Genomic DNA, 72,089 nt, shown 5'->3' with positions numbered 1-72,089 from the left:
TCAGTATTCTTTTGTTCTACAATATTGTATTTATGACATGCAATCTGTACATGTATTGTCAGGCTTGTTTCTCCCACATATCTTTTGCCACATTATTTACAAATCACCATATACACACATTTTTGAAAGAAATATTCCCCTGTCTGGCGCTTTTAAACCCCTCTTATTCGCGCAAGTCGTCTAGCAATCCTTGTCGTTCGAAATGATTCCAAAAATGGCCCTGGAGTGCCCTCTGCTGGATAAAGCCGAGAACAGCACTTTGGTGGCTTGTTTAAAATCCTCTGTCTGTGTGTATATTCTGTGGAACCGTGATAATTGTCATTTGAAATAAACTTTTGTGTCCAATTGGTTGTGTAGAGTGAATATGGGTCCGTTGAATGTGGTTGTGTCCAAGAAATTAACCAAATTGTGATGACCTACGGATTTACATTTTATACAGCGATTATGCTTGTTAAGATGTACAAAAACATTACAAATTCCTCCTCCTCAAATATAAATAGATAAATAAATAAATCAAGTTTTTAATTGCTTGGATGTCGTCTTGTGTATCAATCTTAGTATAAAGGCTGTCCACATCAATTGTGAATAGAAAAGAGCGGACCTTGTGTGTAAAGTCCGGATCCTGGCATTGGACTCTGTTCTGCGCTGGTGTGTTTGGATTGTTGTTTGACTTACGGATGGGCTGCTGATACCGCCACGGTCGGTAGTTATTCCAGCCTTTATTGCGGATGATGTACGGGCGCTGGTTAGATGATGAGCCGGCGGTCACACGCGGGCGTCCTCCGTCATACCAGCCGGTGCGCATCTGGCCGCGCGGCGCTGCTACAAAAGTCTTCGGGGACTGTTGGATAACCACGGCGGGACTGCTGGTCAGCTCTGGTCAATTGTGAATGTTTGTGAAAGACAACATTGTTTATTTTGACCACCGTATGTAGTTACTGTGAAAAATGTAACAAGTGTTCATCTTGTCTCATTTTGTGCTTGTCTCGCTCATATAGCGTCATTTTGCCAGGAAAATCAAAGGAAAGTCAATATTTAAGATTCATTTCTTTTTCTGTGTCAAACTGTCTTAGAATGACAATCCCACTTTAGAAACATCAATTGTGCATGTTTTTGAAGGACAACATGATTTATTTTGACTTGGTGTTGAGTTACTGTGAAAAATGCAACACGTCTCATTTTGTGCTTGTCTCGCTCGTACAGTTTGAGATTGACAGTGAAATCAGATGAATGTCACTATTTAAAACTCAGCTGTTGTTATGTGTGAAACTGTCTTCGAATGACAATTCCCCTCCCCAGGGCCGTGGACCATTTTGGTTTACACTCCAGGGTCAGGGCATGTACTGGATCCCAGTCAGGGGAGACAAATGCTGGAAAACATGCCGGTCAGTATTCTTTTGTTCTACAATATTGTATTTATGACATGCAATCTGTACATGTATTGTCAGGCTTGTTTCTCCCACATATCTTTTGCCACATTATTTACAAATCACCATATACACACATTTTTGAAAGAAATATTCCCCTGTCTGGCGCTTTTAAACCCCTCTTATTCGCGCAAGTCGTCTAGCAATCCTTGTCGTTCGAAATGATTCCAAAAATGGCCCTGGAGTGCCCTCTGCTGGATAAAGCCGAGAACAGCACTTTGGTGGCTTGTTTAAAATCCTCTGTCTGTGTGTATATTCTGTGGAACCGTGATAATTGTCATTTGAAATAAACTTTTGTGTCCAATTGGTTGTGTAGAGTGAATATGGGTCCGTTGAATGTGGTTGTGTCCAAGAAATTAACCAAATTGTGATGACCTACGGATTTACATTTTATACAGCGATTATGCTTGTTAAGATGTACAAAAACATTACAAATTCCTCCTCCTCAAATATAAATAGATAAATAAATAAATCAAGTTTTTAATTGCTTGGATGTCGTCTTGTGTATCAATCTTAGTATAAAGGCTGTCCACATCAATTGTGAATAGAAAAGAGCGGACCTTGTGTGTAAAGTCCGGATCCTGGCATTGGACTCTGTTCTGCGCTGGTGTGTTTGGATTGTTGTTTGACTTACGGATGGGCTGCTGATACCGCCACGGTCGGTAGTTATTCCAGCCTTTATTGCGGATGATGTACGGGCGCTGGTTAGATGATGAGCCGGCGGTCACACGCGGGCGTCCTCCGTCATACCAGCCGGTGCGCATCTGGCCGCGCGGCGCTGCTACAAAAGTCTTCGGGGACTGTTGGATAACCACGGCGGGACTGCTGGTCAGCTCTGGTCAATTGTGAATGTTTGTGAAAGACAACATTGTTTATTTTGACCACCGTATGTAGTTACTGTGAAAAATGTAACAAGTGTTCATCTTGTCTCATTTTGTGCTTGTCTCGCTCATATAGCGTCATTTTGCCAGGAAAATCAAAGGAAAGTCAATATTTAAGATTCATTTCTTTTTCTGTGTCAAACTGTCTTAGAATGACAATCCCACTTTAGAAACATCAATTGTGCATGTTTTTGAAGGACAACATGATTTATTTTGACTTGGTGTTGAGTTACTGTGAAAAATGCAACACGTCTCATTTTGTGCTTGTCTCGCTCGTACAGTTTGAGATTGACAGTGAAATCAGATGAATGTCACTATTTAAAACTCAGCTGTTGTTATGTGTGAAACTGTCTTCGAATGACAATTCCCCTCCCCAGGGCCGTGGACCATTTTGGTTTACACTCCAGGGTCAGGGCATGTACTGGATCCCAGTCAGGGGAGACAAATGCTGGAAAACATGCCGGTCAGTATTCTTTTGTTCTACAATATTGTATTTATGACATGCAATCTGTACATGTATTGTCAGGCTTGTTTCTCCCACATATCTTTTGCCACATTATTTACAAATCACCATATACACACATTTTTGAAAGAAATATTCCCCTGTCTGGCGCTTTTAAACCCCTCTTATTCGCGCAAGTCGTCTAGCAATCCTTGTCGTTCGAAATGATTCCAAAAATGGCCCTGGAGTGCCCTCTGCTGGATAAAGCCGAGAACAGCACTTTGGTGGCTTGTTTAAAATCCTCTGTCTGTGTGTATATTCTGTGGAACCGTGATAATTGTCATTTGAAATAAACTTTTGTGTCCAATTGGTTGTGTAGAGTGAATATGGGTCCGTTGAATGTGGTTGTGTCCAAGAAATTAACCAAATTGTGATGACCTACGGATTTACATTTTATACAGCGATTATGCTTGTTAAGATGTACAAAAACATTACAAATTCCTCCTCCTCAAATATAAATAGATAAATAAATAAATCAAGTTTTTAATTGCTTGGATGTCGTCTTGTGTATCAATCTTAGTATAAAGGCTGTCCACATCAATTGTGAATAGAAAAGAGCGGACCTTGTGTGTAAAGTCCGGATCCTGGCATTGGACTCTGTTCTGCGCTGGTGTGTTTGGATTGTTGTTTGACTTACGGATGGGCTGCTGATACCGCCACGGTCGGTAGTTATTCCAGCCTTTATTGCGGATGATGTACGGGCGCTGGTTAGATGATGAGCCGGCGGTCACACGCGGGCGTCCTCCGTCATACCAGCCGGTGCGCATCTGGCCGCGCGGCGCTGCTACAAAAGTCTTCGGGGACTGTTGGATAACCACGGCGGGACTGCTGGTCAGCTCTGGTCAATTGTGAATGTTTGTGAAAGACAACATTGTTTATTTTGACCACCGTATGTAGTTACTGTGAAAAATGTAACAAGTGTTCATCTTGTCTCATTTTGTGCTTGTCTCGCTCATATAGCGTCATTTTGCCAGGAAAATCAAAGGAAAGTCAATATTTAAGATTCATTTCTTTTTCTGTGTCAAACTGTCTTAGAATGACAATCCCACTTTAGAAACATCAATTGTGCATGTTTTTGAAGGACAACATGATTTATTTTGACTTGGTGTTGAGTTACTGTGAAAAATGCAACACGTCTCATTTTGTGCTTGTCTCGCTCGTACAGTTTGAGATTGACAGTGAAATCAGATGAATGTCACTATTTAAAACTCAGCTGTTGTTATGTGTGAAACTGTCTTCGAATGACAATTCCCCTCCCCAGGGCCGTGGACCATTTTGGTTTACACTCCAGGGTCAGGGCATGTACTGGATCCCAGTCAGGGGAGACAAATGCTGGAAAACATGCCGGTCAGTATTCTTTTGTTCTACAATATTGTATTTATGACATGCAATCTGTACATGTATTGTCAGGCTTGTTTCTCCCACATATCTTTTGCCACATTATTTACAAATCACCATATACACACATTTTTGAAAGAAATATTCCCCTGTCTGGCGCTTTTAAACCCCTCTTATTCGCGCAAGTCGTCTAGCAATCCTTGTCGTTCGAAATGATTCCAAAAATGGCCCTGGAGTGCCCTCTGCTGGATAAAGCCGAGAACAGCACTTTGGTGGCTTGTTTAAAATCCTCTGTCTGTGTGTATATTCTGTGGAACCGTGATAATTGTCATTTGAAATAAACTTTTGTGTCCAATTGGTTGTGTAGAGTGAATATGGGTCCGTTGAATGTGGTTGTGTCCAAGAAATTAACCAAATTGTGATGACCTACGGATTTACATTTTATACAGCGATTATGCTTGTTAAGATGTACAAAAACATTACAAATTCCTCCTCCTCAAATATAAATAGATAAATAAATAAATCAAGTTTTTAATTGCTTGGATGTCGTCTTGTGTATCAATCTTAGTATAAAGGCTGTCCACATCAATTGTGAATAGAAAAGAGCGGACCTTGTGTGTAAAGTCCGGATCCTGGCATTGGACTCTGTTCTGCGCTGGTGTGTTTGGATTGTTGTTTGACTTACGGATGGGCTGCTGATACCGCCACGGTCGGTAGTTATTCCAGCCTTTATTGCGGATGATGTACGGGCGCTGGTTAGATGATGAGCCGGCGGTCACACGCGGGCGTCCTCCGTCATACCAGCCGGTGCGCATCTGGCCGCGCGGCGCTGCTACAAAAGTCTTCGGGGACTGTTGGATAACCACGGCGGGACTGCTGGTCAGCTCTGGTCAATTGTGAATGTTTGTGAAAGACAACATTGTTTATTTTGACCACCGTATGTAGTTACTGTGAAAAATGTAACAAGTGTTCATCTTGTCTCATTTTGTGCTTGTCTCGCTCATATAGCGTCATTTTGCCAGGAAAATCAAAGGAAAGTCAATATTTAAGATTCATTTCTTTTTCTGTGTCAAACTGTCTTAGAATGACAATCCCACTTTAGAAACATCAATTGTGCATGTTTTTGAAGGACAACATGATTTATTTTGACTTGGTGTTGAGTTACTGTGAAAAATGCAACACGTCTCATTTTGTGCTTGTCTCGCTCGTACAGTTTGAGATTGACAGTGAAATCAGATGAATGTCACTATTTAAAACTCAGCTGTTGTTATGTGTGAAACTGTCTTCGAATGACAATTCCCCTCCCCAGGGCCGTGGACCATTTTGGTTTACACTCCAGGGTCAGGGCATGTACTGGATCCCAGTCAGGGGAGACAAATGCTGGAAAACATGCCGGTCAGTATTCTTTTGTTCTACAATATTGTATTTATGACATGCAATCTGTACATGTATTGTCAGGCTTGTTTCTCCCACATATCTTTTGCCACATTATTTACAAATCACCATATACACACATTTTTGAAAGAAATATTCCCCTGTCTGGCGCTTTTAAACCCCTCTTATTCGCGCAAGTCGTCTAGCAATCCTTGTCGTTCGAAATGATTCCAAAAATGGCCCTGGAGTGCCCTCTGCTGGATAAAGCCAAGAACAGCACTTTGGTGGCTTGTTTAAAATCCTCTGTCTGTGTGTATATTCTGTGGAACCGTGATAATTGTCATTTGAAATAAACTTTTGTGTCCAATTGGTTGTGTAGAGTGAATATGGGTCCGTTGAATGTGGTTGTGTCCAAGAAATTAACCAAATTGTGATGACCTACGGATTTACATTTTATACAGCGATTATGCTTGTTAAGATGTACAAAAACATTACAAATTCCTCCTCCTCAAATATAAATAGATAAATAAATAAATCAAGTTTTTAATTGCTTGGATGTCGTCTTGTGTATCAATCTTAGTATAAAGGCTGTCCACATCAATTGTGAATAGAAAAGAGCGGACCTTGTGTGTAAAGTCCGGATCCTGGCATTGGACTCTGTTCTGCGCTGGTGTGTTTGGATTGTTGTTTGACTTACGGATGGGCTGCTGATACCGCCACGGTCGGTAGTTATTCCAGCCTTTATTGCGGATGATGTACGGGCGCTGGTTAGATGATGAGCCGGCGGTCACACGCGGGCGTCCTCCGTCATACCAGCCGGTGCGCATCTGGCCGCGCGGCGCTGCTACAAAAGTCTTCGGGGACTGTTGGATAACCACGGCGGGACTGCTGGTCAGCTCTGGTCAATTGTGAATGTTTGTGAAAGACAACATTGTTTATTTTGACCACCGTATGTAGTTACTGTGAAAAATGTAACAAGTGTTCATCTTGTCTCATTTTGTGCTTGTCTCGCTCATATAGCGTCATTTTGCCAGGAAAATCAAAGGAAAGTCAATATTTAAGATTCATTTCTTTTTCTGTGTCAAACTGTCTTAGAATGACAATCCCACTTTAGAAACATCAATTGTGCATGTTTTTGAAGGACAACATGATTTATTTTGACTTGGTGTTGAGTTACTGTGAAAAATGCAACACGTCTCATTTTGTGCTTGTCTCGCTCGTACAGTTTGAGATTGACAGTGAAATCAGATGAATGTCACTATTTAAAACTCAGCTGTTGTTATGTGTGAAACTGTCTTCGAATGACAATTCCCCTCCCCAGGGCCGTGGACCATTTTGGTTTACACTCCAGGGTCAGGGCATGTACTGGATCCCAGTCAGGGGAGACAAATGCTGGAAAACATGCCGGTCAGTATTCTTTTGTTCTACAATATTGTATTTATGACATGCAATCTGTACATGTATTGTCAGGCTTGTTTCTCCCACATATCTTTTGCCACATTATTTACAAATCACCATATACACACATTTTTGAAAGAAATATTCCCCTGTCTGGCGCTTTTAAACCCCTCTTATTCGCGCAAGTCGTCTAGCAATCCTTGTCGTTCGAAATGATTCCAAAAATGGCCCTGGAGTGCCCTCTGCTGGATAAAGCCGAGAACAGCACTTTGGTGGCTTGTTTAAAATCCTCTGTCTGTGTGTATATTCTGTGGAACCGTGATAATTGTCATTTGAAATAAACTTTTGTGTCCAATTGGTTGTGTAGAGTGAATATGGGTCCGTTGAATGTGGTTGTGTCCAAGAAATTAACCAAATTGTGATGACCTACGGATTTACATTTTATACAGCGATTATGCTTGTTAAGATGTACAAAAACATTACAAATTCCTCCTCCTCAAATATAAATAGATAAATAAATAAATCAAGTTTTTAATTGCTTGGATGTCGTCTTGTGTATCAATCTTAGTATAAAGGCTGTCCACATCAATTGTGAATAGAAAAGAGCGGACCTTGTGTGTAAAGTCCGGATCCTGGCATTGGACTCTGTTCTGCGCTGGTGTGTTTGGATTGTTGTTTGACTTACGGATGGGCTGCTGATACCGCCACGGTCGGTAGTTATTCCAGCCTTTATTGCGGATGATGTACGGGCGCTGGTTAGATGATGAGCCGGCGGTCACACGCGGGCGTCCTCCGTCATACCAGCCGGTGCGCATCTGGCCGCGCGGCGCTGCTACAAAAGTCTTCGGGGACTGTTGGATAACCACGGCGGGACTGCTGGTCAGCTCTGGTCAATTGTGAATGTTTGTGAAAGACAACATTGTTTATTTTGACCACCGTATGTAGTTACTGTGAAAAATGTAACAAGTGTTCATCTTGTCTCATTTTGTGCTTGTCTCGCTCATATAGCGTCATTTTGCCAGGAAAATCAAAGGAAAGTCAATATTTAAGATTCATTTCTTTTTCTGTGTCAAACTGTCTTAGAATGACAATCCCACTTTAGAAACATCAATTGTGCATGTTTTTGAAGGACAACATGATTTATTTTGACTTGGTGTTGAGTTACTGTGAAAAATGCAACACGTCTCATTTTGTGCTTGTCTCGCTCGTACAGTTTGAGATTGACAGTGAAATCAGATGAATGTCACTATTTAAAACTCAGCTGTTGTTATGTGTGAAACTGTCTTCGAATGACAATTCCCCTCCCCAGGGCCGTGGACCATTTTGGTTTACACTCCAGGGTCAGGGCATGTACTGGATCCCAGTCAGGGGAGACAAATGCTGGAAAACATGCCGGTCAGTATTCTTTTGTTCTACAATATTGTATTTATGACATGCAATCTGTACATGTATTGTCAGGCTTGTTTCTCCCACATATCTTTTGCCACATTATTTACAAATCACCATATACACACATTTTTGAAAGAAATATTCCCCTGTCTGGCGGTTTTAAACCCCTCTTATTCGCGCAAGTCGTCCAGCAATCCTTGTCGTTCGAAATAATTCCAAAAATGGCCCTGGAGTGCCCTCTGCTGGATAAAGCCGAGAACAGCACTTTGGTAGCTTGTTTAAAATCCTCTGTCTGTGTGTATATTCTGTGGAACCGTGATAATTGTCATTTGAAATAAACTTTTGTGTCCAATTGGTTGTGTAGAGTGAATATGGGTCCGTTGAATGTGGTTGTGTCCAAGAAATTAACCAAATTGTGATGACCTACGGATTTACATTTTATACAGCGATTATGCTTGTTAAGATGTACAAAAACATTACAAATTCCTCCTCCTCAAATATAAATAAATAAATAAATCAAGTTTTTAATTGCTTGGATGTCGTCTTGTGTATCAGTCTTAGTATAAAGGCTGTCCACATCAATTGTGAATAGAAAAGAGCGGACCTTGTGTGTAAAGTCCGGATCCTGGCATTGGACTCTGTTCTGCGCTGGTGTGTTTGGATTGTTGTTTGACTTACGGATGGGCTGCTGATACCGCCACGGTCGGTAGTTATTCCAGCCATTATTGCGGATGATGTACGGGCGCTGGTTAGATGATGAGCCGGCGGTCACACGCGGGCGTCCTCCGTCATACCAGCCGGTGCGCATCTGGCCGCGCGGCGCTGCTACAAAAGTCTTCGGGGACTGTTGGATAACCTCGGCGGGACTGCTGGTCAGCTCTGGTCAATTGTGAATGTTTGTGAAAGACAACATTGTTTATTTTGACCACCGTATGTAGTTACTGTGAAAAATGTAACAAGTGTTCATCTTGTCTCATTTTGTGCTTGTCTCGCTCATATAGCGTCATTTTGCCAGGAAAATCAAAGGAAAGTCAATATTTAAGATTCATTTCTTTTTCTGTGTCAAACTGTCTTAGAATGACAATCCCACTTTAGAAACATCAATTGTGCATGTTTTTGAAGGACAACATGATTTATTTTGACTTGGTGTTGAGTTACTGTGAAAAATGCAACACGTCTCATTTTGTGCTTGTCTCGCTCGTACAGTTTGAGATTGACAGTGAAATCAGATGAATGTCACTATTTAAAACTCAGCTGTTGTTATGTGTGAAACTGTCTTCGAATGACAATTCCCCTCCCCAGGGCCGTGGACCATTTTGGTTTACACTCCAGGGTCAGGGCATGTACTGGATCCCAGTCAGGGGAGACAAATGCTGGAAAACATGCCGGTCAGTATTCTTTTGTTCTACAATATTGTATTTATGACATGCAATCTGTACATGTATTGTCAGGCTTGTTTCTCCCACATATCTTTTGCCACATTATTTACAAATCACCATATACACACATTTTTGAAAGAAATATTCCCCTGTCTGGCGCTTTTAAACCCCTCTTATTCGCGCAAGTCGTCTAGCAATCCTTGTCGTTCGAAATGATTCCAAAAATGGCCCTGGAGTGCCCTCTGCTGGATAAAGCCGAGAACAGCACTTTGGTGGCTTGTTTAAAATCCTCTGTCTGTGTGTATATTCTGTGGAACCGTGATAATTGTCATTTGAAATAAACTTTTGTGTCCAATTGGTTGTGTAGAGTGAATATGGGTCCGTTGAATGTGGTTGTGTCCAAGAAATTAACCAAATTGTGATGACCTACGGATTTACATTTTATACAGCGATTATGCTTGTTAAGATGTACAAAAACATTACAAATTCCTCCTCCTCAAATATAAATAGATAAATAAATAAATCAAGTTTTTAATTGCTTGGATGTCGTCTTGTGTATCAATCTTAGTATAAAGGCTGTCCACATCAATTGTGAATAGAAAAGAGCGGACCTTGTGTGTAAAGTCCGGATCCTGGCATTGGACTCTGTTCTGCGCTGGTGTGTTTGGATTGTTGTTTGACTTACGGATGGGCTGCTGATACCGCCACGGTCGGTAGTTATTCCAGCCTTTATTGCGGATGATGTACGGGCGCTGGTTAGATGATGAGCCGGCGGTCACACGCGGGCGTCCTCCGTCATACCAGCCGGTGCGCATCTGGCCGCGCGGCGCTGCTACAAAAGTCTTCGGGGACTGTTGGATAACCACGGCGGGACTGCTGGTCAGCTCTGGTCAATTGTGAATGTTTGTGAAAGACAACATTGTTTATTTTGACCACCGTATGTAGTTACTGTGAAAAATGTAACAAGTGTTCATCTTGTCTCATTTTGTGCTTGTCTCGCTCATATAGCGTCATTTTGCCAGGAAAATCAAAGGAAAGTCAATATTTAAGATTCATTTCTTTTTCTGTGTCAAACTGTCTTAGAATGACAATCCCACTTTAGAAACATCAATTGTGCATGTTTTTGAAGGACAACATGATTTATTTTGACTTGGTGTTGAGTTACTGTGAAAAATGCAACACGTCTCATTTTGTGCTTGTCTCGCTCGTACAGTTTGAGATTGACAGTGAAATCAGATGAATGTCACTATTTAAAACTCAGCTGTTGTTATGTGTGAAACTGTCTTCGAATGACAATTCCCCTCCCCAGGGCCGTGGACCATTTTGGTTTACACTCCAGGGTCAGGGCATGTACTGGATCCCAGTCAGGGGAGACAAATGCTGGAAAACATGCCGGTCAGTATTCTTTTGTTCTACAATATTGTATTTATGACATGCAATCTGTACATGTATTGTCAGGCTTGTTTCTCCCACATATCTTTTGCCACATTATTTACAAATCACCATATACACACATTTTTGAAAGAAATATTCCCCTGTCTGGCGGTTTTAAACCCCTCTTATTCGCGCAAGTCGTCCAGCAATCCTTGTCGTTCGAAATAATTCCAAAAATGGCCCTGGAGTGCCCTCTGCTGGATAAAGCCGAGAACAGCACTTTGGTAGCTTGTTTAAAATCCTCTGTCTGTGTGTATATTCTGTGGAACCGTGATAATTGTCATTTGAAATAAACTTTTGTGTCCAATTGGTTGTGTAGAGTGAATATGGGTCCGTTGAATGTGGTTGTGTCCAAGAAATTAACCAAATTGTGATGACCTACGGATTTACATTTTATACAGCGATTATGCTTGTTAAGATGTACAAAAACATTACAAATTCCTCCTCCTCAAATATAAATAAATAAATAAATCAAGTTTTTAATTGCTTGGATGTCGTCTTGTGTATCAGTCTTAGTATAAAGGCTGTCCACATCAATTGTGAATAGAAAAGAGCGGACCTTGTGTGTAAAGTCCGGATCCTGGCATTGGACTCTGTTCTGCGCTGGTGTGTTTGGATTGTTGTTTGACTTACGGATGGGCTGCTGATACCGCCACGGTCGGTAGTTATTCCAGCCATTATTGCGGATGATGTACGGGCGCTGGTTAGATGATGAGCCGGCGGTCACACGCGGGCGTCCTCCGTCATACCAGCCGGTGCGCATCTGGCCGCGCGGCGCTGCTACAAAAGTCTTCGGGGACTGTTGGATAACCTCGGCGGGACTGCTGGTCAGCTCTGGTCAATTGTGAATGTTTGTGAAAGACAACATTGTTTATTTTGACCACCGTATGTAGTTACTGTGAAAAATGTAACAAGTGTTCATCTTGTCTCATTTTGTGCTTGTCTCGCTCATATAGCGTCATTTTGCCAGGAAAATCAAAGGAAAGTCAATATTTAAGATTCATTTCTTTTTCTGTGTCAAACTGTCTTAGAATGACAATCCCACTTTAGAAACATCAATTGTGCATGTTTTTGAAGGACAACATGATTTATTTTGACTTGGTGTTGAGTTACTGTGAAAAATGCAACACGTCTCATTTTGTGCTTGTCTCGCTCGTACAGTTTGAGATTGACAGTGAAATCAGATGAATGTCACTATTTAAAACTCAGCTGTTGTTATGTGTCAAACTGTCTTCGAATGACAATTCCCCTCCCCAGGGCCGTGGACCATTTTGGTTTACACTCCAGGGTCAGGGCATGTACTGGATCCCAGTCAGGGGAGACAAATGCTGGAAAACATGCCGGTCAGTATTCTTTTGTTCTACAATATTGTATTTATGACATGCAATCTGTACATGTATTGTCAGGCTTGTTTCTCCCACATATCTTTTGCCACATTATTTACAAATCACCATATACACACATTTTTGAAAGAAATATTCCCCTGTCTGGCGGTTTTAAACCCCTCTTATTCGCGCAAGTCGTCCAGCAATCCTTGTCGTTCGAAATAATTCCAAAAATGGCCCTGGAGTGCCCTCTGCTGGATAAAGCCGAGAACAGCACTTTGGTAGCTTGTTTAAAATCCTCTGTCTGTGTGTATATTCTGTGGAACCGTGATAATTGTCATTTGAAATAAACTTTTGTGTCCAATTGGTTGTGTAGAGTGAATATGGGTCCGTTGAATGTGGTTGTGTCCAAGAAATTAACCAAATTGTGATGACCTACGGATTTACATTTTATACAGCGATTATGCTTGTTAAGATGTACAAAAACATTACAAATTCCTCCTCCTCAAATATAAATAAATAAATAAATAAAGTTTTTAATTGCTTGGATGTCGTCTTGTGTATCAGTCTTAGTATAAAGGCTGTCCACATCAATTGTGAATAGAAAAGAGCGGACCTTGTGTGTAAAGTCCGGATCCTGGCATTGGACTCTGTTCTGCGCTGGTGTGTTTGGATTGTTGTTTGACTTACGGATGGGCTGCTGATACCGCCACGGTCGGTAGTTATTCCAGCCATTATTGCGGATGATGTACGGGCGCTGGTTAGATGATGAGCCGGCGGTCACACGCGGGCGTCCTCCGTCATACCAGCCGGTGCGCATCTGGCCGCGCGGCGCTGCTACAAAAGTCTTCGGGGACTGTTGGATAACCTCGGCGGGACTGCTGGTCAGCTCTGGTCAATTGTGAATGTTTGTGAAAGACAACATTGTTTATTTTGACCACCGTATGTAGTTACTGTGAAAAATGTAACAAGTGTTCATCTTGTCTCATTTTGTGCTTGTCTCGCTCATATAGCGTCATTTTGCCAGGAAAATCAAAGGAAAGTCAATATTTAAGATTCATTTCTTTTTCTGTGTCAAACTGTCTTAGAATGACAATCCCACTTTAGAAACATCAATTGTGCATGTTTTTGAAGGACAACATGATTTATTTTGACTTGGTGTTGAGTTACTGTGAAAAATGCAACACGTCTCATTTTGTGCTTGTCTCGCTCGTACAGTTTGAGATTGACAGTGAAATCAGATGAATGTCACTATTTAAAACTCAGCTGTTGTTATGTGTCAAACTGTCTTCGAATGACAATTCCCCTCCCCACCCTCTGCTCTCCTCCTCGACACTTTCATTAAGGCCGTGTGGATATGCTGTTCCTGATTAATTAACCCAATCTCTCTCAGCTCTTCTTCTCTGGGCCGTGGACCATTTTGGTTTACACTCCAGGGTCAGGGCATGTACTGGATCCCAGTCAGGGGAGACAAATGCTGGAAAACATGCCGGTCAGTATTCTTTTGTTCTACAATATTGTATTTATGACATGCAATCTGTACATGTATTGTCAGGCTTGTTTCTCCCACATATCTTTTGCCACATTATTTACAAATCACCATATACACACATTTTTGAAAGAAATATTCCCCTGTCTGGCGGTTTTAAACCCCTCTTATTCGCGCAAGTCGTCCAGCAATCCTTGTCGTTCGAAATAATTCCAAAAATGGCCCTGGAGTGCCCTCTGCTGGATAAAGCCGAGAACAGCACTTTGGTGGCTTGTTTAAAATCCTCTGTCTGTGTGTATATTCTGTGGAACCGTGATAATTGTCATTTGAAATAAACTTTTGTGTCCAATTGGTTGTGTAGAGTGAATATGGGTCCGTTGAATGTGGTTGTGTCCAAGAAATTAACCAAATTGTGATGACCTACGGATTTACATTTTATACAGCGATTATGCTTGTTAAGATGTACAAAAACATTACAAATTCCTCCTCCTCAAATATAAATAAATAAATAAATCAAGTTTTTAATTGTTTGGATGTCGTCTTGTGTATCAGTCTTAGTATAAAGGCTGTCCACATCAATTGTGAATAGAAAAGAGCGGACCTTGTGTGTAAAGTCCGGATCCTGGCATTGGACTCTGTTCTGCGCTGGTGTGTTTGGATTGTTGTTTGACTTACGGATGGGCTGCTGATACCGCCACGGTCGGTAGTTATTCCAGCCATTATTGCGGATGATGTACGGGCGCTGGTTAGATGATGAGCCGGCGGTCACACGCGGGCGTCCTCCGTCATACCAGCCGGTGCGCATCTGGCCGCGCGGCGCTGCTACAAAAGTCTTCGGGGACTGTTGGATAACCACGGCGGGACTGCTGGTCAGCTCTGGTCAATTGTGAATGTTTGTGAAAGACAACATTGTTTATTTTGACCACCGTATGTAGTTACTGTGAAAAATGTAACAAGTGTTCATCTTGTCTCATTTTGTGCTTGTCTCGCTCATATAGCGTCATTTTGCCAGGAAAATCAAAGGAAAGTCAATATTTAAGATTCATTTCTTTTTCTGTGTCAAACTGTCTTAGAATGACAATCCCACTTTAGAAACATCAATTGTGCATGTTTTTGAAGGACAACATGATTTATTTTGACTTGGTGTTGAGTTACTGTGAAAAATGCAACACGTCTCATTTTGTGCTTGTCTCGCTCGTACAGTTTGAGATTGACAGTGAAATCAGATGAATGTCACTATTTAAAACTCAGCTGTTGTTATGTGTCAAACTGTCTTCGAATGACAATTCCCCTCCCCACCCTCTGCTCTCCTCCTCGACACTTCCATTAAGGCCGTGTGGATATGCTGTTCCTGATTAATTAACCCAATCTCTCTCAGCTCTTCTTCTCTGGGCCGTGGACCATTTTGGTTTACACTCCAGGGTCAGGGCATGTACTGGATCCCAGTCAGGGGAGACAAATGCTGGAAAACATGCCGGTCAGTATTCTTTTGTTCTACAATATTGTATTTATGACATGCAATCTGTACATGTATTGTCAGGCTTGTTTCTCCCACATATCTTTTGCCACATTATTTACAAATCACCATATACACACATTTTTGAAAGAAATATTCCCCTGTCTGGCGGTTTTAAACCCCTCTTATTCGCGCAAGTCGTCCAGCAATCCTTGTCGTTCGAAATAATTCCAAAAATGGCCCTGGAGTGCCCTCTGCTGGATAAAGCCGAGAACAGCACTTTGGTAGCTTGTTTAAAATCCTCTGTCTGTGTGTATATTCTGTGGAACCGTGATAATTGTCATTTGAAATAAACTTTTGTGTCCAATTGGTTGTGTAGAGTGAATATGGGTCCGTTGAATGTGGTTGTGTCCAAGAAATTAACCAAATTGTGATGACCTACGGATTTACATTTTATACAGCGATTATGCTTGTTAAGATGTACAAAAACATTACAAATTCCTCCTCCTCAAATATAAATAAATAAATAAATCAAGTTTTTAATTGCTTGGATGTCGTCTTGTGTATCAGTCTTAGTATAAAGGCTGTCCACATCAATTGTGAATAGAAAAGAGCGGACCTTGTGTGTAAAGTCCGGATCCTGGCATTGGACTCTGTTCTGCGCTGGTGTGTTTGGATTGTTGTTTGACTTACGGATGGGCTGCTGATACCGCCACGGTCGGTAGTTATTCCAGCCATTATTGCGGATGATGTACGGGCGCTGGTTAGATGATGAGCCGGCGGTCACACGCGGGCGTCCTCCGTCATACCAGCCGGTGCGCATCTGGCCGCGCGGCGCTGCTACAAAAGTCTTCGGGGACTGTTGGATAACCTCGGCGGGACTGCTGGTCAGCTCTGGTCAATTGTGAATGTTTGTGAAAGACAACATTGTTTATTTTGACCACCGTATGTAGTTACTGTGAAAAATGTAACAAGTGTTCATCTTGTCTCATTTTGTGCTTGTCTCGCTCATATAGCGTCATTTTGCCAGGAAAATCAAAGGAAAGTCAATATTTAAGATTCATTTCTTTTTCTGTGTCAAACTGTCTTAGAATGACAATCCCACTTTAGAAACATCAATTGTGCATGTTTTTGAAGGACAACATGATTTATTTTGACTTGGTGTTGAGTTACTGTGAAAAATGCAACACGTCTCATTTTGTGCTTGTCTCGCTCGTACAGTTTGAGATTGACAGTGAAATCAGATGAATGTCACTATTTAAAACTCAGCTGTTGTTATGTGTCAAACTGTCTTCGAATGACAATTCCCCTCCCCAGGGCCGTGGACCATTTTGGTTTACACTCCAGGGTCAGGGCATGTACTGGATCCCAGTCAGGGGAGACAAATGCTGGAAAACATGCCGGTCAGTATTCTTTTGTTCTACAATATTGTATTTATGACATGCAATCTGTACATGTATTGTCAGGCTTGTTTCTCCCACATATCTTTTGCCACATTATTTACAAATCACCATATACACACATTTTTGAAAGAAATATTCCCCTGTCTGGCGGTTTTAAACCCCTCTTATTCGCGCAAGTCGTCCAGCAATCCTTGTCGTTCGAAATAATTCCAAAAATGGCCCTGGAGTGCCCTCTGCTGGATAAAGCCGAGAACAGCACTTTGGTAGCTTGTTTAAAATCCTCTGTCTGTGTGTATATTCTGTGGAACCGTGATAATTGTCATTTGAAATAAACTTTTGTGTCCAATTGGTTGTGTAGAGTGAATATGGGTCCGTTGAATGTGGTTGTGTCCAAGAAATTAACCAAATTGTGATGACCTACGGATTTACATTTTATACAGCGATTATGCTTGTTAAGATGTACAAAAACATTACAAATTCCTCCTCCTCAAATATAAATAAATAAATAAATAAAGTTTTTAATTGCTTGGATGTCGTCTTGTGTATCAGTCTTAGTATAAAGGCTGTCCACATCAATTGTGAATAGAAAAGAGCGGACCTTGTGTGTAAAGTCCGGATCCTGGCATTGGACTCTGTTCTGCGCTGGTGTGTTTGGATTGTTGTTTGACTTACGGATGGGCTGCTGATACCGCCACGGTCGGTAGTTATTCCAGCCATTATTGCGGATGATGTACGGGCGCTGGTTAGATGATGAGCCGGCGGTCACACGCGGGCGTCCTCCGTCATACCAGCCGGTGCGCATCTGGCCGCGCGGCGCTGCTACAAAAGTCTTCGGGGACTGTTGGATAACCTCGGCGGGACTGCTGGTCAGCTCTGGTCAATTGTGAATGTTTGTGAAAGACAACATTGTTTATTTTGACCACCGTATGTAGTTACTGTGAAAAATGTAACAAGTGTTCATCTTGTCTCATTTTGTGCTTGTCTCGCTCATATAGCGTCATTTTGCCAGGAAAATCAAAGGAAAGTCAATATTTAAGATTCATTTCTTTTTCTGTGTCAAACTGTCTTAGAATGACAATCCCACTTTAGAAACATCAATTGTGCATGTTTTTGAAGGACAACATGATTTATTTTGACTTGGTGTTGAGTTACTGTGAAAAATGCAACACGTCTCATTTTGTGCTTGTCTCGCTCGTACAGTTTGAGATTGACAGTGAAATCAGATGAATGTCACTATTTAAAACTCAGCTGTTGTTATGTGTCAAACTGTCTTCGAATGACAATTCCCCTCCCCACCCTCTGCTCTCCTCCTCGACACTTTCATTAAGGCCGTGTGGATATGCTGTTCCTGATTAATTAACCCAATCTCTCTCAGCTCTTCTTCTCTGGGCCGTGGACCATTTTGGTTTACACTCCAGGGTCAGGGCATGTACTGGATCCCAGTCAGGGGAGACAAATGCTGGAAAACATGCCGGTCAGTATTCTTTTGTTCTACAATATTGTATTTATGACATGCAATCTGTACATGTATTGTCAGGCTTGTTTCTCCCACATATCTTTTGCCACATTATTTACAAATCACCATATACACACATTTTTGAAAGAAATATTCCCCTGTCTGGCGGTTTTAAACCCCTCTTATTCGCGCAAGTCGTCCAGCAATCCTTGTCGTTCGAAATAATTCCAAAAATGGCCCTGGAGTGCCCTCTGCTGGATAAAGCCGAGAACAGCACTTTGGTGGCTTGTTTAAAATCCTCTGTCTGTGTGTATATTCTGTGGAACCGTGATAATTGTCATTTGAAATAAACTTTTGTGTCCAATTGGTTGTGTAGAGTGAATATGGGTCCGTTGAATGTGGTTGTGTCCAAGAAATTAACCAAATTGTGATGACCTACGGATTTACATTTTATACAGCGATTATGCTTGTTAAGATGTACAAAAACATTACAAATTCCTCCTCCTCAAATATAAATAAATAAATAAATCAAGTTTTTAATTGTTTGGATGTCGTCTTGTGTATCAGTCTTAGTATAAAGGCTGTCCACATCAATTGTGAATAGAAAAGAGCGGACCTTGTGTGTAAAGTCCGGATCCTGGCATTGGACTCTGTTCTGCGCTGGTGTGTTTGGATTGTTGTTTGACTTACGGATGGGCTGCTGATACCGCCACGGTCGGTAGTTATTCCAGCCATTATTGCGGATGATGTACGGGCGCTGGTTAGATGATGAGCCGGCGGTCACACGCGGGCGTCCTCCGTCATACCAGCCGGTGCGCATCTGGCCGCGCGGCGCTGCTACAAAAGTCTTCGGGGACTGTTGGATAACCACGGCGGGACTGCTGGTCAGCTCTGGTCAATTGTGAATGTTTGTGAAAGACAACATTGTTTATTTTGACCACCGTATGTAGTTACTGTGAAAAATGTAACAAGTGTTCATCTTGTCTCATTTTGTGCTTGTCTCGCTCATATAGCGTCATTTTGCCAGGAAAATCAAAGGAAAGTCAATATTTAAGATTCATTTCTTTTTCTGTGTCAAACTGTCTTAGAATGACAATCCCACTTTAGAAACATCAATTGTGCATGTTTTTGAAGGACAACATGATTTATTTTGACTTGGTGTTGAGTTACTGTGAAAAATGCAACACGTCTCATTTTGTGCTTGTCTCGCTCGTACAGTTTGAGATTGACAGTGAAATCAGATGAATGTCACTATTTAAAACTCAGCTGTTGTTATGTGTCAAACTGTCTTCGAATGACAATTCCCCTCCCCACCCTCTGCTCTCCTCCTCGACACTTCCATTAAGGCCGTGTGGATATGCTGTTCCTGATTAATTAACCCAATCTCTCTCAGCTCTTCTTCTCTGGGCCGTGGACCATTTTGGTTTACACTCCAGGGTCAGGGCATGTACTGGATCCCAGTCAGGGGAGACAAATGCTGGAAAACATGCCGGTCAGTATTCTTTTGTTCTACAATATTGTATTTATGACATGCAATCTGTACATGTATTGTCAGGCTTGTTTCTCCCACATATCTTTTGCCACATTATTTACAAATCACCATATACACACATTTTTGAAAGAAATATTCCCCTGTCTGGCGCTTTTAAACCCCTCTTATTCGCGCAAGTCGTCCAGCAATCCTTGTCGTTCGAAATAATTCCAAAAATGGCCCTGGAGTGCCCTCTGCTGGATAAAGCCGAGAACAGCACTTTGGTGGCTTGTTTAAAATCCTCTGTCTGTGTGTATATTCTGTGGAACCGTGATAATTGTCATTTGAAATAAACTTTTGTGTCCAATTGGTTGTGTAGAGTGAATATGGGTCCGTTGAATGTGGTTGTGTCCAAGAAATTAACCAAATTGTGATGACCTACGGATTTACATTTTATACAGCGATTATGCTTGTTAAGATGTACAAAAACATTACAAATTCCTCCTCCTCAAATATAAATAGATAAATAAATAAATCAAGTTTTTAATTGCTTGGATGTCGTCTTGTGTATCAATCTTAGTATAAAGGCTGTCCACATCAATTGTGAATAGAAAAGAGCGGACCTTGTGTGTAAAGTCCGGATCCTGGCATTGGACTCTGTTCTGCGCTGGTGTGTTTGGATTGTTGTTTGACTTACGGATGGGCTGCTGATACCGCCACGGTCGGTAGTTATTCCAGCCTTTATTGCGGATGATGTACGGGCGCTGGTTAGATGATGAGCCGGCGGTCACACGCGGGCGTCCTCCGTCATACCAGCCGGTGCGCATCTGGCCGCGCGGCGCTGCTACAAAAGTCTTCGGGGACTGTTGGATAACCACGGCGGGACTGCTGGTCAGCTCTGGTCAATTGTGAATGTTTGTGAAAGACAACATTGTTTATTTTGACCACCGTATGTAGTTACTGTGAAAAATGTAACAAGTGTTCATCTTGTCTCATTTTGTGCTTGTCTCGCTCATATAGCGTCATTTTGCCAGGAAAATCAAAGGAAAGTCAATATTTAAGATTCATTTCTTTTTCTGTGTCAAACTGTCTTAGAATGACAATCCCACTTTAGAAACATCAATTGTGCATGTTTTTGAAGGACAACGTGATTTATTTTGACTTGGTGTTGAGTTACTGTGAAAAATGCAACACGTCTCATTTTGTGCTTGTCTCGCTCGTACAGTTTGAGATTGACAGTGAAATCAGATGAATGTCACTATTTAAAACTCAGCTGTTGTTATGTGTCAAACTGTCTTCGAATGACAATTCCCCTCCCCACCCTCTGCTCTCCTCCTCGACACTTTCATTAAGGCCGTGTGGATATGCTGTTCCTGATTAATTAACCCAATCTCTCTCAGCTCTTCTTCTCTGGGCCGTGGACCATTTTGGTTTACACTCCAGGGTCAGGGCATGTACTGGATCCCAGTCAGGGGAGACAAATGCTGGAAAACATGCCGGTCAGTATTCTTTTGTTCTACAATATTGTATTTATGACATGCAATCTGTACATGTATTGTCAGGCTTGTTTCTCCCACATATCTTTTGCCACATTATTTACAAATCACCATATACACACATTTTTGAAAGAAATATTCCCCTGTCTGGCGCTTTTAAACCCCTCTTATTCGCGCAAGTCGTCCAGCAATCCTTGTCGTTCGAAATAATTCCAAAAATGGCCCTGGAGTGCCCTCTGCTGGATAAAGCCGAGAACAGCACTTTGGTGGCTTGTTTAAAATCCTCTGTCTGTGTGTATATTCTGTGGAACCGTGATAATTGTCATTTGAAATAAACTTTTGTGTCCAATTGGTTGTGTAGAGTGAATATGGGTCCGTTGAATGTGGTTGTGTCCAAGAAATTAACCAAATTGTGATGACCTACGGATTTACATTTTATACAGCGATTATGCTTGTTAAGATGTACAAAAACATTACAAATTCCTCCTCCTCAAATATAAATAAATAAATAAATCAAGTTTTTAATTGCTTGGATGTCGTCTTGTGTATCAGTCTTAGTATAAAGGCTGTCCACATCAATTGTGAATAGAAAAGAGCGGACCTTGTGTGTAAAGTCCGGATCCTGGCATTGGACTCTGTTCTGCGCTGGTGTGTTTGGATTGTTGTTTGACTTACGGATGGGCTGCTGATACCGCCACGGTCGGTAGTTATTCCAGCCATTATTGCGGATGATGTACGGGCGCTGGTTAGATGATGAGCCGGCGGTCACACGCGGGCGTCCTCCGTCATACCAGCCGGTGCGCATCTGGCCGCGCGGCGCTGCTACAAAAGTCTTCGGGGACTGTTGGATGACCACGGCTGGACTGCTGGTCAGCTCTGGTCAATTGTGAATGTTTGTGAAAGACAACATTGTTTATTTTGACCACCGTATGTAGTTACTGTGAAAAATGTAACAAGTGTTCATCTTGTCTCATTTTGTGCTTGTCTCGCTCATATAGCGTCATTTTGCCAGGAAAATCAAAGGAAAGTCAATATTTAAGATTCATTTCTTTTTCTGTGTCAAACTGTCTTAGAATGACAATCCCACTTTAGAAACATCAATTGTGCATGTTTTTGAAGGACAACATGATTTATTTTGACTTGGTTACTGTGAAAAATGCAACACGTCTCATTTTGTGCTTGTCTCGCTCGTACAGTTTGAGATTGACAGTGAAATCAGATGAATGTCACTATTTAAAACTCAGCTGTTGTTATGTGTCAAACTGTCTTCGAATGACAATTCCCCTCCCCACCCTCTGCTCTCCTCCTCGACACTTCCATTAAGGCCGTGTGGATATGCTGTTCCTGATTAATTAACCCAATCTCTCTCAGCTCTTCTTCTCTGGGCCGTGGACCATTTTGGTTTACACTCCAGGGTCAGGGCATGTACTGGATCCCAGTCAGGGGAGACAAATGCTGGAAAACATGCCGGTCAGTATTCTTTTGTTCTACAATATTGTATTTATGACATGCAATCTGTACATGTATTGTCAGGCTTGTTTCTCCCACATATCTTTTGCCACATTATTTACAAATCACCATATACACACATTTTTGAAAGAAATATTCCCCTGTCTGGCGCTTTTAAACCCCTCTTATTCGCGCAAGTCGTCCAGCAATCCTTGTCGTTCGAAATAATTCCAAAAATGGCCCTGGAGTGCCCTCTGCTGGATAAAGCCGAGAACAGCACTTTGGTGGCTTGTTTAAAATCCTCTGTCTGTGTGTATATTCTGTGGAACCGTGATAATTGTCATTTGAAATAAACTTTTGTGTCCAATTGGTTGTGTAGAGTGAATATGGGTCCGTTGAATGTGGTTGTGTCCAAGAAATTAACCAAATTGTGATGACCTACGGATTTACATTTTATACAGCGATTATGCTTGTTAAGATGTACAAAAACATTACAAATTCCTCCTCCTCAAATATAAATAAATAAATAAATCAAGTTTTTAATTGCTTGGATGTCGTCTTGTGTATCAGTCTTAGTATAAAGGCTGTCCACATCAATTGTGAATAGAAAAGAGCGGACCTTGTGTGTAAAGTCCGGATCCTGGCATTGGACTCTGTTCTGCGCTGGTGTGTTTGGATTGTTGTTTGACTTACGGATGGGCTGCTGATACCGCCACGGTCGGTAGTTATTCCAGCCATTATTGCGGATGATGTACGGGCGCTGGTTAGATGATGAGCCGGCGGTCACACGCGGGCGTCCTCCGTCATACCAGCCGGTGCGCATCTGGCCGCGCGGCGCTGCTACAAAAGTCTTCGGGGACTGTTGGATAACCACGGCGGGACTGCTGGTCAGCTCTGGTCAATTGTGAATGTTTGTGAAAGACAACATTGTTTATTTTGACCACCGTATGTAGTTACTGTGAAAAATGTAACAAGTGTTCATCTTGTCTCATTTTGTGCTTGTCTCGCTCATATAGCGTCATTTTGCCAGGAAAATCAAAGGAAAGTCAATATTTAAGATTCATTTCTTTTTCTGTGTCAAACTGTCTTAGAATGACAATCCCACTTTAGAAACATCAATTGTGCATGTTTTTGAAGGACAACATGATTTATTTTGACTTGGTGTTGAGTTACTGTGAAAAATGCAACACGTCTCATTTTGTGCTTGTCTCGCTCGTACAGTTTGAGATTGACAGTGAAATCAGATGAATGTCACTATTTAAAACTCAGCTGTTGTTATGTGTCAAACTGTCTTCGAATGACAATTCCCCTCCCCACCCTCTGCTCTCCTCCTCGACACTTCCATTAAGGCCGTGTGGATATGCTGTTCCTGATTAATTAACCCAATCTCTCTCAGCTCTTCTTCTCTGGGCCGTGGACCATTTTGGTTTACACTCCAGGGTCAGGGCATGTACTGGATCCCAGTCAGGGGAGACAAATGCTGGAAAACATGCCGGTCAGTATTCTTTTGTTCTACAATATTGTATTTATGACATGCAATCTGTACATGTATTGTCAGGCTTGTTTCTCCCACATATCTTTTGCCACATTATTTACAAATCACCATATACACACATTTTTGAAAGAAATATTCCCCTGTCTGGCGCTTTTAAACCCCTCTTATTCGCGCAAGTCGTCCAGCAATCCTTGTCGTTCGAAATAATTCCAAAAATGGCCCTGGAGTGCCCTCTGCTGGATAAAGCCGAGAACAGCACTTTGGTAGCTTGTTTAAAATCCTCTGTCTGTGTGTATATTCTGTGGAACCGTGATAATTGTCATTTGAAATAAACTTTTGTGTCCAATTGGTTGTGTAGAGTGAATATGGGTCCGTTGAATGTGGTTGTGTCCAAGAAATTAACCAAATTGTGATGACCTACGGATTTACATTTTATACAGCGATTATGCTTGTTAAGATGTACAAAAACATTACAAATTCCTCCTCCTCAAATATAAATAAATAAATAAATCAAGTTTTTAATTGCTTGGATGTCGTCTTGTGTATCAGTCTTAGTATAAAGGCTGTCCACATCAATTGTGAATAGAAAAGAGCGGACCTTGTGTGTAAAGTCCGGATCCTGGCATTGGACTCTGTTCTGCGCTGGTGTGTTTGGATTGTTGTTTGACTTACGGATGGGCTGCTGATACCGCCACGGTCGGTAGTTATTCCAGCCATTATTGCGGATGATGTACGGGCGCTGGTTAGATGATGAGCCGGCGGTCACACGCGGGCGTCCTCCGTCATACCAGCCGGTGCGCATCTGGCCGCGCGGCGCTGCTACAAAAGTCTTCGGGGACTGTTGGATAACCACGGCGGGACTGCTGGTCAGCTCTGGTCAATTGTGAATGTTTGTGAAAGACAACATTGTTTATTTTGACCACCATATGTAGTTACTGTGAAAAATGTAACAAGTGTTCATCTTGTCTCATTTTGTGCTTGTCTCGCTCATATAGCGTCATTTTGCCAGGAAAATCAAAGGAAAGTCAATATTTAAGATTCATTTCTTTTTCTGTGTCAAACTGTCTTAGAATGACAATCCCACTTTAGAAACATCAATTGTGCATGTTTTTGAAGGACAACATGATTTATTTTGACTTGGTGTTGAGTTACTGTGAAAAATGCAACACGTCTCATTTTGTGCTTGTCTCGCTCGTACAGTTTGAGATTGACAGTGAAATCAGATGAATGTCACTATTTAAAACTCAGCTGTTGTTATGTGTCAAACTGTCTTCGAATGACAATTCCCCTCCCCACCCTCTGCTCTCCTCCTCGACACTTCCATTAAGGCCGTGTGGATATGCTGTTCCTGATTAATTAACCCAATCTCTCTCAGCTCTTCTTCTCTGGGCCGTGGACCATTTTGGTTTACACTCCAGGGTCAGGGCATGTACTGGATCCCAGTCAGGGGAGACAAATGCTGGAAAACATGCCGGTCAGTATTCTTTTGTTCTACAATATTGTATTTATGACATGCAATCTGTACATGTATTGTCAGGCTTGTTTCTCCCACATATCTTTTGCCACATTATTTACAAATCACCATATACACACATTTTTGAAAGAAATATTCCCCTGTCTGGCGCTTTTAAACCCCTCTTATTCGCGCAAGTCGTCCAGCAATCCTTGTCGTTCGAAATAATTCCAAAAATGGCCCTGGAGTGCCCTCTGCTGGATAAAGCCGAGAACAGCACTTTGGTAGCTTGTTTAAAATCCTCTGTCTGTGTGTATATTCTGTGGAACCGTGATAATTGTCATTTGAAATAAACTTTTGTGTCCAATTGGTTGTGTAGAGTGAATATGGGTCCGTTGAATGTGGTTGTGTCCAAGAAATTAACCAAATTGTGATGACCTACGGATTTACATTTTATACAGCGATTATGCTTGTTAAGATGTACAAAAACATTACAAATTCCTCCTCCTCAAATATAAATAAATAAATAAATCAAGTTTTTAATTGCTTGGATGTCGTCTTGTGTATCAGTCTTAGTATAAAGGCTGTCCACATCAATTGTGAATAGAAAAGAGCGGACCTTGTGTGTAAAGTCCGGATCCTGGCATTGGACTCTGTTCTGCGCTGGTGTGTTTGGATTGTTGTTTGACTTACGGATGGGCTGCTGATACCGCCACGGTCGGTAGTTATTCCAGCCATTATTGCGGATGATGTACGGGCGCTGGTTAGATGATGAGCCGGCGGTCACACGCGGGCGTCCTCCGTCATACCAGCCGGTGCGCATCTGGCCGCGCGGCGCTGCTACAAAAGTCTTCGGGGACTGTTGGATAACCACAGCGGGACTGCTGGTCAGCTCTGGTCAATTGTGAATGTTTGTGAAAGACAACATTGTTTATTTTGACCACCATATGTAGTTACTGTGAAAAATGTAACAAGTGTTCATCTTGTCTCATTTTGTGCTTGTCTCGCTCATATAGCGTCATTTTGCCAGGAAAATCAAAGGAAAGTCAATATTTAAGATTCATTTCTTTTTCTGTGTCAAACTGTCTTAGAATGACAATCCCACTTTAGAAACATCAATTGTGCATGTTTTTGAAGGACAACATGATTTATTTTGACTTGGTGTTGAGTTACTGTGAAAAATGCAACACGTCTCATTTTGTGCTTGTCTCGCTCGTACAGTTTGAGATTGACAGTGAAATCAGATGAATGTCACTATTTAAAACTCAGCTGTTGTTATGTGTCAAACTGTCTTCGAATGACAATTCCCCTCCCCACCCTCTGCTCTCCTCCTCGACACTTCCATTAAGGCCGTGTGGATATGCTGTTCCTGATTAATTAACCCAATCTCTCTCAGCTCTTCTTCTCTGGGCCGTGGACCATTTTGGTTTACACTCCAGGGTCAGGGCATGTACTGGATCCCAGTCAGGGGAGACAAATGCTGGAAAACATGCCGGTCAGTATTCTTTTGTTCTACAATATTGTATTTATGACATGCAATCTGTACATGTATTGTCAGGCTTGTTTCTCCCACATATCTTTTGCCACATTATTTACAAATCACCATATACACACATTTTTGAAAGAAATATTCCCCTGTCTGGCGCTTTTAAACCCCTCTTATTCGCGCAAGTCGTCCAGCAATCCTTGTCGTTCGAAATAATTCCAAAAATGGCCCTGGAGTGCCCTCTGCTGGATAAAGCCGAGAACAGCACTTTGGTGGCTTGTTTAAAATCCTCTGTCTGTGTGTATATTCTGTGGAACCGTGATAATTGTCATTTGAAATAAACTTTTGTGTCCAATTGGTTGTGTAGAGTGAATATGGGTCCGTTGAATGTGGTTGTGTCCAAGAAATTAACCAAATTGTGATGACCTACGGATTTACATTTTATACAGCGATTATGCTTGTTAAGATGTACAAAAACATTACAAATTCCTCCTCCTCAAATATAAATAGATAAATAAATAAATCAAGTTTTTAATTGCTTGGATGTCGTCTTGTGTATCAATCTTAGTATAAAGGCTGTCCACATCAATTGTGAATAGAAAAGAGCGGACCTTGTGTGTAAAGTCCGGATCCTGGCATTGGACTCTGTTCTGCGCTGGTGTGTTTGGATTGTTGTTTGACTTACGGATGGGCTGCTGATACCGCCACGGTCGGTAGTTATTCCAGCCTTTATTGCGGATGATGTACGGGCGCTGGTTAGATGATGAGCCGGCGGTCACACGCGGGCGTCCTCCGTCATACCAGCCGGTGCGCATCTGGCCGCGCGGCGCTGCTACAAAAGTCTTCGGGGACTGTTGGATAACCACGGCGGGACTGCTGGTCAGCTCTGGTCAATTGTGAATGTTTGTGAAAGACAACATTGTTTATTTTGACCACCGTATGTAGTTACTGTGAAAAATGTAACAAGTGTTCATCTTGTCTCATTTTGTGCTTGTCTCGCTCATATAGCGTCATTTTGCCAGGAAAATCAAAGGAAAGTCAATATTTAAGATTCATTTCTTTTTCTGTGTCAAACTGTCTTAGAATGACAATCCCACTTTAGAAACATCAATTGTGCATGTTTTTGAAGGACAACGTGATTTATTTTGACTTGGTGTTGAGTTACTGTGAAAAATGCAACACGTCTCATTTTGTGCTTGTCTCGCTCGTACAGTTTGAGATTGACAGTGAAATCAGATGAATGTCACTATTTAAAACTCAGCTGTTGTTATGTGTCAAACTGTCTTCGAATGACAATTCCCCTCCCCACCCTCTGCTCTCCTCCTCGACACTTTCATTAAGGCCGTGTGGATATGCTGTTCCTGATTAATTAACCCAATCTCTCTCAGCTCTTCTTCTCTGGGCCGTGGACCATTTTGGTTTACACTCCAGGGTCAGGGCATGTACTGGATCCCAGTCAGGGGAGACAAATGCTGGAAAACATGCCGGTCAGTATTCTTTTGTTCTACAATATTGTATTTATGACATGCAATCTGTACATGTATTGTCAGGCTTGTTTCTCCCACATATCTTTTGCCACATTATTTACAAATCACCATATACACACATTTTTGAAAGAAATATTCCCCTGTCTGGCGCTTTTAAACCCCTCTTATTCGCGCAAGTCGTCCAGCAATCCTTGTCGTTCGAAATAATTCCAAAAATGGCCCTGGAGTGCCCTCTGCTGGATAAAGCCGAGAACAGCACTTTGGTGGCTTGTTTAAAATCCTCTGTCTGTGTGTATATTCTGTGGAACCGTGATAATTGTCATTTGAAATAAACTTTTGTGTCCAATTGGTTGTGTAGAGTGAATATGGGTCCGTTGAATGTGGTTGTGTCCAAGAAATTAACCAAATTGTGATGACCTACGGATTTACATTTTATACAGCGATTATGCTTGTTAAGATGTACAAAAACATTACAAATTCCTCCTCCTCAAATATAAATAAATAAATAAATCAAGTTTTTAATTGCTTGGATGTCGTCTTGTGTATCAGTCTTAGTATAAAGGCTGTCCACATCAATTGTGAATAGAAAAGAGCGGACCTTGTGTGTAAAGTCCGGATCCTGGCATTGGACTCTGTTCTGAGCTGGTGTGTTTGGATTGTTGTTTGACTTACGGATGGGCTGCTGATACCGCCACGGTCGGTAGTTATTCCAGCCATTATTGCGGATGATGTACGGGCGCTGGTTAGATGATGAGCCGGCGGTCACACGCGGGCGTCCTCCGTCATACCAGCCGGTGCGCATCTGGCCGCGCGGCGCTGCTACAAAAGTCTTCGGGGACTGTTGGATAACCACGGCGGGACTGCTGGTCAGCTCTGGTCAATTGTGAATGTTTGTGAAAGACAACATTGTTTATTTTGACCACCATATGTAGTTACTGTGAAAAATGTAACAAGTGTTCATCTTGTCTCATTTTGTGCTTGTCTCGCTCATATAGCGTCATTTTGCCAGGAAAATCAAAGGAAAGTCAATATTTAAGATTCATTTCTTTTTCTGTGTCAAACTGTCTTAGAATGACAATCCCACTTTAGAAACATCAATTGTGCATGTTTTTGAAGGACAACATGATTTATTTTGACTTGGTGTTGAGTTACTGTGAAAAATGCAACACGTCTCATTTTGTGCTTGTCTCGCTCGTACAGTTTGAGATTGACAGTGAAATCAGATGAATGTCACTATTTAAAACTCAGCTGTTGTTATGTGTCAAACTGTCTTCGAATGACAATTCCCCTCCCCACCCTCTGCTCTCCTCCTCGACACTTCCATTAAGGCCGTGTGGATATGCTGTTCCTGATTAATTAACCCAATCTCTCTCAGCTCTTCTTCTCTGGGCCGTGGACCATTTTGGTTTACACTCCAGGGTCAGGGCATGTACTGGATCCCAGTCAGGGGAGACAAATGCTGGAAAACATGCCGGTCAGTATTCTTTTGTTCTACAATATTGTATTTATGACATGCAATCTGTACATGTATTGTCAGGCTTGTTTCTCCCACATATCTTTTGCCACATTATTTACAAATCACCATATACACACATTTTTGAAAGAAATATTCCCCTGTCTGGCGCTTTTAAACCCCTCTTATTCGCGCAAGTCGTCCAGCAATCCTTGTCGTTCGAAATAATTCCAAAAATGGCCCTGGAGTGCCCTCTGCTGGATAAAGCCGAGAACAGCACTTTGGTGGCTTGTTTAAAATCCTCTGTCTGTGTGTATATTCTGTGGAACCGTGATAATTGTCATTTGAAATAAACTTTTGTGTCCAATTGGTTGTGTAGAGTGAATATGGGTCCGTTGAATGTGGTTGTGTCCAAGAAATTAACCAAATTGTGATGACCTACGGATTTACATTTTATACAGCGATTATGCTTGTTAAGATGTACAAAAACATTACAAATTCCTCCTCCTCAAATATAAATAGATAAATAAATAAATCAAGTTTTTAATTGCTTGGATGTCGTCTTGTGTATCAATCTTAGTATAAAGGCTGTCCACATCAATTGTGAATAGAAAAGAGCGGACCTTGTGTGTAAAGTCCGGATCCTGGCATTGGACTCTGTTCTGCGCTGGTGTGTTTGGATTGTTGTTTGACTTACGGATGGGCTGCTGATACCGCCACGGTCGGTAGTTATTCCAGCCTTTATTGCGGATGATGTACGGGCGCTGGTTAGATGATGAGCCGGCGGTCACACGCGGGCGTCCTCCGTCATACCAGCCGGTGCGCATCTGGCCGCGCGGCGCTGCTACAAAAGTCTTCGGGGACTGTTGGATAACCACGGCGGGACTGCTGGTCAGCTCTGGTCAATTGTGAATGTTTGTGAAAGACAACATTGTTTATTTTGACCACCGTATGTAGTTACTGTGAAAAATGTAACAAGTGTTCATCTTGTCTCATTTTGTGCTTGTCTCGCTCATATAGCGTCATTTTGCCAGGAAAATCAAAGGAAAGTCAATATTTAAGATTCATTTCTTTTTCTGTGTCAAACTGTCTTAGAATGACAATCCCACTTTAGAAACATCAATTGTGCATGTTTTTGAAGGACAACGTGATTTATTTTGACTTGGTGTTGAGTTACTGTGAAAAATGCAACACGTCTCATTTTGTGCTTGTCTCGCTCGTACAGTTTGAGATTGACAGTGAAATCAGATGAATGTCACTATTTAAAACTCAGCTGTTGTTATGTGTCAAACTGTCTTCGAATGACAATTCCCCTCCCCACCCTCTGCTCTCCTCCTCGACACTTTCATTAAGGCCGTGTGGATATGCTGTTCCTGATTAATTAACCCAATCTCTCTCAGCTCTTCTTCTCTGGGCCGTGGACCATTTTGGTTTACACTCCAGGGTCAGGGCATGTACTGGATCCCAGTCAGGGGAGACAAATGCTGGAAAACATGCCGGTCAGTATTCTTTTGTTCTACAATATTGTATTTATGACATGCAATCTGTACATGTATTGTCAGGCTTGTTTCTCCCACATATCTTTTGCCACATTATTTACAAATCACCATATACACACATTTTTGAAAGAAATATTCCCCTGTCTGGCGCTTTTAAACCCCTCTTATTCGCGCAAGTCGTCCAGCAATCCTTGTCGTTCGAAATAATTCCAAAAATGGCCCTGGAGTGCCCTCTGCTGGATAAAGCCGAGAACAGCACTTTGGTGGCTTGTTTAAAATCCTCTGTCTGTGTGTATATTCTGTGGAACCGTGATAATTGTCATTTGAAATAAACTTTTGTGTCCAATTGGTTGTGTAGAGTGAATATGGGTCCGTTGAATGTGGTTGTGTCCAAGAAATTAACCAAATTGTGATGACCTACGGATTTACATTTTATACAGCGATTATGCTTGTTAAGATGTACAAAAACATTACAAATTCCTCCTCCTCAAATATAAATAAATAAATAAATCAAGTTTTTAATTGCTTGGATGTCGTCTTGTGTATCAGTCTTAGTATAAAGGCTGTCCACATCAATTGTGAATAGAAAAGAGCGGACCTTGTGTGTAAAGTCCGGATCCTGGCATTGGACTCTGTTCTGCGCTGGTGTGTTTGGATTGTTGTTTGACTTACGGATGGGCTGCTGATACCGCCACGGTCGGTAGTTATTCCAGCCATTATTGCGGATGATGTACGGGCGCTGGTTAGATGATGAGCCGGCGGTCACACGCGGGCGTCCTCCGTCATACCAGCCGGTGCGCATCTGGCCGCGCGGCGCTGCTACAAAAGTCTTCGGGGACTGTTGGATGACCACGGCTGGACTGCTGGTCAGCTCTGGTCAATTGTGAATGTTTGTGAAAGACAACATTGTTTATTTTGACCACCATATGTAGTTACTGTGAAAAATGTAACAAGTGTTCATCTTGTCTCATTTTGTGCTTGTCTCGCTCATATAGCGTCATTTTGCCAGGAAAATCAAAGGAAAGTCAATATTTAAGATTCATTTCTTTTTCTGTGTCAAACTGTCTTAGAATGACAATCCCACTTTAGAAACATCAATTGTGCATGTTTTTGAAGGACAACATGATTTATTTTGACTTGGTTACTGTGAAAAATGCAACACGTCTCATTTTGTGCTTGTCTCGCTCGTACAGTTTGAGATTGACAGTGAAATCAGATGAATGTCACTATTTAAAACTCAGCTGTTGTTATGTGTCAAACTGTCTTCGAATGACAATTCCCCTCCCCACCCTCTGCTCTCCTCCTCGACACTTCCATTAAGGCCGTGTGGATATGCTGTTCCTGATTAATTAACCCAATCTCTCTCAGCTCTTCTTCTCTGGGCCGTGGACCATTTTGGTTTACACTCCAGGGTCAGGGCATGTACTGGATCCCAGTCAGGGGAGACAAATGCTGGAAAACATGCCGGTCAGTATTCTTTTGTTCTACAATATTGTATTTATGACATGCAATCTGTACATGTATTGTCAGGCTTGTTTCTCCCACATATCTTTTGCCACATTATTTACAAATCACCATATACACACATTTTTGAAAGAAATATTCCCCTGTCTGGCGCTTTTAAACCCCTCTTATTCGCGCAAGTCGTCCAGCAATCCTTGTCGTTCGAAATAATTCCAAAAATGGCCCTGGAGTGCCCTCTGCTGGATAAAGCCGAGAACAGCACTTTGGTGGCTTGTTTAAAATCCTCTGTCTGTGTGTATATTCTGTGGAACCGTGATAATTGTCATTTGAAATAAACTTTTGTGTCCAATTGGTTGTGTAGAGTGAATATGGGTCCGTTGAATGTGGTTGTGTCCAAGAAATTAACCAAATTGTGATGACCTACGGATTTACATTTTATACAGCGATTATGCTTGTTAAGATGTACAAAAACATTACAAATTCCTCCTCCTCAAATATAAATAAATAAATAAATCAAGTTTTTAATTGCTTGGATGTCGTCTTGTGTATCAGTCTTAGTATAAAGGCTGTCCACATCAATTGTGAATAGAAAAGAGCGGACCTTGTGTGTAAAGTCCGGATCCTGGCATTGGACTCTGTTCTGCGCTGGTGTGTTTGGATTGTTGTTTGACTTACGGATGGGCTGCTGATACCGCCACGGTCGGTAGTTATTCCAGCCATTATTGCGGATGATGTACGGGCGCTGGTTAGATGATGAGCCGGCGGTCACACGCGGGCGTCCTCCGTCATACCAGCCGGTGCGCATCTGGCCGCGCGGCGCTGCTACAAAAGTCTTCGGGGACTGTTGGATAACCACGGCGGGACTGCTGGTCAGCTCTGGTCAATTGTGAATGTTTGTGAAAGACAACATTGTTTATTTTGACCACCGTATGTAGTTACTGTGAAAAATGTAACAAGTGTTCATCTTGTCTCATTTTGTGCTTGTCTCGCTCATATAGCGTCATTTTGCCAGGAAAATCAAAGGAAAGTCAATATTTAAGATTCATTTCTTTTTCTGTGTCAAACTGTCTTAGAATGACAATCCCACTTTAGAAACATCAATTGTGCATGTTTTTGAAGGACAACGTGATTTATTTTGACTTGGTGTTGAGTTACTGTGAAAAATGCAACACGTCTCATTTTGTGCTTGTCTCGCTCGTACAGTTTGAGATTGACAGTGAAATCAGATGAATGTCACTATTTAAAACTCAGCTGTTGTTATGTGTCAAACTGTCTTCGAATGACAATTCCCCTCCCCACCCTCTGCTCTCCTCCTCGACACTTTCATTAAGGCCGTGTGGATATGCTGTTCCTGATTAATTAACCCAATCTCTCTCAGCTCTTCTTCTCTGGGCCGTGGACCATTTTGGTTTACACTCCAGGGTCAGGGCATGTACTGGATCCCAGTCAGGGGAGACAAATGCTGGAAAACATGCCGGTCAGTATTCTTTTGTTCTACAATATTGTATTTATGACATGCAATCTGTACATGTATTGTCAGGCTTGTTTCTCCCACATATCTTTTGCCACATTATTTACAAATCACCATATACACACATTTTTGAAAGAAATATTCCCCTGTCTGGCGCTTTTAAACCCCTCTTATTCGCGCAAGTCGTCCAGCAATCCTTGTCGTTCGAAATAATTCCAAAAATGGCCCTGGAGTGCCCTCTGCTGGATAAAGCCGAGAACAGCACTTTGGTGGCTTGTTTAAAATCCTCTGTCTGTGTGTATATTCTGTGGAACCGTGATAATTGTCATTTGAAATAAACTTTTGTGTCCAATTGGTTGTGTAGAGTGAATATGGGTCCGTTGAATGTGGTTGTGTCCAAGAAATTAACCAAATTGTGATGACCTACGGATTTACATTTTATACAGCGATTATGCTTGTTAAGATGTACAAAAACATTACAAATTCCTCCTCCTCAAATATAAATAAATAAATAAATCAAGTTTTTAATTGCTTGGATGTCGTCTTGTGTATCAGTCTTAGTATAAAGGCTGTCCACATCAATTGTGAATAGAAAAGAGCGGACCTTGTGTGTAAAGTCCGGATCCTGGCATTGGACTCTGTTCTGCGCTGGTGTGTTTGGATTGTTGTTTGACTTACGGATGGGCTGCTGATACCGCCACGGTCGGTAGTTATTCCAGCCATTATTGCGGATGATGTACGGGCGCTGGTTAGATGATGAGCCGGCGGTCACACGCGGGCGTCCTCCGTCATACCAGCCGGTGCGCATCTGGCCGCGCGGCGCTGCTACAAAAGTCTTCGGGGACTGTTGGATGACCACGGCTGGACTGCTGGTCAGCTCTGGTCAATTGTGAATGTTTGTGAAAGACAACATTGTTTATTTTGACCACCGTATGTAGTTACTGTGAAAAATGTAACAAGTGTTCATCTTGTCTCATTTTGTGCTTGTCTCGCTCATATAGCGTCATTTTGCCAGGAAAATCAAAGGAAAGTCAATATTTAAGATTCATTTCTTTTTCTGTGTCAAACTGTCTTAGAATGACAATCCCACTTTAGAAACATCAATTGTGCATGTTTTTGAAGGACAACATGATTTATTTTGACTTGGTTACTGTGAAAAATGCAACACGTCTCATTTTGTGCTTGTCTCGCTCGTACAGTTTGAGATTGACAGTGAAATCAGATGAATGTCACTATTTAAAACTCAGCTGTTGTTATGTGTCAAACTGTCTTCGAATGACAATTCCCCTCCCCACCCTCTGCTCTCCTCCTCGACACTTCCATTAAGGCCGTGTGGATATGCTGTTCCTGATTAATTAACCCAATCTCTCTCAGCTCTTCTTCTCTGGGCCGTGGACCATTTTGGTTTACACTCCAGGGTCAGGGCATGTACTGGATCCCAGTCAGGGGAGACAAATGCTGGAAAACATGCCGGTCAGTATTCTTTTGTTCTACAATATTGTATTTATGACATGCAATCTGTACATGTATTGTCAGGCTTGTTTCTCCCACATATCTTTTGCCACATTATTTACAAATCACCATATACACACATTTTTGAAAGAAATATTCCCCTGTCTGGCGCTTTTAAACCCCTCTTATTCGCGCAAGTCGTCCAGCAATCCTTGTCGTTCGAAATAATTCCAAAAATGGCCCTGGAGTGCCCTCTGCTGGATAAAGCCGAGAACAGCACTTTGGTGGCTTGTTTAAAATCCTCTGTCTGTGTGTATATTCTGTGGAACCGTGATAATTGTCATTTGAAATAAACTTTTGTGTCCAATTGGTTGTGTAGAGTGAATATGGGTCCGTTGAATGTGGTTGTGTCCAAGAAATTAACCAAATTGTGATGACCTACGGATTTACATTTTATACAGCGATTATGCTTGTTAAGATGTACAAAAACATTACAAATTCCTCCTCCTCAAATATAAATAAATAAATAAATCAAGTTTTTAATTGCTTGGATGTCGTCTTGTGTATCAGTCTTAGTATAAAGGCTGTCCACATCAATTGTGAATAGAAAAGAGCGGACCTTGTGTGTAAAGTCCGGATCCTGGCATTGGACTCTGTTCTGCGCTGGTGTGTTTGGATTGTTGTTTGACTTACGGATGGGCTGCTGATACCGCCACGGTCGGTAGTTATTCCAGCCATTATTGCGGATGATGTACGGGCGCTGGTTAGATGATGAGCCGGCGGTCACACGCGGGCGTCCTCCGTCATACCAGCCGGTGCGCATCTGGCCGCGCGGCGCTGCTACAAAAGTCTTCGGGGACTGTTGGATAACCACGGCGGGACTGCTGGTCAGCTCTGGTCAATTGTGAATGTTTGTGAAAGACAACATTGTTTATTTTGACCACCGTATGTAGTTACTGTGAAAAATGTAACAAGTGTTCATCTTGTCTCATTTTGTGCTTGTCTCGCTCATATAGCGTCATTTTGCCAGGAAAATCAAAGGAAAGTCAATATTTAAGATTCATTTCTTTTTCTGTGTCAAACTGTCTTAGAATGACAATCCCACTTTAGAAACATCAATTGTGCATGTTTTTGAAGGACAACATGATTTATTTTGACTTGGTGTTGAGTTACTGTGAAAAATGCAACACGTCTCATTTTGTGCTTGTCTCGCTCGTACAGTTTGAGATTGACAGTGAAATCAGATGAATGTCACTATTTAAAACTCAGCTGTTGTTATGTGTCAAACTGTCTTCGAATGACAATTCCCCTCCCCACCCTCTGCTCTCCTCCTCGACACTTCCATTAAGGCCGTGTGGATATGCTGTTCCTGATTAATTAACCCAATCTCTCTCAGCTCTTCTTCTCTGGGCCGTGGACCATTTTGGTTTACACTCCAGGGTCAGGGCATGTACTGGATCCCAGTCAGGGGAGACAAATGCTGGAAAACATGCCGGTCAGTATTCTTTTGTTCTACAATATTGTATTTATGACATGCAATCTGTACATGTATTGTCAGGCTTGTTTCTCCCACATATCTTTTGCCACATTATTTACAAATCACCATATACACACATTTTTGAAAGAAATATTCCCCTGTCTGGCGCTTTTAAACCCCTCTTATTCGCGCAAGTCGTCCAGCAATCCTTGTCGTTCGAAATAATTCCAAAAATGGCCCTGGAGTGCCCTCTGCTGGATAAAGCCGAGAACAGCACTTTGGTAGCTTGTTTAAAATCCTCTGTCTGTGTGTATATTCTGTGGAACCGTGATAATTGTCATTTGAAATAAACTTTTGTGTCCAATTGGTTGTGTAGAGTGAATATGGGTCCGTTGAATGTGGTTGTGTCCAAGAAATTAACCAAATTGTGATGACCTACGGATTTACATTTTATACAGCGATTATGCTTGTTAAGATGTACAAAAACATTACAAATTCCTCCTCCTCAAATATAAATAAATAAATAAATCAAGTTTTTAATTGCTTGGATGTCGTCTTGTGTATCAGTCTTAGTATAAAGGCTGTCCACATCAATTGTGAATAGAAAAGAGCGGACCTTGTGTGTAAAGTCCGGATCCTGGCATTGGACTCTGTTCTGCGCTGGTGTGTTTGGATTGTTGTTTGACTTACGGATGGGCTGCTGATACCGCCACGGTCGGTAGTTATTCCAGCCATTATTGCGGATGATGTACGGGCGCTGGTTAGATGATGAGCCGGCGGTCACACGCGGGCGTCCTCCGTCATACCAGCCGGTGCGCATCTGGCCGCGCGGCGCTGCTACAAAAGTCTTCGGGGACTGTTGGATAACCACGGCGGGACTGCTGGTCAGCTCTGGTCAATTGTGAATGTTTGTGAAAGACAACATTGTTTATTTTGACCACCATATGTAGTTACTGTGAAAAATGTAACAAGTGTTCATCTTGTCTCATTTTGTGCTTGTCTCGCTCATATAGCGTCATTTTGCCAGGAAAATCAAAGGAAAGTCAATATTTAAGATTCATTTCTTTTTCTGTGTCAAACTGTCTTAGAATGACAATCCCACTTTAGAAACATCAATTGTGCATGTTTTTGAAGGACAACATGATTTATTTTGACTTGGTGTTGAGTTACTGTGAAAAATGCAACACGTCTCATTTTGTGCTTGTCTCGCTCGTACAGTTTGAGATTGACAGTGAAATCAGATGAATGTCACTATTTAAAACTCAGCTGTTGTTATGTGTCAAACTGTCTTCGAATGACAATTCCCCTCCCCACCCTCTGCTCTCCTCCTCGACACTTCCATTAAGGCCGTGTGGATATGCTGTTCCTGATTAATTAACCCAATCTCTCTCAGCTCTTCTTCTCTGGGCCGTGGACCATTTTGGTTTACACTCCAGGGTCAGGGCATGTACTGGATCCCAGTCAGGGGAGACAAATGCTGGAAAACATGCCGGTCAGTATTCTTTTGTTCTACAATATTGTATTTATGACATGCAATCTGTACATGTATTGTCAGGCTTGTTTCTCCCACATATCTTTTGCCACATTATTTACAAATCACCATATACACACATTTTTGAAAGAAATATTCCCCTGTCTGGCGCTTTTAAACCCCTCTTATTCGCGCAAGTCGTCCAGCAATCCTTGTCGTTCGAAATAATTCCAAAAATGGCCCTGGAGTGCCCTCTGCTGGATAAAGCCGAGAACAGCACTTTGGTAGCTTGTTTAAAATCCTCTGTCTGTGTGTATATTCTGTGGAACCGTGATAATTGTCATTTGAAATAAACTTTTGTGTCCAATTGGTTGTGTAGAGTGAATATGGGTCCGTTGAATGTGGTTGTGTCCAAGAAATTAACCAAATTGTGATGACCTACGGATTTACATTTTATACAGCGATTATGCTTGTTAAGATGTACAAAAACATTACAAATTCCTCCTCCTCAAATATAAATAAATAAATAAATCAAGTTTTTAATTGCTTGGATGTCGTCTTGTGTATCAGTCTTAGTATAAAGGCTGTCCACATCAATTGTGAATAGAAAAGAGCGGACCTTGTGTGTAAAGTCCGGATCCTGGCATTGGACTCTGTTCTGCGCTGGTGTGTTTGGATTGTTGTTTGACTTACGGATGGGCTGCTGATACCGCCACGGTCGGTAGTTATTCCAGCCATTATTGCGGATGATGTACGGGCGCTGGTTAGATGATGAGCCGGCGGTCACACGCGGGCGTCCTCCGTCATACCAGCCGGTGCGCATCTGGCCGCGCGGCGCTGCTACAAAAGTCTTCGGGGACTGTTGGATAACCACGGCGGGACTGCTGGTCAGCTCTGGTCAATTGTGAATGTTTGTGAAAGACAACATTGTTTATTTTGACCACCATATGTAGTTACTGTGAAAAATGTAACAAGTGTTCATCTTGTCTCATTTTGTGCTTGTCTCGCTCATATAGCGTCATTTTGCCAGGAAAATCAAAGGAAAGTCAATATTTAAGATTCATTTCTTTTTCTGTGTCAAACTGTCTTAGAATGACAATCCCACTTTAGAAACATCAATTGTGCATGTTTTTGAAGGACAACATGATTTATTTTGACTTGGTGTTGAGTTACTGTGAAAAATGCAACACGTCTCATTTTGTGCTTGTCTCGCTCGTACAGTTTGAGATTGACAGTGAAATCAGATGAATGTCACTATTTAAAACTCAGCTGTTGTTATGTGTCAAACTGTCTTCGAATGACAATTCCCCTCCCCACCCTCTGCTCTCCTCCTCGACACTTCCATTAAGGCCGTGTGGATATGCTGTTCCTGATTAATTAACCCAATCTCTCTCAGCTCTTCTTCTCTGGGCCGTGGACCATTTTGGTTTACACTCCAGGGTCAGGGCATGTACTGGATCCCAGTCAGGGGAGACAAATGCTGGAAAACATGCCGGTCAGTATTCTTTTGTTCTACAATATTGTATTTATGACATGCAATCTGTACATGTATTGTCAGGCTTGTTTCTCCCACATATCTTTTGCCACATTATTTACAAATCACCATATACACACATTTTTGAAAGAAATATTCCCCTGTCTGGCGCTTTTAAACCCCTCTTATTCGCGCAAGTCGTCCAGCAATCCTTGTCGTTCGAAATAATTCCAAAAATGGCCCTGGAGTGCCCTCTGCTGGATAAAGCCGAGAACAGCACTTTGGTGGCTTGTTTAAAATCCTCTGTCTGTGTGTATATTCTGTGGAACCGTGATAATTGTCATTTGAAATAAACTTTTGTGTCCAATTGGTTGTGTAGAGTGAATATGGGTCCGTTGAATGTGGTTGTGTCCAAGAAATTAACCAAATTGTGATGACCTACGGATTTACATTTTATACAGCGATTATGCTTGTTAAGATGTACAAAAACATTACAAATTCCTCCTCCTCAAATATAAATAGATAAATAAATAAATCAAGTTTTTAATTGCTTGGATGTCGTCTTGTGTATCAATCTTAGTATAAAGGCTGTCCACATCAATTGTGAATAGAAAAGAGCGGACCTTGTGTGTAAAGTCCGGATCCTGGCATTGGACTCTGTTCTGCGCTGGTGTGTTTGGATTGTTGTTTGACTTACGGATGGGCTGCTGATACCGCCACGGTCGGTAGTTATTCCAGCCTTTATTGCGGATGATGTACGGGCGCTGGTTAGATGATGAGCCGGCGGTCACACGCGGGCGTCCTCCGTCATACCAGCCGGTGCGCATCTGGCCGCGCGGCGCTGCTACAAAAGTCTTCGGGGACTGTTGGATAACCACGGCGGGACTGCTGGTCAGCTCTGGTCAATTGTGAATGTTTGTGAAAGACAACATTGTTTATTTTGACCACCGTATGTAGTTACTGTGAAAAATGTAACAAGTGTTCATCTTGTCTCATTTTGTGCTTGTCTCGCTCATATAGCGTCATTTTGCCAGGAAAATCAAAGGAAAGTCAATATTTAAGATTCATTTCTTTTTCTGTGTCAAACTGTCTTAGAATGACAATCCCACTTTAGAAACATCAATTGTGCATGTTTTTGAAGGACAACGTGATTTATTTTGACTTGGTGTTGAGTTACTGTGAAAAATGCAACACGTCTCATTTTGTGCTTGTCTCGCTCGTACAGTTTGAGATTGACAGTGAAATCAGATGAATGTCACTATTTAAAACTCAGCTGTTGTTATGTGTCAAACTGTCTTCGAATGACAATTCCCCTCCCCACCCTCTGCTCTCCTCCTCGACACTTTCATTAAGGCCGTGTGGATATGCTGTTCCTGATTAATTAACCCAATCTCTCTCAGCTCTTCTTCTCTGGGCCGTGGACCATTTTGGTTTACACTCCAGGGTCAGGGCATGTACTGGATCCCAGTCAGGGGAGACAAATGCTGGAAAACATGCCGGTCAGTATTCTTTTGTTCTACAATATTGTATTTATGACATGCAATCTGTACATGTATTGTCAGGCTTGTTTCTCCCACATATCTTTTGCCACATTATTTACAAATCACCATATACACACATTTTTGAAAGAAATATTCCCCTGTCTGGCGCTTTTAAACCCCTCTTATTCGCGCAAGTCGTCCAGCAATCCTTGTCGTTCGAAATAATTCCAAAAATGGCCCTGGAGTGCCCTCTGCTGGATAAAGCCGAGAACAGCACTTTGGTGGCTTGTTTAAAATCCTCTGTCTGTGTGTATATTCTGTGGAACCGTGATAATTGTCATTTGAAATAAACTTTTGTGTCCAATTGGTTGTGTAGAGTGAATATGGGTCCGTTGAATGTGGTTGTGTCCAAGAAATTAACCAAATTGTGATGACCTACGGATTTACATTTTATACAGCGATTATGCTTGTTAAGATGTACAAAAACATTACAAATTCCTCCTCCTCAAATATAAATAAATAAATAAATCAAGTTTTTAATTGCTTGGATGTCGTCTTGTGTATCAGTCTTAGTATAAAGGCTGTCCACATCAATTGTGAATAGAAAAGAGCGGACCTTGTGTGTAAAGTCCGGATCCTGGCATTGGACTCTGTTCTGCGCTGGTGTGTTTGGATTGTTGTTTGACTTACGGATGGGCTGCTGATACCGCCACGGTCGGTAGTTATTCCAGCCATTATTGCGGATGATGTACGGGCGCTGGTTAGATGATGAGCCGGCGGTCACACGCGGGCGTCCTCCGTCATACCAGCCGGTGCGCATCTGGCCGCGCGGCGCTGCTACAAAAGTCTTCGGGGACTGTTGGATGACCACGGCTGGACTGCTGGTCAGCTCTGGTCAATTGTGAATGTTTGTGAAAGACAACATTGTTTATTTTGACCACCGTATGTAGTTACTGTGAAAAATGTAACAAGTGTTCATCTTGTCTCATTTTGTGCTTGTCTCGCTCATATAGCGTCATTTTGCCAGGAAAATCAAAGGAAAGTCAATATTTAAGATTCATTTCTTTTTCTGTGTCAAACTGTCTTAGAATGACAATCCCACTTTAGAAACATCAATTGTGCATGTTTTTGAAGGACAACATGATTTATTTTGACTTGGTTACTGTGAAAAATGCAACACGTCTCATTTTGTGCTTGTCTCGCTCGTACAGTTTGAGATTGACAGTGAAATCAGATGAATGTCACTATTTAAAACTCAGCTGTTGTTATGTGTCAAACTGTCTTCGAATGACAATTCCCCTCCCCACCCTCTGCTCTCCTCCTCGACACTTCCATTAAGGCCGTGTGGATATGCTGTTCCTGATTAATTAACCCAATCTCTCTCAGCTCTTCTTCTCTGGGCCGTGGACCATTTTGGTTTACACTCCAGGGTCAGGGCATGTACTGGATCCCAGTCAGGGGAGACAAATGCTGGAAAACATGCCGGTCAGTATTCTTTTGTTCTACAATATTGTATTTATGACATGCAATCTGTACATGTATTGTCAGGCTTGTTTCTCCCACATATCTTTTGCCACATTATTTACAAATCACCATATACACACATTTTTGAAAGAAATATTCCCCTGTCTGGCGGTTTTAAACCCCTCTTATTCGCGCAAGTCGTCCAGCAATCCTTGTCGTTCGAAATAATTCCAAAAATGGCCCTGGAGTGCCCTCTGCTGGATAAAGCCGAGAACAGCACTTTGGTGGCTTGTTTAAAATCCTCTGTCTGTGTGTATATTCTGTGGAACCGTGATAATTGTCATTTGAAATAAACTTTTGTGTCCAATTGGTTGTGTAGAGTGAATATGGGTCCGTTGAATGTGGTTGTGTCCAAGAAATTAACCAAATTGTGATGACCTACGGATTTACATTTTATACAGCGATTATGCTTGTTAAGATGTACAAAAACATTACAAATTCCTCCTCCTCAAATATAAATAGATAAATAAATAAATCAAGTTTTTAATTGCTTGGATGTCGTCTTGTGTATCAATCTTAGTATAAAGGCTGTCCACATCAATTGTGAATAGAAAAGAGCGGACCTTGTGTGTAAAGTCCGGATCCTGGCATTGGACTCTGTTCTGCGCTGGTGTGTTTGGATTGTTGTTTGACTTACGGATGGGCTGCTGATACCGCCACGGTCGGTAGTTATTCCAGCCTTTATTGCGGATGATGTACGGGCGCTGGTTAGATGATGAGCCGGCGGTCACACGCGGGCGTCCTCCGTCATACCAGCCGGTGCGCATCTGGCCGCGCGGCGCTGCTACAAAAGTCTTCGGGGACTGTTGGATAACCACGGCGGGACTGCTGGTCAGCTCTGGTCAATTGTGAATGTTTGTGAAAGACAACATTGTTTATTTTGACCACCGTATGTAGTTACTGTGAAAAATGTAACAAGTGTTCATCTTGTCTCATTTTGTGCTTGTCTCGCTCATATAGCGTCATTTTGCCAGGAAAATCAAAGGAAAGTCAATATTTAAGATTCATTTCTTTTTCTGTGTCAAACTGTCTTAGAATGACAATCCCACTTTAGAAACATCAATTGTGCATGTTTTTGAAGGACAACATGATTTATTTTGACTTGGTTACTGTGAAAAATGCAACACGTCTCATTTTGTGCTTGTCTCGCTCGTACAGTTTGAGATTGACAGTGAAATCAGATGAATGTCACTATTTAAAACTCAGCTGTTGTTATGTGTCAAACTGTCTTCGAATGACAATTCCCCTCCCCACCCTCTGCTCTCCTCCTCGACACTTCCATTAAGGCCGTGTGGATATGCTGTTCCTGATTAATTAACCCAATCTCTCTCAGCTCTTCTTCTCTGGGCCGTGGACCATTTTGGTTTACACTCCAGGGTCAGGGCATGTACTGGATCCCAGTCAGGGGAGACAAATGCTGGAAAACATGCCGGTCAGTATTCTTTTGTTCTACAATATTGTATTTATGACATGCAATCTGTACATGTATTGTCAGGCTTGTTTCTCCCACATATCTTTTGCCACATTATTTACAAATCACCATATACACACATTTTTGAAAGAAATATTCCCCTGTCTGGCGCTTTTAAACCCCTCTTATTCGCGCAAGTCGTCCAGCAATCCTTGTCGTTCGAAATAATTCCAAAAATGGCCCTGGAGTGCCCTCTGCTGGATAAAGCCGAGAACAGCACTTTGGTGGCTTGTTTAAAATCCTCTGTCTGTGTGTATATTCTGTGGAACCGTGATAATTGTCATTTGAAATAAACTTTTGTGTCCAATTGGTTGTGTAGAGTGAATTTGGGTCCGTTGAATGTGGTTGTGTCCAAGAAATTAACCGAATTGTGATGACTTATGGATTTACATTTTATAGAGGGATTATGCTTCACTGAAAAAAAAATCCGTAGAATTATGGTACTATCTCCTGTAATATCATAAAGGAATGTTGCCGTAATTCATATAACAGTAATTTTTCCGTTGCGCTTTGCATTCTGGGTCGTGAAATTCAGAGAGAGTGAGAGAGAGCGTGAAGGCGGCCATTATAGAAAACTCCGCAACACGCAGATTTTACAGGTGAGGGTAGGGTTGAAGGACAGGTTGTGTTTTGAACTGGAAAACTTGAAAATACCTCACACTTCTGTGGTCAATTTGGTGGTTACGTTATTTAATTTTTTTTAAAATTCTTTATTACATCAACGTTACCTCTGGCAGGCTTTCGTGCTAGCTCGCCCCAGTTACCACAAAGGCCTAGTTTCCCCCCGTGAAAAGTTGGGCACATAAAAAAGGCGCGTTTTATATAGCTTATATTATATTTGCAGGTTTGTGTGTGTGTGTGTGTGTGTGTGTGTGTGTGTGTTGTGACCGTGCTTTGCTTAATAGCATAGCAACGGGCCCGGGCTCCGGTGTTAGTCTTGGCTGAGTTAGCTCCCTCGCTAGCTTCTTTTCGCGCCAAAGAAAATCCTCTTTTTACCCCTCCAAGAGTTGGCTTATCACTTATTGTTTTCGCATTTATTGTGTGTTTGCACTTGAATTCATAGTAGGTTGCTATGGCATTAAACATTAAAGTTAGCTTCGCCCGGTCAGCTCCCGCCTCCCGGGCTAGCTCCGGTACAGGAGAGGAGCTAGCTTTAGCGTTTAATAGCATAGCAACTGGTGCTGAGCTGAGTCGTCTCTTTTTTACTCCTTAAACCAGCCGGGAGCTAACGTTAGCTCCCCGTTCCCCGACTAATGCTAGTCCTATAGAGTAGTTTATTGTACGTTGTGTCCGTGCTTTGTTTATGTTGCCTTGCAACATGTGTTAAGCTAGCGGGGGAGCTAAAAACACGAGCTCCAGACCAGTAGATTAGAATCAGCTCGTATTAGCTCTCTTCGAATCAGAATTATGTTGGTATCTGTGGATTAACTGACTGAATCCCCGAAACACAGCAAATAGGTCATATGCATTCCAGGTTCGAAGTCAATGTGGCCATAGATATTGTGGCTTCGGTAGCCTTGCTGTTCATACGTTACATAGACACCCAGACACAAGAAGCAGACAAACTTAGAACTGTAGTGTGTCTGTACAGTGCTCATTTAATTTTGACAGCAGTGAATATAGGCTCTTGAAAGCTGATGTTTCAAAATACCTTTTGAAGCTAAACTTGACTCAGTTAGCTACAAAGTCCCCAGTTCCCCCCCTTAACAAAATTAATAATAATAATAATAATAATATGGATGAAGGTAATGAATGATTGTGTCTGTGACTATGTATCAGGGCAAGGCACCCACTTTTCTGTTTTGATCAAGAACCGCAAACACATTGCTAAATCACAGTCAACACAGTCAGGGTGACTTTCCAGAAACTGACACAGAACTCTCATAATCAGCCGGATTACAAATAATTCAGTTATGAGTTACTAAATAACACGCTCAAAAAATTCCCACATGAAAATGTCAGTCGGTGGAAAATGAGATACTATAATTTGCATTTTAATTAATGGATCAATTATTGCTATATTTATTTTACTGTCCACCACTAACGTCAAGTCTGGTTTGATTAGGAAGGACCTGGGTGTGGGAGTGGCAGCCGATTAAATAGACTTGGAGGACAGCAGCTCAGGTGTGGAGGGTGATTCAGGAGGAGTGGGCACTGTAGCCTGGCTTGAGGGAGAGCAGCTACCGTGGGCATGGCGGCGGGTGGACAGGGACACCCCAGCCGCTGAAGGGCTAGTGGTAGCCATCGCACCGTGCAGCCGACAGGGTATGTGCTCCTTGTCTGCAGGGGGACCTCATCCATGGGAAGCTGTCTGGTGGAGGGCCAGGTGTGGATGGCAGAGAGGGGAACAGAGTGACTCTGACGAGATGAACGAGGTAGCAGCAGAACAGGGGGAGCGGCATTGTGTGCAACTAGAACGATATCCAGCCCAAGTGAGTCGATGGGACGGAGCATTACACAGTGGCCAGACGAGAGAGGGAGAGAGAGAGAGAGAGAGAGAGAGAGAGAGAGAGAGAGAGGGTTAACACACAGACATGCACACGCACACACCGGGCGCCCACAAGAACACACACACACACACACACACACACACACACACACGCACGCACACATGCAAACGCACACACCGGCTGCCCACCTCGGAACCTTTATCGTTCTCGTGCTTACATGCCCACCCCCTGTGTGAGTGTGTGTGACCAAAATGCAGGCAGACAGAAAAAGCGTCATGCAAACCAATGGAGAAAACCCACCCCTGTTTGAGGTGGCACCGTCTGAACGTAGTTTGAGTTACAGGCCTGATTAAAAGTTTATTCCATTTATACTTTGACTGCCAGAGTTTGTTAATCAGCTTGGGTCTAACCTGCCAGCATAGAATCTCACCTAACATTCTTGTATAATTGTACCACTGTACTATTTACAAACGGTTAATAAAAGTATTCAATCACAGGAATGAAGATCGGTGAAGGTCCAATACAGCTAATCTATGGCATTGCGAGATACTTCAAGGAAAACCCTGATCACCTTTTCTACCAAAATGAAGTAAGTTTCATGGATGTTAATTCCCAGGTAATGATCTCAAGATGATTATCTATATCCAGTGGTGGAAAAAGTACTCAACCGCAGTACTTGAGTTAACTTACTCCTGGTCAAACAATCATAGTTGACCCACTTTGCACTGTTGGTGCTCTCTAGCCCATTTAGACCGAGAACCATACCTTTCAATCCGGGAACCCCTTTTTGGGTTGTTGTTGCTATGTCAAGCAATATAATTATTTTGTAATTTGAGCGGTTTCCACTGGGAGCTACAGTGTGTGGACTTCCCCTGGAAACATAAAACCATCTTATATGTGTATCTTTGTTGTTTTATTTTTCCAAAACAGGACTCTGCAAATGTTGAACTCTGCAACCTCCCATGTACCCCATGCATCCCAATCAGAGGTTTGTAATTAAATCATTTTTGCATCCCAGCAAGCTTGGAATATGCTCTTCATTTCTTTTTAGTTTTACTGAGATGGCAATTTGTTGTGATGAAAAGGTATATGGAGTTTACCGGCAGCCTCTTTAAATTTAAGTACGATTGTATGTACAAGTCTGAGAAACTAAATGCTGAATACCATAATAGTAGTTTTGGCTCATTATTAAAATAAAACTAGTAATTAGCAATCATTTTTTTAAATTTATTTGTGTATGTGATTTAATTAATTATTTTTTTGTGATATATCTGTTTTGAGGTGACCAGCAATTCAAGATCGCTGTCGATCAAGTCATTGTAAATGACCACATCACCTCCCCCATTGTGGCCCTCGCCTATGCCTTCGCCTTGTTTTATGTTTGCAACATAGAGTACCCGAAGGAGATGGCTCTGACGCTTGAGTTCATGCAAAGGTAAGCAGCTGAGATTCTTGTTCTGTCTGTCACAGCGTGACACACAAAGTTTTTTTTTTTTCCCCCAAAACATTTCAATTTTTATTTCTTTTTACCAACGTGAGAACAATGGCTTCCATTAATAGCATGCTAACCTTCCAGGAATAGAAAGTTTGTAGTCTCTGTTAGCTTGGATTCCCTGGTAGGTGGGATCCTGAACTGTCCACAGTCCTCTGAGACACAGAATGAGTTGAGATGCACACACACACACACACACACACACACACACACACACACACACACAGGGGCATAGTGAACAAACTTAGTGTGGCCCTGCAGGAATGGAGCTGTCCAAAATAGCATATGAGTATCTCAACTTTGTCCATTACACTTTAGTTCATTTTCATCCATTTAATTGCATGTGCAGCTAAAGATATTTCTTCTGTTTCCTTAGAGTTTTCTGTGGAATCAATCCAGACAGAGGGTCCAAGGCAGAACAGAAGGGGAAACGGCACCACATTCCACCAAGACTGTTCAAGCTTGTGACTCAACTCAAGGATTTCGAATGGGGCATTTGAGGTTTTTGGACTGCATATACACTTACACACACACACACACACACACACACACACACACACACACCCCTCTTGTCTGACTCGAACTGTTTCGACTGCATGTGCGTGTACACACACACACACACACACACACACACACACTGGCAGAGACAGAACTACCTCTGTTAGTCTGATATTTTTTTGAATGCCTATTGCTGCACTAAGTTGTTAAATTGATTGTTGTATTGACATATTATTCTGTTTTGTTACCGTTTTATGGAAATGTCTTTAAAAATGTGTATGTAGCTCAGGTGGTGAAGGGGTTAAGTGCCTGCCCACCAAGACCTAGGGTTCAAATCCCCATGTTCAGAGAGGGAAGTTGGGTGGGGAGGGTGATATTTGTCACTGCATGTTCTCCTACAGACTGGGGCAGCACCTGTCAGTGGGGAATGATGACTTACAGTGTTTTAATTTCACCAATAAATTCTTTATAGTTGATGGTATTTTTTATTTTATTTTGTGGAAATGCATTTAAAAAACAAAACAAAAAGAAATTGTATGGCACTGTTAATTGGCATGACTACAACATTTAGGAGAAAAGGGGTTAAAATGTTAAAGTTAATTAAAATGTTAATTGCACTAATCAATTGTTTACAGTTGAATGCATTGTCATATGAACTTGTACTGTTTTAATGTTTTAATTGCAGTAAGCAGGAAAAAATAAACATTGTTATATTTGTATACGGTTTACTCAGATTGATTGTCTGTAAATGGTACAGTGAATGTCCTTTAAATCTACAGAATTTTTCATTTTAGGATTGACTGAAGTCCCGTAAAAGTACGGAATTATCCGGATTAGGATCGAAGGAAGTGTCCGTAAATGGTGTGGTCAAAGTCCCGTAAAAGTACGGAAATATCCGTTCTAGGGTTGACGGAAGTGTCCGTAGAATAATGGTCAATGTCCTGTAAAAGTACGGAAATATCCGTTCTAGGGTTGACGGAAGTGTTACACACCGCGAGCTGCAGGTGATGCATTCCAGTAAGTTCGGAAATTCCACCGCCAGGCGAGAAGCACAACGATGCATTCATAGGGGAATTGTAAATTACAGTTCCATAAAACTAACAAGGGTTACACTCTCCCCCTCTAAACTGCATGAGTCCCTGCATGCACATCTGCCCCTACAGGTACAGATAGGTGTGAAATGGCAGCTCCTAAGGCTTGAAAGAACGAACTGATGGCCAAGGTTAAAGGCTCCCCCAACTCATCATAAGTGAGTTTGCGAGGTGGATGCCTCTCCCTAACAGAATGCCTGACGTGTATGGCCTCTGACTCTAGGCTCTCAGATGTTACATTATCAGTGTCTACAACTACAGGGTCCGTGGTGATGAGATCTGTGTTCTCTCTAACAGGTGAGATATGTGTCATATCCAGTTCTGGAATGTCAATAATAACATGATCTGGGGCCCTACAGTGTGAAGTAGGATGTGCAACTGAACCACCACTCTCAGAGCATACAAAAGGAGTTTCTGGTTGAAGCTCGTGGATTGGTCTCAGGTAAGTGTGTGGAGCTGTGGGGCACAAAAGAGGGGGTGTCAGGGTTTAATACCCTGGAAGCTGGTTGAGGCTCAATGAAACCTCCTTCCCTCTGTAGGAAAGGACCCCTAGTGATAATTTCTGGCACCCATGGGCTAGGATACAGTTCATCCTCATCACTGTGTGACTCATCCTCCTGACAATCAGCATCCCCTGTTATGATTCCGTAGAATTGGCATTTAGTCGGACCAATGTAGCGGAAGAAACAGCCGGAAAACCAGGAGTTGAAATCAACAAAGACTTTAATAACAATAATGCAAAGAAAACCCCAAACACAAAATCAGCCCAATAAAACAAAAGCGTCACTACACCGTGGCGAGCGGGTAGGAGAAAACAATAACTCTAGCAAAAACAAAGGAAATACTAATTGCTCAAAGAACATAAAATCAGCCAAACTAAGAAAGCGATCACTACACCGTGGCGAGCTAAGGACTACGAACAACCAAGAGTATCACTACCAGAAAATACAGAAACAAACTAAACTAGTGCAACTAGGCACAGCTCAAATAGCGACAAGACAAGTCTAGGGAAACAGGCTAAGGCGCAACGATAGGAACAGAATGGCTGGAGAGTCTCAGCGAAAAGCATCAACAATCTGGCAGCGTGGCAACGCTGCCAAGCTGCTTAAGTGAAGGCGCAATCAGTGGAGATCTGCCCCAGGTGTGTTGGAGACCCGCAGCACCACCAGGCCACACCTCCACTGCAGGCGAGGAGAGAGAGAGAGAGCCATTAGCCAACATGCAATGAAAAACAAAACAAAACAAGTACACACTATGACATCCCCTTGTGTGTCTCTTGTCGTTTTGTCCCTCAGTCTCATCTTCTTTGATGTGTCAGTGGGAGAACTGTGCTCTTTGATCTCTGTCACAGGTAGGAACCCGCACGGCAGAAGAAGATCTCTATGCAACGTGCGGTGCAGCCCCTCCCCTGTTTCAGGTTTAACTACATGAACGGGACTGTCTCTAATCCGTCTGACAACAACATGGATCTTCTGTTCCCACCGATCTGCCAGTTTGTGTTTCCCCCTGATATTCACGTTTCTCACTAAGACCCTATCTCCCTCTAAGAGTTCAGCTGCTCTGACCCTCTTGTCAAACCTAGCTTTGTTCTTCCCTCCCATCTTCTGGAAGTTTTTAGTAGCTAATGAGTAGCTCTCTTGTAGGCGTTGACGAAGGCCCTTAACATACTCTGAGTGGGTCTTGTGGTTCCCCATATCAGGGTGGATTCCCAGGACTAGATCAATTGGCAGTCTGGGCTGCCTACCAAACACTAGTTCATAAGGGGAATAGCCTGTTGTATCATTTCTCATGCAATTGTATGCGTGGACCAAGGGTTTGACAAAATCTCTCCAATGGTATTTGTCTCTCTCTTCCAGGGTCCCTAGCATACCAAGGAGAGTCCGGTTAAACCATTCCACTGGGTTTCCCCAGGGATGGTATGGGGTGGTACGGACTTTGTCTGTTCCTATCAGTGTGCAGAGTTCTCTGATTATTTTAGATTCAAAGTCTCTGCCCTGGTCGCTGAGCAGACGACTGGGAAACCCGTAGTGAACAATAAAGTTTTCCCATAGAGCCTTTGCAACAGTTCTGGCTTTCTGATCTTTAGTTGGCACTGCCACAGCAAATTTTGTAAAGTGGTCAGTGATGACTAAAATGTTTCTCGTGTCTCTGTTATCTGGCTCAAGAGATAGATAATCCATACAAAGAAGCTCAAGCGGGTAAGTAGCGGAAACATTCTCCAAAGGCGCGGCCTTTTGAGGCACAGCCTTCCTCCTGAAACAACGGTCGCACCTTTTGCACTTCTCCTCAATGTCTCCGGCCATCCGTGGCCAGTAGAACCTGGCACGAGCAAGATGAAGTGCACGCTCAGAACCAAGATGGCCAACATCATTATGCACTCCCTGCAGTGCCCTCTCTCTGAACTGCTCAGGTAAGACCAACTGATAGACAAGATCGCCTTGCTCAGACCACTTCCTGTTCCTGTTCATTTACTCATTTTATTTAATTTTATGTTTATGTCTTAGTCCCTTGGTTTTTAGCTCCAGTGTTTCCTCATGGGGTCCTTGGTTTTTAGGTCAAGCGTTTCCTCATGGGGGGCCCCCCTCACTGGGAACTGCTTCTGGCCTACTGATGGGGGCGCTGCTGAGGGGACGGCTCTGGCCTGGATGGCTGGAGGCCTCCGCACCTTGGTGTGGGGCCTTCTGTCTGCCTGGGTCGGGGTGGTCTCGGGCGGCGCCCCCCGGTCATGAGCCGGGGGCCCTCTCAGTGTGGATGGCCCCCAAAGGTGGCTTACTACTTATCTTATCCGTATGGGTGCGTGTGCGTGTGTGTCTGTGTGTGTGTTTCTGTATGTAGTTATGGGGGCGGGAGGGCTGGGTTTTCTTCTCTGTTGTTTTTAGCCTCTGTGAGGCACTTTGTGTTGCTTTTTAAGTATGAAAAGTGCCATATAAATAAATAAAGTTTGAAGTTTGAAGTTTGAGGACATCATCCCTGAGTTCGAGTTTTTTCCATTCCCTGAGAAGAAGTTTGACATCATGGTGTTCAAGGTTTGTCTCTCTGAAACTGGGTTTTACAGCTCTTCTCACAAAGGTGATGACACGTGAGATAGATGGATCATTATTTTGAGCATTCCACCAGTCAGAATTAGTCATGGATGGTAAAGTGTCCTCACCGAAAACATCAGGCACTATAGAAGGGTCGACAACAAGAGACTCTGCAACGACAGGTTGCTCTGAACAAGAGACTCTGCAACGACAGGTTGCTCTGAATGATGACAGTGTTCACCTTTAAACATCACAAGATGATGCTGACATAATGCAGTGAACACTTCATTACCCATGTCACCTCCTGTCTCTATGAGTCGTTTTTCTCATGTCCTCTATTCTCTCTCTTTCTTTAGGGAAAGCTTCATCCTCAAGGGGTGGACCTTGAGGCCGCCGGGATAACCTGTCTGCATCGCGGTTGGCCTGCCCTGCTCTGTACTTGATGGTAAACTGGTAAGTAGAAAGAGCGGCTGTAGGATTTGGGTGGTAAAACCCCCTACTTGCTGGATGGACCACCGATGGCAGAAGGGTGTAGAGCAAGATGGCAACAAAAAAAAGCATGAGACAACAGGATTTGCGTTCCAGAGCTCTGGCTTTTTTTTTCTCTTTACTGAATGTCCAAAAGTCAGGGTACAGAGTCCTACACACATGCAGCAGCTTCCAAAAGACAAAGAAGGTGGGCAGGTGCAAACGCTCCAGTAATCAGCCCAGCAGAGGAGAGGAGAGAAGACACAACCTGTCCCCCACCTTCACACACACTCACTGCTCCTCTCACCTGGCCTTTCTACCCCCTAAGTCTCCTCCCACACCAGCCCAATCATAATAACACTCCCCCTGATTCTAAAACATATATACAATTAAACAATATTTACAATTGACAAACAATACAAATAACCCAAATACTGATACAGTTTAAAGAAAATACCTAATTAGCTAAAGAAATACTAAACATAATGCCTAAATTAAGAAAATACCCCCCTCACCCCTCCTCTCTCTCCTCTGATCCCTCAACCCAGCCTAACAAATCAAATCAAATCAAACTTTATTTATATAGCACTTTTCATACATAGTGCAACACAAAGTGCTTTACAAGAGTTAAAAACAATATAAATAAAAACAGAATAACACGAAAAACCCAACCCTCCCACCCCCCCTATGTACTAACACACACCCTCAACCACATGCATACACACACACAGAAACACACACACACACAAGCACACATTCTCACCACAGACAGTAGCAGGAGTAATGAGACATGCAAGGCACTGAGGATTGAGGAGAATGCCACCTTTGGGGCCGTCCACACCGAGAGGAGTCATCACGGGCTATGAGCACAGGGGGCACCGGCACCCGGGCCCCACCGACCCTGACGTACCGGTGAGTCCCCACACCAAGGTAGGGAGCCCCCCCACCAGCCGGGCCAATGGGGCCTGAGGACAGCACCCCCGGAGCAGACCAGACACAACTCTCAGTGTGGAGTACCCCCCAGAGGAAATACTGGAATTAAAGTAAAAAATAAAAAAATAAATTAAACAGTTAAAAGAAGAGAATTTCATAAGATAATAAATAAAGTAGATAAAATAGGGTAAAATAATGCAAAATATAGGACATCAGAATAAAAGACATTAACATAAGATAACTGATAAAAACATAAGAAGAATTTGAAGTCAATTAAAAGCCTGATTAAAAAGGTGTGTCTTTAACCTTTTTTTAAAAATGTCAACAGTCTCTGCAGTCCTGAGGCCCTCCGGCAGGCTGTTCCACAGGCGTGGGGCATAGTGGCTAAATGCCGTCTCACCATGTGTTTTTGTTCTGGCTTTTGGTATGGATAAAAGGCCGGTGTTGGAGGACCTCAGGGTCCGCGAGGGTTGATATGGTAAAAGCAGGTCAGATAAGTAAGAGGGCGCAAGCCCGTTAAGACATTTAAAAACTAGTAAAAGAACCTTAAAATCGACCCTGAAGCGGACAGGGAGCCAATGCAGCGACTGTAAAGCTGGTGTAATGTGGGCCCGCCCTCTGGTCTTTGTCAGCACGCGTGCGGCTGAGTTTTGCAGCAATTGGAGGTATGAAATACTCTTTTTAGGAAGACCAGAGAGCAGGGCATTACAGTAGTCTAAACGACAGGAAATAAAAGCATGCATTAGCACCTCTGTGCTGGCCTGAGAGAGAAACGGGCAGACTCTGGCTATGTTCTTAAGATGATAAAAGCCTATCTTTGTTATATTTTTGATATGTGGGATAAAAGTCAGCTCAGAGTCAAAAATCACGCCCAGGTTTTTTACAGATTGGGTTGGTTTAAAATCTTGTAGTTTTGGTAAAAGTTTCTCAGTCTGGCCTTCAGGACCTATAACTAAAACCTCTGTTTTGTCCTGGTTGAGCTGTAGGAAATTCCCTGCCATCCATGACTTGATATCTACACTGTAAAAAAAAATCCGTTGTTTTTACGGAAAAATACTGGCAACAGTGGTTGCCAGAATAATCTTGTTAAAAATACAATAAAACGTAAACAGCATTACAGAATAACTAGTGCATTTCACTGGGATTCCATGTAACATTAATGATAACTAAATGTAAATTTTACAGGTATGCAATGTACAATAATCAATACATAATTGTTTATTTTACGGATATTCAATGTACAATTAACAATGACTTCATGAACATTTCAGCAGGATTCAATGTAAAATAAGCAGTTTTAGAATGTAAAATTTACAAGTTGTTCAGTAATGTTTACATACAGTATGTACTGTATTTATTACAGGATTATTCTGGCAACCACTGTTGCCAGTTTTTATCCATAAAAACAACGGGTCATGTAAAATAAGCAGTTTTAGGATGTAAAATGTACAAGTTGTTCTGTAATGTTTACATACAGTATGAACTGCATTTTTAACAGGATTATTCTGGCAACCACAGCTACCAGTTTTTATCCGTAACATCAACAGGACATGTACGCATGAAATACAGTTTTACTTTTTATCCGCAGTGCTTCAAATTACTTCTAAATGTTAATTTGAAGATAGGCTGTTAACAAACCACTCGTTAGTCAATGAATCATTCTAAAGAATGCAAGTTTATTTTTGAAAACAGTGGAGATATGAATGCTGTGGTCACTCAAAGGAACACCTAAGGGAATAGAGAAGAGAAAGAAGCACATACAGGATCTCCCTTAGTTTCATTTGTTAAGTTAGTCAATAATCAAAGACAACAGTAGCAGTAACACTATCACACCCACCTTTAATAATGGCTCGCCAATCATGGATGGGAACATCTAGAAGTTAGAAGTCTTGCCTCAGTTGAACTAGGACCCCCGTATTTTGGTCACTCAAAGGAACACCTATGGGAAGAGAAGAGAAAGAAGCACATACAGGATATTCATTAGTTTTATTTGTTAAGTCAGTCAATAATCAAAGATGACAGTAGCAGTATCACACGCCCACCTTTTTAAATGGCTCGCCAATCATGGGCTGGAACATCTAGAACAACACCCTGAAGAGCATCTAGGGAAACATCCACTGCTGTGGTCACTCAAAGGACACCTAAGGAATAGAGAAGAGAAAGAAACACAAACAGGATCTCCATTAGTTTCATTTGTTAAGTTAGTCAATAATCAAAGACAACAGTAGCAGTAGCAGTATCACATGCCTACCTTTTTAAATGGCTCACCAATCATGGGCTGGAACATCTAGAACAACACCCTGAAGAACATCTAGGGAAACATCCACTGCTGTGGTCACTCAAAGGACACCTAGGGAATAAAGACACACACACACACAATAATCTCAATTAATCAGTAGCATTGGAAACAATAACTGCTGTACTGTTGCTGCAGTATGAACTGTCTGGACACTAGGCACTGTCCTGAGACAGCCAGCACTGTCTGTCCTGGGACAGTCAGGCACTGTGCCCAACTCTCTTAGGACAGTGCATCGCTCCCCTGGACAGGACCTGGTTGCCCCGGGGACAATACCTGGCTGTCTCAGGACGGGGGCAGTGCCTGATTGTCTCGGGATAATGCGTAGCATCGTGGTAGAGTGCGTTGCCGTCTCTGGACAATTGGCACTGTCCCGAGACAATGAGTAGGACAATAGCAACAGTACAGTACAGTTACTGTTCCCACTGTCTCTCCCATTAATTTCATTTGTAAAGTCAGTCAATAATCAAAGAACGTAGTTGCACTAGCACTAGTACCTTTTTAAATAGATCGCCATTCGTGGTCTGAGAGGTCCTGAATCAACATCAGGACTCTGGCATTAACATGCAATCGCGTAGCACTGGTTCGCTCCACTTTGGTCCCCCTCTCTGGATTTATAGAGAAGAAACATGTAGGAATACAGAGAAGACAGAGGAAACACATGTATATAATAAACAAACACAAATACATGATACAACTGCCTCCACAACAACAAAGGAAAGGATAAGTGTGAGGTTACAGTTTTCCTTTAATTAATACTTTATTGGTAGGCAGGGAGCAAAGGGGCCTCCAGAGACACTGTCTTTTTTCTTTTCTTTTCTTTTCTTTTTTTTTGCTCAACATGAATCAGAACGTTAACATTTCGCATGACATGTTCGAGATAGATAATGCATTTCCATTTCCATAAATTGCAAATTACAGGAACATAACTCTTCATGAGCTCTGTCTTTGCACATCCACAGTAGAGGACTGAAGCAGAACATGTATGGTTTGAGTGATATAATTGGCTTCCCCTATACAAGTTCAAAACATGTTACACATTTCTACTGTATCACAAGGAAAATCAGGTAGAAATTTGGGTCTCTACTATTTAAGAAAAGTCAATAATACCATTCAAACCATACATTAATGGGTTGGTTAGTAATCTGCCTGGGGGAGATTGGCCCCATTCTGCCTTCTATTCAAAGTTTTAACTCGAACTGAGTTGTGGTCTCGAGTCAGCCTGCGTTTCCATTACTAACCGGCTACTCAGACGTGGGTGGCGAGAAAAGAAGTGGCCGGTAAATAAACATGGAGTATATGGAGACATTAGTGGTGCTGCTCTTCGCTCTGATGCTTTTACTCTCTCAGAAGATGAAAATGATAACGTAGGCTATAGCCAAGGTGAGACACAACTGACTAGGCTACAGAAAGTGGCAACTTTACCAGTTCATTCACAAGAAAGAAATAGATTTCAACACGGGGCCATGATTGTGATGTGGATTTATGTTGTGGGTGATTAATTTAGTACGTCAAATGTATGCACGTTTCTTATTTTCTTGCAGTTGTAGAGAGTGAATGTACTGAATAAGAAAAGGATAAAAGCACTTCCAAACATGCAATCATTCTACTGTTAGCTACCTGTCTAGTTCTTCAAGATAGGAACACAGTGCGAGGGCAGCACCTCTGTAACTCCAGAAACTCCAGGGTTGATGCAAGTGCAGTTGGGTAATGGATGTTGAAGCAGTAATACGAGCCAAACATCATGCACAAGGAGGAGATGAAGGAAGAGATGTTCTCGTTGACGATGACGTGATCCACACACAGCATCATCCTTCTGGAAGAAAAGCAGGATTGTCCTTAAAAGAAAAAAAGAAAGAAAATTAAAATAATCCAGAAATTAAGTTTACATTTTCACATGTCAGTCACTAACTCATGTATCAAGGGTGAAAACAAGTATGTACCAAGAAACCCACACCATCAGAAAAAAAAGGGGTGAATTCATTATAGTCAACATCCATGGTATGTGTCAGGCTTTACTCTTCAACTCAGGTAAGTAAGGTTAACTTACCACATACAACAATCGTTGGAGTCAAGGGAACTCGGTCCATGACCACTTCTCCAGCCAGGCAAGTGTCCTCCACGTAATGGAACATCACATCATCTCTCTTGTCAAAATAAGCCAGAAGAAGCAGCACCATCTCTGTGACCTGTGTGCTGACTGCCTGTTCTCCCATCATAATCTGTAGCTTTGTTGCAGCTTGGTAGAATCTTTTGGATTTGTTGACAGCAACTGTCTTCATGAAGTGCAAGAGCCGTTCCCCCTTCTGTTCCACATTTTTCAAGAAGGTTTCCTTCAGGTCAACTCCAGTGAGCTCGTTGAAGTGAACATTCATGCCAATTTCATGAAACCAATATGGCCAGTTTTCCTGGAGGTACTTCATGTCTTTCCCTTGGTTCACGTCTTTTCGCTGGCTGTAGAATGTGGACTTCATCAGCATTTTCAAAGGACCTGGGCTTTGTTGATTCTGGCTGAACAGATTTTTAAGCTCATCTTTCTTCTGCTGCTGGGTTTCGGCCGTTTCCCCAAGGGGCATAAACTTCACATGCCAACGGATGCACCCATAGGTGTCTTGAATCGCTGCACGTTTTTCAGGTGGGACTTCGTCAGTGTCAGAGTCATGTGATTTTCTTTTTTTAATTTTTGGTGTTGTAGGTCTTTTCACATTTTCGATCCGATTTTGAATTTGTTTCACGAGGGAGCCATACCCTGTGCCAATTACGTTACCCTCAATCACATCTTGAAGGGACTTGGGGTATTTAGCCACCAATTTCTTAGCCACATCAGCAGCATTCTTCTTGCTTAAAGACGTGGTTACTTTCATCATTTCACGGACCACAATTCTGACCATCTCTTTCCTCAGACTTGGATTTGGACGCCTTTCCCTCTCCAAAGCCTGTGTCAACGCCTCTGGGAACTGTCCCCATGGTATTGTGAATGACTCTGGAAAACTGCCACTTGGGCTCTGACAGCTGCTGGACGACGATGACGTTGGCGACAGAGACATCATGGATTGGGAGGGTCCTGGTGAGGCAGTAAGGCAACCACTTTCTTGGGCCGGACCTTTACAAATGCACATACACGAAACAGACATAACATGAATGGTTTTACATTTTAATTGAGCTTCATAACAATGTTGAGAACAGATCACATCATAAAACCACCAAGCAGTCAGGATGCTGAACAATGACGTTAAACTTACATTTCAGACTCCATGCAGCAACCAGCTTCCTGGCTTGTATGGGCCTCAGGGCTGACAACAAATCATCTTCTTTCAAAAACTGGAAGTCATCAGGGGTCTCTACCCCCAGAGATTGGAGAGTTTCCTCCAAGATCTCCCTTGTAGCATCTGGCAGGTCAGGCAAGGCCTCCGTGATGGCAGAATGTAGAAATGATTTGGACATCTGTACAAATTTCATTTAAGATGCATAAGTAAATATTTACAAAATGTAGCCGATTTACTGATTTACTACATTTACTTCAGAACATTGTAGTTTGGGACTAATTCATATTGAAGTTAAAGTTGTGCCCAATATGACTACAGACATTGAAAATCAAAAAATAGAACTACATAAAACTCATCATTCAGACATTGCAAAAATCACATGGACAAAACGCTGTGTTTCAGTGGGATGACTCTGTGTGCATCGATGGTGTATGAAGTCAGTGGGTAAAAATCTAGCAAGGCCTGTATGTTCACACACTTCATTGCTGTACTTTGCGGTCTAATGGCATACAGATGGTATTTGGGAAGGAAGACGGATTTGTGCAAGTCCATAAGAACATACACAGCATCATCCTTAGTTAGAATTCTGATAATCTTCCCAAATTCCAGAGACTCGTTTAAGACCAAAAAATCCCCTTTCTTGTAGGTTGTACCTCTGTACTGAATTTCTGTTGAGACAACAGTATCCCTTTCTGAAAATCCAAATTCAGAAGCAGCATGAATGACAGCTTCACTGTAAAGGTTGGGAATAAAAGCGCAACCATTTTTAATTTGTAGTACCTCACTAGATCCTGGTCCTGCCGAGACATATGCCTGGAACATCTGATGCCTCTCAGAAAGAGTGAGGCAAATGTTCTTGAAGTTTTTCAAATGTCTGGCACATCACTTGAAATAGCTATGTTTGCTTTCAAAACGCATCGTCCACAGTCGAATAAGGGGGCCAAATTTCAGGATTAGTGAGGGATAATGTCTCATGTAATGGTGTTTCGGTTTGAGAGTACTATGAGGAAACAAACATGTCCTTGAATCCAGATATTCCTGAACTATGATTTCAAGGTAAGCTATCTGTGACACTGAAATCTTTTGCGCACAAACTAGATCAACAATATCTTTGAGCAGGAGAGTCAACTGCCACACGTCATCATCAGCATTTTGCACCTTGTCGCCAATTAGAACAGGTAACAACCTCAAAAAATTCCAATTCTGGATCGCGTTACCAGAGAGTTTGAGTGCACCAGACTGGACAGTGCAAGGCTTGGAGAGAGCATCTGAACCTTTGAACTGGAATTGTTTGATTCGCCTGTTCAAAAGGGTATATGTGAACCACTTCTTGGTCTTGATGAAATAATTCAATACAGACCAAGGTCAGAGGACAACACGCCCTCAAAAATGTCATGGCCTAAACATGGTGGGAGCCCAGGTTGGCATACATGAAAGTTTGGCACATCATTGAAAACTGACCTCAGTTTTATTCCTTTGACGTCTCTGTTCTCCTCAGACAGAGCGGCGACAGCAGCGTCATAGGAATCAGCAGTTCTTTGCTGGCCGCAAAGATTGGGTTCTTTCTTAAATTCGTCTCTGGTTACCTCACAGTACCTGCAAAAATAACAAGACGTGAAATTTTCGTTAAACCCTCCAATGCCATGTGACCCTAAATTATCCCCAGCTATACAGTACAAAGACAGTACAAGGACAGTTTCCCCTCCTACAGTCACTCCATTTTCTGCTAAATCTGACAAATCCGAGATCAGGTCAGCAAATACTTTGGCACATCCAAACTTTTTTAGATCATTTTCTCCACACAACAAGACTAGGGACATGTGATCTGTGTTGGATTGCACATGAACTGGCAAATTCGCAACAGAAAGATAAACAGCGAGAACTTTGTGCTTTTTTTTTGCTGAGCCGAGAGGATTGACTACTTCAAATGCATCTTGGTACAAAATAACCTGCAGGCCTCCTGGGTTTGCAATGAAGAACGGATTGGACTTGAAGGCCTGTCCATCACAAGTGTCACCAAGGAAACATGCATCTGTTTCAGTAGTCTGTTGCAACACAGAATGTTTCCAAAATTGTGATTCTAGTAAGTTAGTCACTGTTTGCTTTACAGGTATGTAATAAGCATTTCTTTGTCTCATATCATCATCATATCCTAATCTTACTACTTTGGGCTCTACATATTTGAACATCCGTTTGAATGCCTGAGCTCTCGTGTAGGCTGTTCTCAGTGGGCCTTTATGAGATGAGGAGAACAGATCAGAATCCTTAATACAATCAGAGACTTTCCCCATCACATCATCAGTAAGATTTAACTCATCTTTCATGACAGAGTGTAATTTGCTCAAAGTGTAATCAAGTCCTAATTCATGTAGATTTTGCATCTCTTCAACAATTATTTGTATTGTTGAATCTGGAAGCAGCAGTTGACCTTGTAGTTTTAAATAGAACAGGCAAACACTCCTAAGAAAGATTTCATTGAAAACCTGTGTCGGTTCAGTACTTACTGATAGATCTGCTGCCTCATCCACCGTCTGCGAAACCTCTTCACAAGCCGTGGCAGAGGACTGCGGTGTGATTTCTCTGTAAAGATCATTTATGTTATTCACTGAACAGTCTGGATGTTTCCTAGACAAGTGCACTGCAAATGATGACCTCACAGTAAATGTGTTTTGACAACCTGCCACTGGACACTTAACAGATCTTCCCTCCACTAAATGTTTTTTTAAGTGTACAAGAAGTTCCTGCACAGTCTGAAATCGGTCTGAGCAAAGTGACACAGCGCACACAAAATTAGACACAATGGCTGTGTTGGCATTAACAGACGACGTTGTGGCATTGTGCTTCCTATAGAAGTGAGACTTAAATGATGCATATGTGCAAAATGTCTGCCTGCAACTAGTACTCTCACACCTGAAGACACAGCGTGGTTCGTTTCTGTGAATCCTACAATGCAACACATAACCCATCAACGTTTGCAAGGTTCTCCCGCAAAAACGACAACGAATCATGGCAAGGGGAGCTTGAAACAGGCGAAACAATTCTTATCTGCCAACAGTCAAAAGCAAAAAAAAATGCACCAACATTGATAGCTGTCCATCAACGAGTGTAAAATAAAATTAAGACACGATGTATCGTTTCACAACATGAACACAGTGTGGCTCGCTTCTGTGAATCCTAAATGCAACACATAACCCCTCAACGTTTGCAATGTTCTCCCGCAAAAACGACAAACGAATCATGGCAAGGGGAGCTTGAAACAGGCGAAACAATTCTTATCTGCCAACAGTCAAAAGCAAAAAAAAATGCACCAACATTGATAGCTGTCCATCAACGAGTGTAAAATAAAATTAAGACACGATGTATCGTTTCACAACATGAACACAGTGTGGCTCGCTTCTGTGAATCCTAAATGCAACACATAACCCCTCAACGTTTGCAATGTTCTCCCGCAAAAACGACAAACGAATCATGGCAAGGGGAGCTTGAAACAGGCAAAAAAAAAAACTCTTATCTGCCAACAGTAAGCAAATGCACCAACTTTCATAGTTGTCTGGCCATCAACGAGTGTAAAATAAAATCAAGACACGATGTATCATTTCACAACATTGGACTTTGACTTAACCGACGATTGAGTATGATTCAATGGTGTTCAATTTGCACCACTACGGCAAAATGGAATTGGGAAAAGGGCGCGGAGAGCTTAGCTGCTAAAGCTCTGTTAGCAGCACAAGGATAACAGTAATCGCTCATAGAACAATTTACAACATGAAAACACACCGTTTCTTGACAATAAACTGCTTTATACTTAACCTGACGGTTGAGTATGCTTCAGCTGTATTAACTCAGCTCTGCTGGTATACTTGATTAGCTAGCTTGGCTAACCAAACTGTCTGGTAACATGAAGTTGACGTTGAGTAAAATATTAAACGACCGCTCTTCAGCTATCTTTAACTCTGAATGAACAGAAAGGGAGGGTGATTCTTCGGTATAGATTACCTTCTAACTTTTGACGACAGTGTTTAGGTTGGATATCCGACAGGAAAGTTTCACTCTGAGGAGCAAACAGTCACTGACCAGAGACGACAAGAATCTGCGTGCAAGCAAGTGAAGCACCTGTTGCGCGAGGCTTTGCGTGTGACGTCACAGCACCACGCAAGGCACGACATGCTGAGTCGTCTGATCTCCAGCAAACATAGGCCTAAATAAAAAAAATGTAACCCCCTTGGCTTGATTTCGTTGTAAAACCAATTGTGACATTGTTCATTGTATGTTTTAATTTTTTTTTTTTTTTTTTTTTTTTCTTCTCTTTCCCACAAATTATCTGTGTACAGATTGTATTTTGAATTTTTTCTAATTAAAAAAAATAAAAAAACATAGGCCTAAATGTCTAATTATCTGAATAACAAGCAGGCTGCACTAGTCTCTGTAAAATTATTTTCCATGCAGGATTCAACGAAATTAGTATTGTTTACTTACCTTGAGATTGTCGCTGGTTTAAACGAGAAGTTCCCAATATGTCCAGAGCAGCTTAGGCCTTAAAATTTCTCTGTAGTGATTTCTCTTCCCAAGGTTTGACTGGACGTGGGCAGAGTCTTTGTTCTCACAGACAAAATAACACTTCTTTCTTTATCCCCCAACTTGATTAAAAAAAGATTTGATTAGCCTATGCTTTCAGTTATGGCCAGCCACATGATGTATAGTTCAGAGAAGATTCAAAACAAGAAATAATCACGTATATCCTTAAAAAAAAGTGGATAACTAGGCTAAATGTTAAGTAGGTAAAATTGAAGTGGTGGCAGTCTTCCTTTCTTCCAACATTTTGGAAATCCATGTTTGAAGTCTGCAGAATTAAATTGTAATTTGAACACAATTTTACTGTCATTTAATATGCATTGTATTGTTTTTTGGAATACAGTATTTATATGTCACAATAACACAAACAAGTTATTTTAACAACGACATTGTGTTTCAAAAACAACATGTTCATGTTAAATTTACAATAACATTTAGTTTGAAGTTTTACTAAATTACACTGTAAAGAAAACAATGTTTAGCTGTAATACCCTGTACAGTTTTTTAATGTTGAGATTTTACAGTGTTATTCTGTTATTTCTACGGACATTTTTTACAGTGTAAAATGCAGTTAAGAAGGGCATCAATTGGCCCTGTATCATCAGGAGACAAGGCAATGTACAGCTGTGTGTCATCAGCATAGCCATGGAAACTGATGCCGTGTCTCCTAATGACATCTCCGAGAGGAAGCATATAAAGATTAAAAAGAATTGGACCTAAAATTGAGCCATGGGGAACCCCACACCTAATTTCATGGGTTCCTGAGGAACAAGTATCCATACTTACATAAAAACATCGGTCTGTGAGATAAGAGTGGAACCAGTTAAAAACAGTGCCAGAGAGGCCGACCAGGTGTCTGAGTCTATTTAATAAAATGTGATGGTCTACTGTATCAAAGGCGGCGCTTAGATCCAGTAGAACCAAGACTGTGAGTTTCTTGTTATCTAAGTTCCACCTGATGTCATTTAAAATCTTTAAAAGTGCTGTCTCGGTACTGTGGTTTATCCTAAAACCAGACTGATGTCTCTCTAAGATGTTGTTTCTGTTTAAAAAGTCAGTGACTTGGTTAAAAACCAGTTTTTCTAATATTTTACTTAAAAAGGGTAAGTTTGATACAAGATGGTAATTATTAAAAACGTTGGGATCTAAAGTGCTCTTCTTCAGAAGGGGCTTCACCACAGCTGTTTTAAAAGCGGTGGGGAAGACACCCGTCTGAAGGGAGCAATTCATAATGTTTAAAAACTGTTCCTCGAAGAATCCATAAAATGCTTTTAAAAGTGAAGTGGGAATTGGATCTAAAAGGCAGGTTGTTGGGTAAGGGTTTGCCCATAAGAAATTAATAGAAACAAGCCTCACTCCATATTTCCAAATTTTCTGCCCATCTGTTACTATTGAAAATGGAGTGTTGGAGTCGGAGTCAAAATTGCTCACTCCAAGTTTTACTCCATGTTACCTAGGTGGCCACTTGATGGCAGCATCACCTAATAAATGTCAAAATTCCAAGTTTTGATAGAAAAATCCGTCTACTTTCATATTTTCATTTAGTTTCGAAGTCAATGCCATCTTTTCAGCTATTTCCAGATTATGTAATTAATATTCATAAAAAGTCACAATTGTCACCCAAGAGCGGTTTCAAGTAGTGGAATTCCATTTTTTCATCAGTTTTCTAAATCAATGCCATCTTTTCAGCCATTTCCAGATTATATAATTAATATTCATAAAAAGTCATAATTATCACCCAAAAGCGGTTTTAAGTAGTGGAATTCCATTTTTTCATCTGTTTTATAAGTTAAGGCCATCATTTCAGGTATTTCCATATTTAATTATAAATATTCACGAAAAGTCATACTTTTTGCCAGAAATGGTTTTAAGTAGTCTAATTCCATTTATTCATCTGTTTTATAAGTTAAGGCCATCATTTCAGGTATTTCCATATTTAATCATACATATTCATGAAAAGTCATAATTTTTGCCCAAAAGCTGTTTCAAGTAGTGTCAACCAAATTTTGTCCAATACAACTGCCTTTAAAGGTTATTTTAATGTTGTTGAATCCAATTTGTACCTTTACACAGTCGGAGGCGTTTTCACTCTTAAAAGTACAGCTTGACCTGACTACAAAGTGTTGTAGCTCATAATGGGTCGCAGAGCATCAAGAAAGACATCGACGGAAAGCTCTCGGCCCGCTGGACGAGCGCATCTTCAAACCGAAGCTCTGCGCCCTAGCAGTGAGGAGCTAGGGGGCGTCAAAGCTGAGAATTTCCGCCTTGTTAACAGGTATATCTCAGCGATGGAAGCACTCGGGGGCGTGGGACCAACGTTAATGGAAAGCCCTCGAGCTCTACTGCATATGTCTCCCACCACCTGGTGGCGCCACTCTGGGCCAAACTCCAGAACGAAAGGGGACAGAGACACGAGAGGGGGTGCGCATGAAAGACCTCGATGACGTGAACGCAAAAGCCCCCTCGCCACCCCACTCCCTCCTCCTTTTCTTCAGCTGGGAGGGGAACGTATACCTTTCTTCCAATTTCACATCTACCGATTTTGGGTGCCCCTTTTCGAGGGCCCTTTCCGTGGGGTTAGCGGGACCCAAATCGACACCCTTCGTCGGTGGGAAGCCAGGTTTCGCCACAAAGCGGTTCCAAGTCTCTATCCCACCGTATGGCCGAGTAAACCCCAAAAAGACTGCGTGAGGTTTTATCCAGTGACCTCTTGACCTTTCAAAGTTAAACGGCCATAACTCCACAACGCTAGGGGCTACCAGCGCGGGCCCAAGTGATCCTGAAAGCTGTCAGCGAGCTCTTGCGCATATGTCAGAATCAGATCCCTGACGCTTTTTTTTCTGCCCAAGCTCTGCAGGTCACCTAAATCATTAAGGCCGTGAAAGCTGTAAGCTTCTCACACCCTTTGTCCACAGCAGGCCTGATGCGAAAACTAGCTCATAATGGGTCGCAGAGCATCAACAAAGACATCGACGGAAAGCTCTCGGCCTGCTGGACAAGCGCACCTTCACACCTAAGCTAGGCAATACTGAACAATGGACGGAGCTACAAGCAAGACACCTTTGTAGCCCTTGATGTGCTGAACACACCGGTGTCCTCGGTGTCTTTCTTACTTCAAGAGTTCAGGACTTATGGACACTGAAATTCTCTGTCATGCTTGGTGGAGAAGGAAGTGATGGATGAGGGACCAACCCCACTGTAAAGCTCTAAGAGGGTTCAGTCCAGAGCATGTGAGCGGAGTGGAGCGGCGAGAATTCCCGCTCCTTGCTCACATAGGTTGCCGTCCCCCTCTCTCCTCGCTCAAAGTCGCAACACGCCGCCCCAGCCATAGCGCTCCAGCAAGACTGCATCCCGCTCCGCTCCACGCTCGCTCCACGCTCCACTCCAAAAATGTTTGCATGCATATTAAATTTACATGTTTAGCTGAAGCCTTATATCTAATCAGAGGCAGACTGGGAAAATACAAAGTATATGTTCTATGGCTAGATTTAATTTTTTCGGACAGCTTATTAACAAAGCTCTGCCACTGAACATCATAAAGTTTAAAAGATGTTTATTGAAAAAAAACACAAATGTTAACACTTTTAAAATTAAGAAAATAATTTTACCTAATGGAATTAGCTGGTTAAATACACATCGGCCTCTTTTTTGAAATATTTTGCGAACTCCATCTTGCTGTCAGTAGCCAAACTGAAGTGATGCATTCTGGGGTATGTTTGGGCATACATCGGGTCCGTGATGTGAGCGGTAACGGAGCGAAACTGGAGCGGGATAACGCCCCACTCCAACCGAATCATCCTAGAAAAAAAAGTCCCGCTCTGCGCTCCTTTCAAAATTTGTCAGCTCCGCTCCCCGCTCGCTCACGCTCCGCTCCGCTCACATGCTCTGGTTCAGTCACATATATACAACTTCAAGATTCAATAATTTTGTAAAAAGATTTAAAGTAGGACTTCATGACTCAGAGAACACAGACAAGAAACTACATCATTTCCAAGTTGAAATTTAATCCACATTTCAGATTTCCATATATTGTATAATGCATGCAAGGAGATTAATTCTTGGACTTCCTGTGTCTACAGGAAATAGGATGTGCAGCAGCAATCTTGATGGCATGGTGAGTAAAAGTTAGCTCCTTAATTTATTGATTTTACTCTTACAAAACCCTCTTGAACGTGAGTTTTTGCTTTAATTCTGTTTGTAACATCACAATGTTACGTTTAAAAGTGTTTTTATGCACTTTTGAATGTTAAAAAGTCACATTTTATTCCACTCTGTATCGGACATTATAACATTATTATATAGATGTAAATGTGGAATATTTTCAAATTTCAATCTATGTCACTTTGTGACATAGATTGAAATATGGAACGTGGAGATAGTTAGTTAGTTAGTTAGTTAGGGAAATGTTTTTTATACAGTTATTAACAACGTAAACGGAAGGAAGCAAAAAACAAGTGTACCTGATGGACATGTGTTGTGTTAGAAATAAAGACAAGGATGCATGTCAGGAAGAAGAAGCTGTGAAATTATCAGAATAGATGGCAAAGCATGTTAATATAACCAGCAAGATAGCATGAAAAAGGTACAAAGCAGGCATCTGTGAAGATTCTCATTCATCCAGGTCATGGTACTTCCAAGCACTTCTAAGAGGCAACTGGTCTTTGTTTGTGGTTCTAGAAGATGTTTCATCTTTTATCCAAAAGGGAAGACCAATGGTTTGAAAATGGAATGAAAGAAGCCATTCATGTTAAACCACAAAGACCACCACTGAACAGAGGCTTTAGTCTAAGACACCACTTACCAGCCACCTACTTGCTGAGAATGTGGAGCCTTAATTTGGTGTGTCATATTGTAATAATCCACAGGCAGACAGAGTATGTGGAATTTGTTTCGGGAGATACAGTAACTTAAAGAAACACCTGAACACATCCCACACGATTCCGAATTATGAGGAGTTCCATCTTCTCCTGAGATATGGGAATCCACGGTGAGATTGAGAAAATATAATATATTTTCATATTTATTCATAGATACCCTGTTATGTTAGTTGCATGGATTTCCTGGACTCATTTATTTTTCATTTCCAACCGCAGAACTTCAGAAAGGTTGGACTGCATATTATGTACAAAGACAAATTTAGTCCGCGTCATTTACAAGATGCGCATTGCATTATGTCAATAAAGGTTAGTGTATTCAACTGGTTTTAATTTGCCAAAAAAGACAAGATCAGTTGCCAATCCATTGTTATTGTTAATAGGAACGTGAACCAATCATGAAGGAGGCTAAAAGAGCAGCCATACTCAAGGACTTTGCTGAACTGCGGAAATCTGATCCCAAAGAGCCCATGGTATCCGTGTTGGACGTGGGGTGCCACAGTGACAATGGTACTTTTAAATTATTTTGATATATACTGAAATTTGGAACCACAGGGTTTAGTTTCCAATTTAAATCTAGTACGCTTCATTACAGAGATTGCCTGTCCGCTTCCTGGTGGCGAGGTTTTTGAAGAGTCCATTGATGAGGAAGAGAGGCAGGAGCAAGAGGGACTGGAGAGCCAGGAGAGTTTCCTTTCCCTGCGTAGTGCCTCAAGTGACGATGATCTTCTTCCCACTAGAAATGATTCTGTTGACAAATGTTCCACCCCAATGCTTGTCAGAAATCATGTGGTTGATGAAAACGTAGCCTCCGCCAGTCACCTACCTCCTTTCACCTCTGTTTCTGGGTTCCGCAAGTCCTCTTCCAGTTACGGTGTTTTAACTTTGGATCAGCAACTCCCCTCCACCGCTCTGCCTGGGTCCATCCATCAATCATCGTCCAGTGACAGTGGGTTTTCGTCGTTCATCCTCCCAGGGCACTTGAGTGGCCAGGATGAAGTCTCAAGTGTTTCCATGTCAAAGGCGTGCAACTGCAACTGGGAGCAAGTCACTTCCAGGTTGCAGCACCTGGAAGAAAAAGTGGATTCTGTGATGGCAGTGCTGACACAGACACCCAACACTATTCCACCTAAACCATCTGAATCAGTTAAAAAAAGGGAACATGTCAGCGAGGGGAAGAAGAACGATCCTTTATACGGTAATTTTACCTTTCCTTCTCAATTGCAATTTGGGGGAGTGAGGAGAGAGAGAGTTACACTTCCTTGATTCTTTTCCTTTTCACCTTTGTGTTTTGGGGATTGTACAACTAATGTTTACTGTTCTTTTTTTGGGGCAATCGGGGGGTCGCTGCAGAAAAGATTCTGCAAGGCTTCCTCACTTCTTCCCTGGGGCCACGGATTGGAAGGAAGGCCAGAGAAAATGCAAAGCAGTCGTCCAGCCATGCTCGTCGCTTTTGCCTCTACATGGCCGCTGGCATCCCTTCCGGAAACGTCTCCCATGACCTAAGGTTCCTGAACCAAATGGACAAGTTACGTGCGTAAGTATTTTTCATCGTCATAACGGCTGTGGCTCAGGAGGTAGAGCGGTCGTCCACCGATCAGGAGGTCAGTGGTTCGATCCCTGGCCTTGGCAGTCCACATGCCGAAGTATCCTTAGGGCAAGATACTGAACCCCAAAACTGCCCCTGATGCTGTGCCATCGGTGTGTAAATTCATATGTACATTCCTTCGGATAAAAGCGTCTGCCAAATGACTAATTGTAATTGTAATATTTTTCTTGATCGAAAAATCACTTTTTTCAGTATTAACCAGGCACACAATACTGACAAATACAAATTCTTATAGGATACATGATGTTTTGAAATAGATGAGAATTTAGAAGTTGGAATATGGAATCTGATGGTGGAACTTTACTTACTTGTAACTTCTAATCTTTTTTCCATAGTTGGCCAACATACCTCTCTGAGAAGGGCTATGCACCCACAACGATCAAAATTATGTTGATCCAAGTGATCAAGTTCTTCAAACACGTTGAAAGCTTATTCCAGAAGGCTAGTAAGCTCAAGCAGACAGACTTCACTACAATTGGATACGAACTGAAGAGACTCATGTCTGAGGTCCAGAGGAAAGTGGCTATCCACCGACAGAAAGTGTTGCGCAATAAGACAGTTAATGTTTTCACTTTCTTCCACTTTGGTATTGTATACTTTCTAAAAATCAAATTGTATATCCAGTATATATTTTGTCATCTAAATAAACTGAGACTTGGAGCCTCAAATTTGCGATGCATGTCACACTCTTC

At 42.0% G+C, this 72,089-nt stretch overlaps 1 protein-coding gene and 1 long non-coding RNA gene across 4 annotated transcripts; both read right to left on the bottom strand.

The window, feature by feature from the left end:
* Positions 1 to 51,435: 51,435 nt before the first annotated feature.
* Positions 51,436 to 59,832, bottom strand: LOC143317676 (uncharacterized). Of its 2 annotated transcripts, none has more exons than XM_076725734.1 (7): positions 59,127 to 59,832; positions 58,697 to 58,914; positions 57,574 to 57,684; positions 57,032 to 57,130; positions 56,823 to 56,921; positions 56,618 to 56,719; positions 51,436 to 51,537 (listed from the first exon to the last, which is right to left on the bottom strand). In XM_076725734.1, exons 1-2 carry the CDS (start codon positions 59,650 to 59,652, stop codon positions 58,709 to 58,711), a joined length of 732 nt encoding a protein of 243 aa, XP_076581849.1. In that variant the 5' UTR covers positions 59,653 to 59,832; the 3' UTR covers positions 51,436 to 51,537; positions 56,618 to 56,719; positions 56,823 to 56,921; positions 57,032 to 57,130; positions 57,574 to 57,684; positions 58,697 to 58,708. The 2 variants fall into 2 exon arrangements, with proteins under 2 accessions (XP_076581849.1, XP_076581848.1); XM_076725733.1 differs by lacking the exon at positions 51,436 to 51,537 and adding an exon at positions 56,417 to 56,508.
* Positions 59,833 to 60,137: 305 nt separating this feature from the next.
* Positions 60,138 to 65,238, bottom strand: LOC143317677 (uncharacterized). 2 transcript variants are annotated; one of them, XR_013076734.1, is made up of 5 exons: positions 64,819 to 65,238; positions 62,847 to 62,922; positions 61,804 to 61,938; positions 60,319 to 60,520; positions 60,138 to 60,179 (listed from the first exon to the last, which is right to left on the bottom strand). It is a non-coding gene; the product is annotated as an uncharacterized LOC143317677 (long non-coding RNA). The 2 variants fall into 2 exon arrangements; XR_013076735.1 differs by lacking the exon at positions 64,819 to 65,238 and having other exon boundaries at positions 62,847 to 64,589.
* Between the last annotated feature and the right edge of the window lie 6,851 nt (positions 65,239 to 72,089).

The sequence above is a fragment of the Chaetodon auriga genome, unplaced genomic scaffold (genome assembly GCF_051107435.1).
Source record: "Chaetodon auriga isolate fChaAug3 unplaced genomic scaffold, fChaAug3.hap1 Scaffold_134, whole genome shotgun sequence".
Classification (NCBI taxonomy): Eukaryota; Metazoa; Chordata; class Actinopteri; order Chaetodontiformes; family Chaetodontidae; genus Chaetodon; species Chaetodon auriga.
Note: the sequence above shows the minus strand (reverse complement) of the source record. Positions and strands in the feature narration are given on the sequence as shown.

What these genes read in the sequence shown, in the direction of transcription:
- LOC143317676 (XM_076725734.1), bottom strand. Translation starts at nt 59,652, where the DNA reads ATGCCCCTTGGGGAAACGGCCGAAACCCAGCAGCAGAAGAAAGATGAG. An exon ending in TCCAACGATTGTTGTATGTG is followed by an intron (nt 58,915 to 59,126) that starts GTAAGTTAACCT and finishes TTTTCTTTTAAG; the next exon opens with GACAATCCTGCTTTTCTTCC.